The sequence below is a fragment of the Rattus norvegicus genome, chromosome 14 (genome assembly GCF_021556685.1).
Source record: "Rattus norvegicus strain SHRSP/BbbUtx chromosome 14, alternate assembly SHRSP_T2T, whole genome shotgun sequence".
Taxonomy (NCBI): domain Eukaryota; kingdom Metazoa; phylum Chordata; class Mammalia; order Rodentia; family Muridae; genus Rattus; species Rattus norvegicus.
In genome coordinates, this window is record NC_141547.1 from 20,222,091 (window position 1) to 20,294,179 (window position 72,089).

The 72,089-nt window shown below is 36.7% G+C and overlaps 4 protein-coding genes across 21 annotated transcripts in view; 1 reads left to right on the forward strand and 3 right to left on the reverse strand.

Moving 5' to 3' along the window:
• Window positions 1-1,085: 1,085 nt before the first annotated feature.
• Window positions 1,086-15,138, reverse strand: Csn1s2a (casein alpha s2-like A). Its single transcript, NM_001105741.1, is given in 13 exon segments — window positions 1,086-1,368; window positions 2,833-2,955; window positions 4,313-4,339; window positions 5,010-5,033; window positions 7,751-7,870; window positions 9,232-9,276; window positions 9,362-9,385; window positions 10,415-10,441; window positions 11,205-11,246; window positions 11,335-11,358; window positions 11,938-11,964; window positions 13,528-13,590; window positions 15,100-15,138. Coding segments are annotated over 12 exon segments (540 nt in total). The 5' UTR covers window positions 13,579-13,590; window positions 15,100-15,138; the 3' UTR covers window positions 1,086-1,362.
• A 12,078-nt stretch (window positions 15,139-27,216) lies between these two features.
• Window positions 27,217-31,076, reverse strand: Stath (statherin). The gene is given in 5 exon segments (NM_001316999.1): window positions 27,217-27,363; window positions 28,353-28,382; window positions 28,463-28,483; window positions 29,251-29,313; window positions 31,037-31,076. Coding segments are annotated over 4 exon segments (207 nt in total). The 5' UTR covers window positions 29,302-29,313; window positions 31,037-31,076; the 3' UTR covers window positions 27,217-27,258.
• An 11,405-nt stretch (window positions 31,077-42,481) lies between these two features.
• Csn2 (casein beta) lies at window positions 42,482-49,720 on the forward strand. Its single transcript, NM_017120.3, is given in 9 exon segments — window positions 42,482-42,521; window positions 44,190-44,252; window positions 44,972-44,998; window positions 45,117-45,137; window positions 46,109-46,132; window positions 46,222-46,263; window positions 47,423-47,947; window positions 48,504-48,550; window positions 49,394-49,720. Coding segments are annotated over 7 exon segments (696 nt in total). The 5' UTR covers window positions 42,482-42,521; window positions 44,190-44,201; the 3' UTR covers window positions 48,510-48,550; window positions 49,394-49,720.
• Window positions 49,721-63,491: 13,771 nt separating this feature from the next.
• Window positions 63,492-72,089, reverse strand: part of Csn1s1 (casein alpha s1) — a 15,967-nt gene continuing 7,369 nt past the window's right edge. Inside the window, exons 11-29 of one of the 18 annotated variants that reach the window (XM_087582273.1) lie at window positions 71,445-71,477; window positions 71,284-71,325; window positions 70,500-70,541; window positions 70,052-70,069; window positions 69,925-69,942; window positions 69,800-69,817; window positions 69,679-69,696; window positions 69,561-69,578; window positions 69,425-69,442; window positions 69,294-69,311; window positions 69,152-69,169; window positions 69,025-69,042; window positions 68,499-68,540; window positions 68,068-68,109; window positions 67,015-67,041; window positions 66,013-66,030; window positions 65,158-65,300; window positions 64,526-64,569; window positions 63,492-63,882 (exon numbers count right to left, since the gene is read on the reverse strand). In XM_087582273.1, coding sequence (XP_087438399.1) covers window position 64,569; window positions 65,158-65,300; window positions 66,013-66,030; window positions 67,015-67,041; window positions 68,068-68,109; window positions 68,499-68,540; window positions 69,025-69,042; window positions 69,152-69,169; window positions 69,294-69,311; window positions 69,425-69,442; window positions 69,561-69,578; window positions 69,679-69,696; window positions 69,800-69,817; window positions 69,925-69,942; window positions 70,052-70,069; window positions 70,500-70,541; window positions 71,284-71,325; window positions 71,445-71,477 — 552 coding nt within the window. In that variant the 3' untranslated portion in view covers window positions 63,492-63,882; window positions 64,526-64,568. 18 annotated transcript variants of the gene reach the window in all.

Here is a 72,089-nt window from a genome sequence, read left to right on the forward strand (position 1 = left end):
CAACCCACCTACATAACTTCTGAAACAAAATTAGGTCTGTCTAAAAGAAATGCAGGGTCAAAGACAAAGCAGAGACTAAAAACATGGCTGACTAATAACCAGCCCATTTTGAGACCCTTCTCATGGGCAGGCACCAATCTCTCATGCTATTAATGCTGCTCTGTTGTGCTTGCATACAGGAGCATAGCATAGCAGCCCTCTGAAAGGCTTTACCCAGAAGTTGACTGAGACAGATTAAGATACATACAGACAAACAGTGAACATTAGACAGAGGTCGAAGAACCCCGTGGAATAATTAGGGAAAAGATCGAAGGCCATCAAGGAGATGGCAACTCCACAGGAAGACCATTAGTGTCAACGAATCTGGACCCCTGCGAGCTCACAGGGACTGAGTTATCAACCAAAGAGCATATACGAGCTTAACCACGGCCCCTGACACACATGTAGCAAATGGTTGTTATGTCTGAGCTCAGTGGGAGAAGATGCCCCCATACCTACAAAGACTTGATGTACCAGGGTGAGGAATATGGGGCAGGGTGAGATTGCCCTCTCAGAGGAGAAATGGTCAGGAGATGAGGGGAGGAACTCTGGGAGGAGGGGAATGCGGGGAAGGGACAGCATCAAGTATGTAATAAACAAAGAAATTAAAGATGAATAATAAAAAAGTTATTACATATTACAAGTTTTTTAAGAAGTTGCTCATCATATCATAGTTACTTAACATTTGCTCAAAACTGCTGATAGAAGTTTATTAAATGTTTCAGTTTATAGAGACAGACTTGCCTCTACAGGTTTATTATCTACTGAAGCACAGAGTATGGTTGCAGTGAGAACTCTGATAGAATTTTGGGGTGAGATAGGGTATATGGATATAGAAGCAGGAAAAACTTAAACTATTGGTGCTCACTGGTAGGAATATGGAAATTATTAAAGGCAAAAGATATGAGAGGACTACTCAGAGGTAATGATCTAAAGTTTGCAACTGTCTATGGTTAGTTAGCTTGTATTTTCATAGAAGTGGTTATTTTAGGAAGAGTGGCCCGGTCTGAATGCAAAACTAGACAAAAAAGATCACACAGTAAAATGCGTTTAAAACTTTAATGTCTTGGCAAGAGATATTTTGCTTCTTATCTCTGAAGTAGTACTGAAAAGACTCCAATTAAACAATACAGTTAATATGGTTCCACAATCCAATCCACATACAATGCAATCCACAAAGATTATAAACAATACAGAAAATTGCCCCCTCTTTCTCCTTCTGGCTCAGTATTGTTGTCTTTTCAAGAAGCATCTTAGGGAACGTTAACAGAGGAGATGATGCAATGATCTCCTATGCAGACTATGCATAAACCAATTTTCTACTCAAGCCTATGAACAAAAGGAAAATAATGGATTATAAAAATATATTATCCAATATATAATATCTATATGAACATTCAAACATAGATGATGGCAAAATGTAATTATTTATAATTAACTCTAATTGATGACCTACTAATGTTGACATAGTAGCTATTAATTATTACTGGCTAAATGCTAGGTAAGCACTAAATTTTTAAAAGTTATCCTACATCCAAGTTATATGGAGAACTCATTGGCAAATCAAGAATTTATAGCAAAACTTAAAGTATTTTTAGTGAAGCAGTGATTTAAAATGTAACTAAGTAGTTGAAGCATGATTTTTTTTCATCTACTGGTGCATACTGTTGTGGAAGTGTTGCTGAAAGTGTGGCTCAGTGTCCAGTCTAAAAGGCACTTAACCTACAGTTAGGAAGCAGCAGTTAAATCAAGACTCTTAGTAGGATCTCTGAAAGAAGAAGGAAGTGCACATATCTTAACTCTTTAAGCATGCTTGCCTCTCATGTAAAGTATCTCACATTTTCTCCAGGTATCTAACATCAAAACTAAAGTACAAACTTTACTTTCTATAGTGAAGCTTGTCTAATGGTTGCTTCATGGCAGAAAAGACATTCTAAAAAGTAAAAGTTGGGAGTACATTTGCAGATAGCTATCACATTTGGGGCTCAGTTCTAAGAATTTAATGTCAAATCACTAACACGAAAGTTTCGGTTTCATGCTCCACAAGCTATGCATGCTTGTGGAGAAAGAACATAGCGAGCCAAAGGCTTTTTAGCAAGTGAGTGGAAGTGGAACTACCGGAGTGCAACTTGCAAATCACTCTACTTCTTTAACTTTTGGATACTTTTAAGATTAGTAACACTCAATGCTTATACCACAGAAAATAACAATACAAATCAAGAGGATATTTATTCTGAAAAGCCGGAGCTGCAGAGATGGCTCAGCAATTAAGAGTTCATATTTTTCGTGCCAAGAACTTGAGTTCTATCTCCCGGAGCCATGCTGGGTGGTTCATAATTGCACTTAACTCCAGTCCTAGGGGGATGTGGTATTCATGTGGGCTCTCACACACACATGGTCATGCAGACGCAGTCACATAAGCATACATATAACTAAAATTTATAAAAATTGAAAGGGATGTGTTTTGTCCACTGCCTAATCTTTAATTTTTCTGGAAATTATTGCATGTAAGAAATTAAATTACAATAATAATGCAATTCTTTGCGGTGACTGATTGATATAATCAACAATTACTATCCTTGTTACCATTACAAGTACTTTAACTAAATGATGATTTTAATGGCCTTCGCATATTAAATGTAAACTGTAGTTTATTTCTGTGTGAAATAAATTTTATTTCATCTTATTACTTCACTGTTTGTGAACCCAGTGATTATATTTTATATTATATTTATTTTATTATATTGTCTATATACTAATATTATTTTTAACTGTATTTTTACAGGCACATACCATGTAGCGAGCAGTTGGGAAGGTGTAGTCCTTACTGGGGGCCCAAGAGCTCACAGGTATCTGTGGATGAACAGCCTGGGGAAAGTGGGGGTTGGTGAGCTGTTGATATTGGAAGTACTTGACCTAAAAAAATAAAAAATGTCAAAAATCACTCAAGTTAATCTTGTCCAAGCTTCAAAACAAAGAACAGAAGTTAGTACATTCTAATGTTAGCTACTTAGACACTTTCTAAATTTTTCCAGGAAGACTTGGGACAAAAGTTTTTCTAATATCAAAATCACCATAACCATTTTTGTGTTGTAGAATGCACTGTTGAATTGAAGAAATCTTGATACTTCATACACAGGCATAAAGATGTGTAAAAGTAAACTATGTGTGTCAGAAAGAAATAAAAACATCTTAATAAGCTTGACAATTTTCTCCACATATGTTTTCATGTCTGACTTTTATAGTTGGAGAGTGTCAGAATGATTTGTCATGGCTGGTTTTGGGGAATCCATTCCTCTGATCTGGTTGTTTAGATTCTCTTAACATTCCCTTGCAGAATTACCTTATAGAATATGTATAGAGCTTGCCAAACAGCCTTTGTCATGTATTTTATGTGTGCTTCTATTTAAAGCTTATTAAGTTGACTTTTTCATGGATGAGTCCAGAAGATAAATACAGCTTCCAACAGGGGAGTCCTAGTTCTTATGAATGGAAACTCTTAATTTCCAGTGAACACGTGCATGATACATCCATGGTTGCGCTATGCTGTTATTGATAGAGTTGTAGAGTTTGCTGAAATCATTTTTGTGTCTCCAGCATTTTATAACATATTTTATATATATTACAAAAATCTTTAGACTATCTCTTCTATTCTTCTGTTTATTTTCAGTAAGGATAAGGAAAATACCAAGAATGACATAACTAAATGTTGCACCAGGGTAACAGGATCAATGGATAAGTCCTCCGACTATAGAGCCTATGTCAGTTCATTGAGGCACACACGGTTTTCTACTCAGGAAATGGTTATATGATCTGCTGTTGTTTGACAGAAATCACTGTGACACCTTATAAAATGAGAAGCTTGGATACAGAGAGAAACTGGGATGCAGTTTTACTATGTAGATATTTAATCTAAATCACTTAAAATGAAGATGTGTTTTATGCTTAGATCTCTAACTACTTTACAATCAGATAGTTCATATACCAACATGATCATTAATTATTGTGACAGGTAAAGTCAAACCAACAACAAACGACTTAAAAAATCAATATAAAACATAGAAAGATCAAATGCATACAGGTACAAACAATGTCAAGAATTAAGTGACAAAAATCACAGTCAATTAAGGGGAAGATTTTAAATAATGATCTCCTAAAATTTTATTTATATGTCTAAAATTATCTGGTTTGTCATTAAATAACATCTCCAAGCATGCTCATTCTTAATACTATAAACGTTTTAAATCATGTACAATTACATAAAAACACTTACGATATCAATGATCTTCTTCAGGATTTCCTTAAAGAAAGCAAACAGATAAAATGTAACGTACTGACTTGAGCACTCTAATTACTTTGCCAAATTTATTCTTAGAATTAACCCATCTGCCATAAACTCAAGCATGAGGATTTGTTCACTGTTTGAATTATGTCTGAATCCTTCAAATAATAGAAACATACATCTACTGTCTTTTTAATATAAACTCTAATTGGAGTTTGCCTGTTTTACTCATTATCTGGTTTCCAATCTCTAGAATCTTTTAGATGAGCTAGTACTTGATAATTACATACTTCCTAAATAAATGGGTAAAATTCTGTGTTTAATTTTACTAACATAACAAAACATTTTAAATAATACTGTGATTGCTAAGCAAGTATTTGTGTATGAAATATCCACCTGTATCTGTGCCTTGCATAGACTTTATATAAATTTAAATGAGATGTAAATTTCAGAAAAATTGGTAAATACTTGCTTAGATAAGTAACTCTAATAACACATTTAAAACTGTTAGCATTTATAACTATTGAAACACTAACTAATAAGAGCTCAATTTTTCACAGGAAATAAATCTTTTGTTCATCACCTTAGTCCTGCAGACTTTCATGCTAAGTAATGCTCTTCTAATCACTAACTATAAAATTCAAACAAAGCTTTAAAAGTTTCTGTAACTTTGGTAGCCGTAACTCACCTCCACTGAGGTGCTGGTGGACTCCTAGGAAGAGAAATAAAAATAATATATCAAATTATTTCCATGGTAAAATAGTTCTTTCTATAGCACTCTTCTCAGTGATCGTAAGTGAAACACAGGTAAACCATTGCATGCCATTCTAGGTGACTTTAGGCAGCTGGCATGTGTCATAAATAGGGAGACAGTTTTTGAAGTCATCACTGATAATGAGAACTCAATTCCATTATTGAACAGCACAGCTTACATACTGTGGATCGACATGACTCAGTTCAGTGACTGCTAACCAAGGTGGGAGTATTGGCTAATTTGATCTGATCCAGTGCTGTGTAAATCTCTCTTGCTAACGTTGAACACTACTGCTTTTCTCCATTCCCATACAGATTTTTATCATTGTTATATAAAAATTGGTTTTCATGAATATAATCTTATGTACAAAATGATAGTTTTAATAAATTTTAACAAAGAATTCTAGTGCGAGATTATTTGGTAGTGGATTTTGTTTTCATGGGGAAAACCCCCCCTTATCTCAGAAGAGTTTTCTTTTTTTATGTTTTAGTGTATGGTCTACCCAGAAATTAAGTAGAATATCCCCTTCTTGAATATTTGTGCTCACTTAAGGAAAAAACCCATGGCTGTGTATAATAGCAAGAAACAAATGATTCTGCCTTTGAAAAAATAGTTTTCTAAACATAACTTATATGTGTAGGGTGTGGCTGTAGATGACAGTTCTGTCATATTTACAAACATAGAGCCTTTTCTATGGAGATATGATTAAAAAGTGCTGTGATATTTTAGTGTTCTGTGTTCCACAGTTAAGAAATATGAACTTAGTTTTATAAGTGGTAAAAATAATGGTACAAGGCAGGCATCTGCTAGTCTACAAGGAACAAGCAGCATAGCCTATAGATAGAAATAGCTTAAGGATGGAAATGTGTCCAAGTAATAGTATATTTGCCATCCACTTATAACTGAAATTTACCTCTAGCCAAGCAACAGTGTTTTTAAAAAGTCAACACTAAACAAAGAGATAAGAAGACAGTAATTAAGACTAGTGGGACCTGAAAAAGAAGAAATTAATGAACTAAAAAATATTGTCAGAGCCAGAGAACCAGGGCATCTACCGTGTGGTAGTGTCTTCTTGACGTGGTAGGGAAGCTACACCTAGGAAATCTTAGCAATAAAGTTGCTAATATAACACCTAAAGGACGGGACCATCAATTGAGATGCACATATGGATCAGGGATTCTCATGGTGTTTCACTTCTGGAGTCAGAGCTACAGACAGTCATTTCTGACAGAGTGAGAAACCATCTTCTCTGGGAAAGGCCTCCTGAGGGGGCAGTCATTCCCGGGAAGTTATATATCTACGTAAATGCCTGTATGTGTTTTTATTAAACAATTATTAAAAAATAAATCATCTTGGATTTGAGGATGGAGAGGGAAGAGGAAGAACGATCGATGCAAATCCATTACTCATATACAAAATCCTCAAAGTGAATTATTACTATTGAAAGGACTTGGACATTAAATAACTCATTCTGCTCTGGAACAAAGGTCTATTATTTGATTGTTGGCTAACAGCTGAGATCTACTAACTGAGGAACAGTCTTTGCATCCCAACTCTGCCGCTTACAAATAAAATACCAAAACCTTTCTACTTCACATACAAACAGATTTTAATAGCCTTGTACACCAACCAGGGAGCATGCGGGAACTGGACCTAGACCCTCCACACATCTGTAGCACATGTGCGGTTTGATGTTCATATAGTCCCCCTAACAAGTAGGGACTGTCTCTGTTCACTGCCAATGGATCCCATTCCCTTCTACTTGCACTGTCTGGGCCTCAGTGGGAGAGGATGTGCCTATACCTGCTGGGACTAGATGTCATAGCGTGGGGTGGTACCCAAAACCCTCCCCTTTTCCTCAGAGAAGAAAGGGTAATAGGGGAGGGTAAGAGTAGGGCTGGACAGAGGTGGGGGCGTTGTGATCAGGGCGTAAGTGAATAAAAAATAGTAGCCATAGTCATCTAGTGTTTAAGACAATATGAAAGGTTATTTGCTCTGTGATAACAATGGCTTCTTAGCTTCCAGTAGACACTTAGGAAACTAATGCACAATCCACACAAAGAAGCATGGAGATAGATTTTTCTCCTAGTTCATCAGCTGGTTCCCTGTATGTCTAATTTCATATGTAAGGATAATGACAAGATCCTGCCTTCTGTGTGGTTCCCTACATGACACCTGTTTCTCCTGATTCAAAGACTTCCCTAAGCCAAATCCCTATAAAAATGGACACATCGAATAGAACTTTAAGAATTGGATTGAATTACTTAGACTTCATGTTAGTTTTTAAAATGACATTCTGTCATAATTACTTCGAATCACACACGAGTGCGTACTTATAAAGGTAATGTATGATTTTCCTTTTCTTTGAATTATTTATAGCACTGTTAAATAGTAATTTTAATAGTCATTTGATTTAATTTATATTCTAGAAAATGTTATTAAAATGTTGTGTAAAAGGTTTTTTATATTTGAACTGATTGGAACATTTCTTTCAGTTAATTATTTTCACTCTTTTTTTTTTTTTTTGGTTCTTTTTTTCGGAGCTGGGGACCGAACCCAGGGCCTTGCGCTTCCTAGGTAAGCGCTCTACCACTGAGCTAAATCCCCAGCCCCCTTCACTGTTTTCAAATGAAGGTAACCTTAAAAACAACACAAAATAGAAGTGCAGCACTCACCTGGCTGGGGATGTTATAGATGGCATTAGGCTGGGGCCATTGGTTCACACTACTCTGCTGTTGATAAGGTGTGCAAATTTGGGGGAAGGAAGAGTCCTGGGAAAATTGCTTGCTTTTCTTCTAGAAGGAAATAAAACACACCAGTATTTATTTAGTGACTGCTCTTTATAGGTCAAGTGTATTTGTACAAAATCAAATTTCTATAAATGTCAGAACTATGCCAGGTTGACTAAGCAAAAGACTTTTTTATTATAGAATACAATGCAAAAATGAATGAAAAGGATTTTAGAATCTGAGACATCATTAATTTAGTAAAAAGTGCAAAAGTTGAAAGTTGTCAAGGGAATATCTGACATCAGGATTTCTCTTTTTCACGTTTGGCTCCAGAAGGTTGATGCCTGTTCTCTGAAATAGTGATGTTTGCACTTTCTTTCTTACAGGATAAGTTTTTAATGTCTTACAGCATCACTTTTCCAGAAGGCAAGGGGGTGAATGCAGTGACTTGAATAGTGAACTTATCTCAGATCTCATCCTGAAATCTCCACCTTTGTTTGGCCATGGCTAGTTGCCTACAAATAACTCTGTCTTTAAGTCAAAGCCACATCAGAGAGAAACCAAACAAACCAAACAAAAACCACAAACACACAACCAAGTCAAACCAAATCAAACTAACAGCAACAACAACAAAAGTCAAATACATGTATCACATTTACTCTTAGAGCATTTCCAGTGCACACAGTAACAGTTGAGTAGATGTGTAGAACATTGCTGTATCTTTGCTGGGGCGTCAGTGTCAGATGAGCTCAGATGTGAGAATGGTCCCAGAGGAGAACACTCTCAAGAAGGATATGGACATGGTGTGAGAAAAAAGTATTAGAAAAACTATGTTTTAAAACAGGCTATTTTATCTTGTTTTGAATATGTGAAACTTTTTTGATAGTCTTAGAATGGATTTTTTTTCTACATGTATAAGATCAATGATTGTTATCTTTTTATTTATTTTTGGAAACTGTTTTAATATGGAGCTTGCAAGTATTCTTTGATGCCTTTACTACCTGTGTTTTTACTGTCGGTGGAACATTTTAGGGTAAGGAAGATGTAGTGTGGAGGAGTTAGGTAACTGCTGGAGGAGTTCAAGTTGGAAAGGATTAGCCCAATACTCTCATTCTTTCTTGAACTACACGTTTCTGTTGTCTCCTGAAGATGGGGTCTTTGGCTTTAAATTATCTGTCTTTTTTAATTAACCCAAAGAGAAATATTTTGACTAATTGTGTAACTGAGGTAATACAGATATCTCAAGAAAATCAGTTAAAATCCTTTTTCTGAGTTTTAAAATTCTTTTTCAATTTAGTTAGAGTACCTGCATCTTCTTAAAATTCCATATTTTAAAATGATAATAGTCACATTATGGTAACAAAGTTTGTCAAAATTTGGTGTTATATATATATAGGGAAGAAATGATACGATCAAGACAAACTTACCTGCTGATTTAGGTTGACCTTTTGTTCCTCAGACTGTTCAATTTTCTGTTAAAAACATTGCATACGTCAGAAAGATATAGAAAGAACTGTTGTTAATAAAAAGTTACTTAGTTGAATTATAACTACTTACTTCGCTGATTTCCTCAGATGATTCCTAAAGGAAAGTAAGTTTACTCGATTAATATAGCAATAATTAAACACAAATGATTTTTGTAGAAAATCAAGGGTAATTATTTAAATATTCAGAACCCAGTACTGTGATATTAAGTAATGTAGGAATCAAATAAGCTAACTATTTACCAGAACTCTCTAATTCTCCTTTTTCCTCAACAAAAATAATAGCATAATTAGAATATATTTTAAATTTAACACTTTGTAAATACTACTTTATTCAGACATTTTTATTTCCAGACATGGGATGCATGGAAGTGATCAAAGAAAATATGAGACCAGCCATGATATTAATTCATGCTTGGAATCTCAGCGTACTGTGTATCTGAGGCAGTAGGATTTTCTACGGCATCAGGGTCAACCTGGGTTACATAGTTTTACAGTGAGACCCTGAGTCTCTTCCTGAAAAACATGGGAGAATGGAGTTGGGGGATGGAGTGTGATTCGTAGGACGTTGGGTGAGCTGAACCTCAGGAATCTTTGCTCACTGACAGACATGGCTGGAGGCACCCAGTCTGAGTCCAAGACTTGTATATACAGAAAAGCTAAGACTTGCTTTGTGAGACTTTGGCTGTGAAGAGCATAGGAATCATCCAAGGTCATGGGACTCTAGACTGAGATTTAATGCAATACCCCCAGCCCTTTTAAGGTGTACTTCACTCTTTCAGTGTCGCTCTTACCAACCATCAGTATAGAAGGCTTTGGCTGCAGACATAACACTTGACCCAAACCCTCTTCTGACTCTATTGAAATGGTTCTCAATGTTTGATATCAGCGCATCATATCAAAGATCTAGTAAAATTTAGAAATTTTAGCCCAAACCAAAGTTTCTGATTGAACTACTCATGGATTTATGACTTTAGACAATTTAAGCCATGATCAGACAATTTTTGAGACCCATTTCTTCCATTGAATATTTATATGTGCACCTCCTAGGAATTATCAGGTAATTATAGAACACAATGGTCAAGTCATTATTTCTCAAAATCAGACAGAAGAAGCAGTATCTTACCTCGCTGGATGAACTGCTAGCAGAGTCCTTTATAAATAAATTAAAAATAAAACAAAGGAATTGGTGACATGATGATAGGTTCCTCAACAATATTCCCCAAGAAGCAGCATTTTCTTTAACTCCATACCATATTAATTTTCTACTGGATTACTAATGTGTGAGATGATATGGATAGAGATAATAATACATTATAAATTACATATAAATTATGTACATATACATATAAATTACATATACATATAAATTATGATTCACCAGCATTGATTATTAAGCATATTTGAGGAAAGATATGAAAGGATCCACTTTATCAGGTATGTAAATGGGGTTTGGTAAACAGAGAGGAGCAGAAAAGAATAAAATAGGTGTGGCTAGAGTAGAAATGAGTAGGCATATTGTGAAATGTCTGTGGGAGACTAGTAATAGTCCTTATTAGCTACAAGTATTGTCAATGAAATACAGTTAAGGTGAATCAAAGTCTTCCATCATTTTTTTCTGTGGTTTTCTAATATACAAAGAATTAGTCACATTACTCCTACTATATTCTGTATGGAGTAAGAGAAAACTTACATTCCTTACAGAGAATTAACTCTACTTTATGGGTTTGAATTGAAATAAACCTTTGAAAATGTGGCTTCAAAACCAAACACACCTATCCTTGTGGGACCTTTTCACATTATCGCATAATTGATGATTCAGATTATGAAAATATTGACCATTTGAAGCTAAATGTGGAAAAAATGACAATCATTTGGACAAATTAACAGCACAGACATTAATTAACAAATTTTACCTGAGGTGTTTGGAAGAACACACCATTGCCCTGCTTATACTTCTAAAAAGAAATAAATGACATTAATTTTATAGCCACACAAATTGAAAAGTATTTTAAAATATATTTAATATAAGAAACTATGACTTACTCCCAGGTAGACACTGGCAGATTCCTTAGAAAAAAATGATAATACATATTGATTACTTGTAATATCTTTTACCCATACTATCCAAATACATACTGATGAATGGTGACTATCTAATACACGAGTTTTACAGGAATGATTTTTGAAATGACAACAGCAAGCAGTGAAGAAACAATTTTACATTTTCTTCTCCAATTTTTATTAAAATATTTCTTTGATATTTACGTAAATTCATGCACAGTGATTTGTTGGGTGCCATTGAGCTGGAATCTGTTAGTGAAACATGGGAAGAAGAGAGAAACAGAAGTGCGTGCATTCAGTTCTCCAGCAGTTGATGTAACAAGGTAACATCATAATTCCCAACACAATCAGATTCCTGTGCTAACATCAGAATCACAGAATTATGATGCCATCAGCATGGGGAAAGTACCTAAGTTTGATGCTGTAGATTTTGGTTTGTTTTCCACATAATTTTTAATCTCCATGGGTGAACGTTGAGTTTCCCCTCTAAGGTTTTACAGTGGCATTATCCATAATAATCCGAATGAGCAAAGATGTACAATTACCATCAGGCACAGAATTAGTCTTCATAATACAGTCCCTTACCTCACTGGAGGGTTTATCCTTTACCGCCTGTATAAGTTAAAATGAGCACAAATTTAACATTTATGGCTTACTTAAAATGGCAAGGTGTGTCTCTACTGCTTAAGACTGAAATTTAAAACAAAAGCTGAGACAGGTAAAGGGACTTGCTGTGACGCATGAGGTCCTGAGGACATCCCCTAAGGCCCATGTGGTAGATGGCAAGAATTGCCTCCCAACACCTACAAACTCTTCCCTAGCTTCTTCATGTGGCTCGAGTACACACACACACACACACACACACACACACACACACACACACACACACACGAATTAATAAAAATGGCTTGGTTTAAAGAATAACAGTTTCTTAGATAAATTTATTGCAAAAGGGCTTTCTTCGAAAGGTTATCTAAGTCTCAAAGGGTATAGAACAACTCAGCAGACACAGTGCATTGGAAGAGCGAGAGCTATCATTTGCTAACTACACCAGCAAGCTTTTAGCTGGATGGCTTTCATTATGGAGAAGAAATTGTTTAGACTAATAATAAAAAATAAAGGACAGGGCACTAATGTATATTTCAAAATCATCATATAGTTTTTCTGAATAATGAAAGTAAAAATATTGGTGCTATCATATATGTAGACTGATCTGCAAACGGCGAAAAGAATGTATTTTAAAATGTATTCTATATTATGTGTTTGGCATTATGTGACATTTTTACTGTCCCTTTAGTAGTTTTATTTTTTGGTAAATATACTACTTTCAAATCCAAGGTTAATAATACTTATACTCCATTCATGTCCCTTTTTTGCTATGATTGTGTGTGTGTGTGTGTGTGTGTGTGTGTGTGTGTGTGTGTGTGTGTGTGTTTATGTGCAGGCAGGGACATGCATTCATGTGGGGACTGAGTGTCAGTGCCTGAGGTTTACATTAGGCAGATTTCATGGTACGTCTTACCTTATTCACTGGGACAGTATCTCTATGTTGAGTTCAGAGTTCCTTGACATGAACTAGTCTAGCAAGCCTGCTTGTTCTGAAATTCACTGTCTCCTGTCTCGTTGTCTTTGCTTTCCAAATGCTTGCACTCTAGGCTGGCAGCTGAGCTGCCCATGGGAGGGATTGCATGGATCCTGGAACTCCAAATTCCATCTCTGTCCTTGTGTGCCAGGTGCTTTATTTCCTGAACTTTTTTGCTGTTTATGTCCTCATTATTTTCTATACTATTTTTTTAATAAAATGAAAAAAATTCCCTCAATTCCTTCACAACTCTCTCTGTTAATCCAAATTATGGTGATGGGGTTCCCTTATACTTTCAGAACACATTGTGAGAAGAAATGGTTCCTCCAGGTAGAGCTACCTAAAATTACAACGTATGGAAGAGAAGAAACTCCTTTCTCCCATTGTCTACACTCCCTGATCTTCTCAGTGTTGATTTGTAGCATCCCTGTCCACCCTGAAGCATCTCATAAAGTCAGAGCAATAACCTCACTGATACAGATTCAGTCACTATTACTGTTGCCAATGCCTGCAACTTCTACATACAGTAAGAGATTCGCTCTTTTCGTAACTCTAAAAGGAAGCCGTAGCATCACGTAATCCTGTTCACTCACATGCTTAGCCAGAGCAGCAGCCACCAGGCAGGTGAAGATGAAGAACTTCATGGTTACTTGATCCTATAGAAACATGTAGAAAGTCAATAATCCATCCTATCATCGAAACTGATATACTCTATTATTTATTATTATACTGTAATGCATAAAGGCCACCAAGATCAATAAAATAGAATGTCTTGGGGGAAATTTATGACTGCAAATAGAAACATCACAATGTATTTTGAGCCCTTTCTTTTTGCCAGCAGGGCGTACCTTAAAGCCAGTTGCTAAAATGGGAATGGTTCACTCAGAGACTATCATCAGTTCATAGAAGTCATCTCAACAGGCAGACATTTTACAAAGAATGATTGTCAGGAGGATGAAAGATAACAGAGACTCCTTCTGAAATTAGGTTTTAGGGAAACTAAGGTGTAATGCCTGCTCTCTAACAAGGAAAAATCGAAGACAGAAATGAGACCTGTCTGAGAGACAGTGTCCTGAACATTTTGGCTATGCCATAGCTGGAAAGCTTAGGCTGAAAGAAGCCACTGAATGTGGTCAGTCTTTATCTAACTTGCCTCTTGGGTGGAAGCTGAGTTCACAGCCTCTGAGATCATGCTCAGTTAGAGGAATCTCTAATGTTACAGACATGGACAAGTAAGTCTCTAACGTTTTCTGACAGCCTGCAAACCAACCAATTTCTTCTCTCTGTTTAACCAACTTAAAAACTGAAATACAATTATTCTATTGTCTCATGCACATATTTTCAAAACTTACTTTTAAAAATATAATTTGAATGCTAGTTCGTAACTTGGCACTTTCGTAGCTCAATGGAAAAGTACATTTCACATAGCTATGTTTACTCAGCAGTTGCTATGTGGCAATCACTGTGCTAACTAGACATTGTATAGAATCATCTGAAGTCTTTAGAATAATTTGTAGTGCTGGCTGGCATGTAATTTTTCTTCAATTTTTAGTTGTAGAAAATGGTCCAAAGCCCCCAAAGCAAACAATTGGTAGATTTTTAAAAATCCACCTTATCTTCTTCAGTCCTGACTTGAGAATACAACCTCAAGATACAGAATCATAATAAAGCTTTTAGTGTCTACACTTTAGCTACTAAGAATTAAAAGATAAATGACAAATTTGTCTAAGTTTAAAATATCTCAGACAATATATTTTTTTTTATTAACTTGAGTATTTCTTATATACATTTCAAGTGTTATTCCCTTTCCCGGTTTCCGGGCAAACATCCCCCTCCCCCCTCCCCTTCCTTATGGGTGTTCCCCTCCCAACCCTCCCCCCATTGCCGCCCTCCCCCCATAGTCTAGTTCACTGGGGGTTCAGTCTTAGCAGGACCCAGGGCTTCCCCTTCCACTGGTGCTCTTACTAGGATATTCATTGCTACCTATGGGGTCAGAGTCCAGGGTCAGTCCATATATAGTCTTTAGGTAGTGGCTTAGTCCCTGGAAGCTCTGGTTGCTTGACATTGTTAACTATAGCTTGGTTTTTATTTTGCTGGAGAGAGTTAACATACTTTGAAATATGTTTTAGTGTATGCCATAAAAGAAAAATAATATGAAACATTACCTTGCTTCCCAAGTGGAAGACGAGAGGAATAGGTAGATGATGATAGCAGTGGGTAGCTCCCGCACTATTTAAACCAGGTTCTAGCATCATATGCTAATTCTGTGGTTTCAAATACCTAAAAAGACATTTGAATTCTAAGAAAGCAATATCATTAGAAATTGTCTCTCTGGATTTTGTTCCACAGATTCTAGGGAGTTCTTAAACCGTTTGATTGAGGCCATGATAAGATAATGGAAGATGTGTGGTGGTTAATTGAATTTGTGTGAAGGCAGACTCACCTGTTCTATGAACTCATTCTCAAATTCTAGTGTTTTCAAAACTTTCCCCATTTGTTATTAGATTATGAACAGTAGATATTTGTTATCTCATTTATATTTTTGAACTTTATTTCATGTGTATGTGCGTAGCCCTGAGAGCATGTATGTGTATCATGTGCATGCAGGAACCTTCAAAGTCCAAAGTCCAGAAAAGTGATTTGGATTCAATGGAGCTAGAGTTACAAGTCCTCTGTGTCCTACAAAACAGACCAGGGTCCTCGGCAGAAGGACTCTTTTTTTTTAATTCTTCTCTCATACAATACACTGGGACAATAGTTTTCCCTCCTTTCACTCTTCCCATCCCTCCATCCCACTATCTCCCACCTGAACCACTCTACTCTATTTCCCTTCAGAAAAGAGCAAGTCTTCCAGAGATGTCAATTGAACATGGCATAACAATTTACAGTAGGACTAGCACAAACCCTCATATCAGGACAGGGCAACCCAATAGAAGGAGGGTCTCAAGAACATGTAAAAGGGTCAGCGACACCCCCACTCTTAATAGAGCCATATTTCAGTTCCATGGTCTCATTACTTGATAGTATATTGATACAGTCATACTCTTACTTGAGAACACTGTGAAAGTTTGTGTTTCTGTAACTCCTCTTCTCTTCTGAGTAAGAATTCCCTTTTGTTGTATTCTCTCAGAGAATGGTAAATATCTCTATGCTATTTAATATCAGTTTAAAAGTTTCACAGAGCCCACAAATATCATACAAAAATAATTCCTTTAAGAATGTACAAAATTAAGTCCAGCATGTGTTGATACATGTGCATTGATTCAACAAACAATTATCATGTTCTGGGAATTCTTTACACATTGAATGAAGCTACATGAGGTAGATACTACAGATGGTGGGGAGATATAAAAACATATTGCATACATTTTAATCACCATTTGGTTTGGTCATGACATGTAAAAAAAATTGAAAAAAAGAGATAGGAAGCTTTTGGAGAGACAGAATTGTATGTGGTAGTGTGCCCAGAAAGTCTCCCACAGCAGAATATTATCTGGATGATGGAAGAGATTAAAACAAGTAGGTAACTGACAAAGAAAACTCTGACTCAGGCCTTGAAATAAGACCACAGCTTGATCTTTTAAAACAAATAACAGAATGGTGTGTGTAGATGTGAGTAAAAGTCCAAGACCTGGATTTGGAAGATCAAATAGGGTTAGAAAACGCAATTATGTTACAATACTCCTTTTTTTTTTGTTCTTTTTTTCGGAGCTGGGGACCGAACCCAGGGCCTTGCTTCCTAGGTAAGCGCTCTACCACTGAGCTAAATCCCCAGCCCCAACAATACTCCTTTTTTGTTGTGTTTTTTTCTTTCTTTTTGGTTTATTTGTTTGTTGGGTTTTTTTTCTTTTTATTGGTTATTTTATTTATTTACATTTCAAATGTTATATCCCTTTCCAGTTTCCCCTCCACAAGCCCCCAACCCCTCTCCCCATTTCCTAACTCTATGAGGGTGCTTCTTCCCCACTCACCCACCGACCCACACACTCGTGCCTCAGCACCCTAGCATTCCCCTATCCTAGGTCATTGAGCCTCCACAGGACCAAGGGTCTCCCCTCCCATTGATGCCAGATAAGACCATCCTCTGCTACATATGCAGCTGGAGCCATGGGTCCCCCATATGTGCGCTGTGGTTGGTGCTTTAAGACTCACCAGGATTCTCACTATGAAATTACACTTCTCTATCTGAGAGCATATCAGGGAATAAATATGCTTGATTTAATAACTAAAAGAATACATGAAACACACTTTTGAGGTATCACCCGATAAGAACAGTGATCACTGAAAGATTAGGAAGAAGCCAAACAGGTGATAGGGTATAGGTCAATTAAAAAAATTATACTTCTATAATAATTAACCACATTCCCTCAATTTGTGATATTGAAAATGTTTATAAATGCCAGGAGAAAGGGAAAATCCCTAAGATAGGGGTTGATTACTTAGGGTAGAGAGTGGTGATATCAGGGAAGGCCTACATCACAAATTCACACAGAATGCTAATGTGAAGAAATGACAACAGCACACAAGCACTTGAGAAGGAGTTGTGAGGCTCGATCCAGTGCTGTGCTATTTTTCCAAGATTTAATTATGACTATGAAATCTAAACATGCTCCATGGAGTTTGGGAAACAACGGTAGAAATGAACAGAGGTCAAAGAAGGTTGGAAGGAGACAATGGTGGCACCAGCCAGGGTAGCATGTGTGTGAAATCCATAGGGCATTGTTAGCATTCTTAGAAAAGTATTGCTTCACTAATGGACTAAATTTCACTCTAAACAAAACAGTTCCCTATTCCTCATTGCCTAATAAGGCTGGAAGCTAGACTATACTTGGTAAAACTGCTTCAAATGCCTTCATTGTGATCTAGATCTGACCCCGATCTCTATGATCTCTACTGGAGGTTAAAAACACGTTACTTCTCATAAATGGTGATTTTACATTGCGTCAAAAATAATATAGTCACTAGCTATGGAATAAAAAATAGAAATAGTTAATATAAAGAAACCGAGAATCAGACAAACCATGGAGTCCGTGAACAAGCAAATTAAATACCCACCTTTACAGGTGCAGCTGTGTGTCTGTAACTCTAGCTACTTCAAGCCCTGGGAGAGTTATTATCAATTATCCTGACAGCTAGATCATACAGTATACTACAAAAAAATTGCTGAGTCCTGGGGATACTCATAGGTGAAGGGTTTGCCTTGCACGTTTGTGCTCCTGTGTTCAGTCTCCAAACAACAAAAGGCATGATAAAACAAAAACTGCAGAACAACTTTCCTGATAAAATTGACTCCAAGTCAAAAGAACAAAAATGAACGATATATTGTGCTATGTTTCGTATACACTGTATGTATATATGCTAACTCAACATAACCACAGGAGTTGTTTTAAATAGTATATGTTTAACATTTCAAAAATTAATACAAGTGGGTCAGCATACTCAAAAACTATGAAATCTACGATCATTTCACTACTAGAAGGAAAAGCAGTTGAAGATACATAAAGGCAATCTTGAGAAGGAAAAAGTCAGCAAATGAGGAATATAAAGAAATGTTCAAACCCTAATCTGCATCAAAGGAAAAGCAAAATCCCAACAGGTCGTAAGTGAGGAACAGAGAAAAGATATGTGCTCTGACAGATGGAATTTGACATTTTAATATCAAGGTGACAGTGTAAATGAAGGAAATCAAAATAATGAAAGTTTTTTAAATTTACATTTAAGATGATTTTTAAAGTAAAACACTAGCACCTGCAACAGAAACTTCTATACGCCATAATTAACTTTATCAGTGCTGTAGGGTATAGGTAAATATTAAGAAAAACTACATTTCTATAATAATTAGTATAACTTTCTGAACTGCTAGTAAGATTGTAGGACTGTGTGCATACCATACCACTGTCTCCTTTCTTTAGAATTAATGCAAGGGGGAGGGGCCTGTCAATTATCAAGTCAAGAAAATGCCCCTCAAGTGAGTTGTGAGTTCAGAGCCTTTTGAACTAACAAGGAGGCTTACCTCATGGTGGTTAACACAGTGGTCTCCCTGGCTATTGTTACTCCTGTGTTGTGAAGGTGTTTTCCATGGCATTCTCTTTGAGATTTTTCAGTCTCATTTCTCAAGTTGCCACGTTTTATTATATTTTTAACAAGACACCACTGTGGTTCTTTCATGCTTCGTTCTATGTGAACTATGAATCCTTTCCATGGAGAGCAAACTTCAGAGGGATAGGAGGAGAACATAGGACTTTTAATATTTTTATTTTAAATTAAGCATGTGTTCTATTTATTTGGTGCCAAAATTCTAACGAAGTGCTTTTGAAAACACCATTTTCACCACCACAGTCCAGGCAAAGAAAAGTGTTTTCCAGAAACATCCAGCGAACTATCTTCTCACTGATATATTTTAAAATTATATTTTGACACTAGTTAACTCTCAAACTACTTTGTCTAGGAAGCATGAAGAAAAAGTGTCAACGGGGAACTCTTATGCAGTTGTTCACTCAAGCGGTGATTGAAGGTTTAGGAATTTTTTCTTTTCCTTTGTTTTATGTATTATTTAATCTTTTGTACAGTCCATATTTTATCCCTCACCCAGTCCACTCTCTGACTGTTCCACATCCCAGACTGCCTTCATCCCTGTCCCCCATCTCCAAGAGAATGTCCCGACTCCCCCAACCTCACCCCACCAGACCTTCCCACTTCCTGGGCCCTCAGTTCTCTTGAGGGTTAGGTGCATCTTCTCTGACTGAGTCCAGAATCGGGATTCCTCTGCTGTATATGTGTTGGAGGGCCTTATAACAGCTGGTGCATGCTGCTTGGTTGGTGGCTCAGTGTCTGAGAGATGTTGATGGTCCAGGTTAGTTGAGACTTCTTGTTTTCCTGTCTTCTGGGGTCACCCTCCTCCTCAGCTTCTTCTAGCTTTTCCCTAATTCAGCCACAGGGGTCACCAGCTTCTGTTCATTGGTTGGGTGTAAATATCTGCATCTGACTCTTTTAGCTGCTTTTCGAGTTTTTTATGGGGCAGTCATGATCGACCCCATTTTTGTGAGCACAACACAGCATTAGTAATAATGTCAGGCCTTGGGGCCTTCCCTTGAACTGGATCCCAATTTGGGCCTGTTGCTGGACCTTTTTTTTTTTTTTTTTACCTCAGGCTCTTCTCCATTTTTGTCCCTGCAGTTCTTTCAGACAGGAACAATTCTGGGTCAGAGTTTTTGACTGTTTGGGAATTTTAAAAGGAAGCTTTCAATTCCTTCAGGGCTCGAGGTCTACTAAGATCAGAATATTACAATAGAATTCAATAAATACTAAAAATATAAGATTTCTCACCCATCACCTTTCCCTATGTATGTGGCTTTCTAGTTCACCGTTCTGAAATGGTCATAAGTTTACCATCCTAGTGCCAGGGGTTCAGACTGGGAACTAGCCTGGATGACTACAGGTTGAGCACAGCACTGACCAGATGAGATGCCAGGGAGGGGATCTAGCTGGAAAATAGACGAACTCTGCTTGTAACAAATCAGAGACTAGAAGCCCACTCAAAGGCAACAGAATCTTGTCAAAAGTGAGCCCAAACCAAAAGACCCACATGGGGTCATATGGGCTGCCCAAAAGGAACACTAGTCGGCCGCCATGGGACCTGAAAGCAGAGCTAACCTGAGATGACTGTCAGGCCCTGCCCAGGCCTAGTGGAGGAGGGGCATAACTGAGATGACCCCTGTCCCATCCCATAATGTATGAGTTGTGCATAGCCCTGAGACAACTCCTAAGAGTAAGTGGTCACAAGAGCCACTCAAGAGATCCTGGGCACCATTTAGAGGAGCAAGTATGTGGTAAAGATGGAAAAGAAGGGGAAACAGAAAGGCATGAGCACAATGAAGAGAGGCAGAACTGGAGACCCAAGAGTAGTGAGGATAATCTTAATGTGAGTAACTGGTGGTGTCATGTAAGATGATGGTGGGGCCTGGCTTGTGCTACCTCTCAAGGCCATGTCTGGATCTGTGGACTTGCAGCAGCAGGGGTGCTACCAAAGGCCAGGCAAAGGCCTCTGGCCGGGGTTGCCATCTAGGGGCATGATGTCTGAGGTCTATATAAATTGGCCCTACCTCTTGCATGGGCATCATGGGAGAGCTGGTGTTGGGGCCATGAGAGCAGGAAAGCTGACTAGTAGAAGAGGATTCGGTGAGCACATTGGCAAGGAAGCACAGGATAGCTGGCTCTGGTTCTAGGAACTACAAGTGAGTCGCCCTGGGGGTGTGAACACGGGAGGGCTGGCCCTGCCACACTCATCTCCCATGTAGGTATCATGGGTGAGGGAGAGATACCCTCATCTCTACTTGCTATCTGTGACAGGTGAGAGACCTAGCCCTGGTGCTCATGAGAGCAGGACATCTTGCGTTGCCCCTTATCAGTTATATCACTCAGGAGAGTTGGTACTGTGTCACATCTAGACAACAGAGCAGAGCCAGCCTAGATATGGTGCTGCAGGTTAGCCAGCCCTGGGCATGTTTGTGTGAGAGCCAGCCCTGCCTCCTGTCCACTGTGTGGTTGTAAGGATGAGGGAGAGATGCCCTCTTCTCCTCTCTAGTCTTCTGTAATATGTATCAGTTGAGAGACCTGTTCCTGGGGTCATGAGAGTAGAAGAACTGGCCCTGTTCCTTACTGGATGTAACACTCAGGTCCTGTATCTCACCTGTGTAACACAACAGAGCTGGCCCTGACAAATGGGTGTGAATGAGCTGGCCTTGAGGGCACAGAGGAAGGAGGCTGCTTGTGCTCCTTGCCGGCCTCAACATTGGATTAGCCATCTATAGCTAATTTGTAAACTGCATTTTCATTCTTGTGTGTTGCTTTCCAATAATATTTCAGTATGTTAGATTTGAAAAAAAATCTTAGCTGCACTCCAAGGCATAACGTGTATTACCTGAGTACTTTTCAAAATTTCTCATTGTCTTGTACGTGTTTATTGTATAAAAGATGTTCAATAATTTAAGTTTTGAAGATTACCTCAAAAATATTTTGGGAATACAAGTAGATGCTTAAAGCATTGTAATGCAATGCATTGAAATATATAAATTATGAAAATTAATAATTATTATTGATACATTTTCTACTTTCTTTTTTATTGGTTATTTTACTTATTTACATTTCAAATGTTGTCCTCTTTCCCGGTTTCCCCTCAGCAAACCCCATATCCCATCCCCTGTCCTTCTGTCTCTATGAGGGTGCTCATCCTCCTACCCACCCACTCCTGTCACACTGCCCTAGCAGTCCCCTAAGCTGGGGCATGGAACCTCCACAGGACCAAGGGGGCTCCCCTCCCATTGATGCAAGATAAGGCCATCCTCTGCTACATATGCAGTTGGAGTCATGGGTCTGGTCCCTCCATGTGTACCCTTTGGTTGGTAGTTTAGTACCTGGGAGCTCTTTGAGGGTCTAGTTAGCTGATACTGTTGTTCTTCCTATGGTATTGCAAACCCCTTCAGCTCTTTCAGTCCTTTCCCTAACCCCTGCAGTGGGGTTGTCATGCTCAGTGCAATGGTTGGTTGCAAGCCTCTGTATTTGTCAGGTTCTGGCAGAACCTCTCAGGGGACAGCTATACCAGACTCCTGTCAAGAAGTACTTCAGCAATAGTGTCTGGGTTTGGTGTCAGCAGATGGGATGGATCCCCAAGTGGGACAGTCTCTAGATGGCCTTTTCTTCAGTCTCTGCTCCACTTTTTGTCCCTGCATTTCCGTTAGCCAGGAACAATTCTGGGTTAATATTTTTGAGATGGGTGAGTGGCTCCGTCCCTTAACCAGGGGCCATGCCTAACCTCTAGATATGGTCTCTAGAGGCTTTATCTCCCCTTGGTTGGGTATTTCCGCTAATGTCATTCTTTTTGGGCCTGGAAACCTCTTGCTTCCCTGGCATCTGGGACCTTCTAGTGGCTACCCACAGCTCCCCACCCCTCACTGCTACACACCTCAGCTCAATTACCTGACCCTCTGTACTTCTGTCCTGTCTCCTCCCACCTGATTTGGCCCCATATTTCCCTCCCCTTCTTCTGTCCCTCCCAGGTTCCTCCCTCCCTCTACCTCCCATAATTATTTTGTTCCCCCTTCTAAGTAGGATTGAGGATTCCACACTTTGGCCTTCATTCTTCTTGATCTTTTTGTGGTCTGGGAATAATAACATGGGTATTTGTTTCCATTTTCAATCATCCTTCATTGTCACAATTTCTGGGGAGCTTTCAGTACATTTTGAGAAATTATATTTTCAGTTCCCAGTGCTCCCTATACTGTTACTGGTGCCTGTATTTTATGTACTGGCACAACAGTATCCAGTGAAAACAAACAGCAAGAGTCCTGAAGCCAGTGTAGCTGCTTGATATGGTTCCAGCAAAGCTGAGGGGATTGCCACAATCGCTGTCCCTCTATCTCTAACTTTTGGGTTTTGGTCTCTGCATGTTGCATTTCTGGAAAACTTCTGCATTCTGATTAATTTTATATCTTTTCTTGAAAAAATAATTTTTGAGTCATTTTAGGAAAATCCTAAAATTAACTTTATCTGGTCACTATTCAGAAGTTTTCCTTATGTCCTGGAGATCATTAAGCACAGATAAATACATAGCTAGATGAGGCAGTTACTCCAGGAATCTTCTTGGCGTATATGCCCTGACCAAACTAAAATGACACAATTGGTGCAGGGTAAACAGAGACTTCTGACAAACTCTGACTGGCCATGAGAATAGGTTATAGGAGAATAATTACAGTGTATATCCCTGGATGAGCAGAATTCAGTAAATCAGATATATTGACTAAAATAATGAAGTAGATGATGAAACATATAGTAAAAGAATTAGGTATTAATATTTCCTATTGTAAAAAAAGCAGTTCAGATATTTTCTGTTTGTGTGGAGTACTTTAAAACAGCAAGCACAGCCAGTTATAGGAGCCAATACGGAGACAAAGTTTGGAGCAGAGACCAAAGGAAAGGCCATCCAGAGACTGCCACATCTGGAGATCCAGCCCATATACAACCACCAAAACCAGACAATATTGCTGATGCCAAGAAGTACATGCTGACAGGAGCCTGATATAGCTGTCTCCTGAGAGGCTCAGCCAGAGCCTGACAAATACAGAGGTGAATGCTAACAGCCAACCGTTGAATTGAGAATGGGGTCCCTCTTGGAGGAGTTGGAGAAAGGATTGAAGGAACAGAAGGGAATTGCAACTCCATAAGAAGAACAATGCCAACCAATCAGAGCTCCCAGGGATGGAAACCACCATCCAAAGAGTACACATGGACAGACCCATGTTTCCAGCTGCATTATAGCAGAGGATGGCCTTGTTGGGCACTAATGGGAAGGAGAAGCCCTTGGTCCTGCCAATGCTTAACCCGCCCCCCACTGCCCCCCCCAAGTGTAAGGGAATGTCAGGGCAGGGAGGTGGGAAGGGGTGGGTAGATGGGTGAGGGAACACCCTCATAGAAGAAGGGGGGATGGGATAGGGGGTTTTTGCACATGAAACCGGGAAAGGGGATAGCATTTGAAATTAAATTAAAAAATATCCAATAAGAAAAGCAGGTTGTCATATATGTCATTTCTTTGGAAGTGACAGTCTGTACATTTTTTTAAATTGAAGTTACAGAGTCAATAATAATAAGAACAATCTGTTCTGTTTGTATATTTTAATTGGGACTAAACTTGTAACCCTGGACATGTAATAAAAAAAGTTCAAACATATATTGGACAATCATTAGTCTGTCTCTGTTCTGGGAAACCTGTGAAATAAAGAAGCACCAGGTTGCTAGTGAGTCAGAGCAGCAGAAATGCCTGTTCCCTAGTTAGCTGAGGAATCCCCTATTCATCACCTAACTAAGTCCTTCCTTATTTCCTCTGATCAGTAAGGACTCTCATCTTCATGCTGAGGAAAGTCCCTCTCTCCATGGTTCCCAGGTGATAGCCAGATTTTAATGGCCTCCCACAGCTAAGGTGAGAATTTGAGATCTTTGTCAGAGAAGTATCACCCCACTTAGTAAACAGACTTTGAATCAAATTGAATCGTTTATTAATCATTTGTGTTCACAAGCATCACTGGAAAATTTTACAATATAGTAGGATTTAAAAGTATTTGTATATTTTAAATTTCAGATTGTTTTTATTTTTGGTGCAGATAGCTCATCTGTATAAAACAATTGAGTGAAGATGGTAGGAAGTGGGTGGAGGCTAGAAGTGACAAATATGACAGAAAGTGTCACCATAGAAGCTGGGCAGTAGGCACATGACAGCACATTACATTTTTTCTGTTGGGTTTTCTTATAAGAATTTAAATAAGTGAAGTAGCATAAAATAAAGCCTATTAATCATCTGAGTTCTCTGAATGCTACAAGAAAAGAAACAAAAACAAAGACAAAACAAAACAAAAAACCCAAGTCTCCCTGTGATTGAAGACAGGTATTTGCAGTGCTGACCTCACACTGAGAGCTTGGGAGAAGAATTCAGGGTTCTAATTTTCATTTTTCAGTTGTTGAGACTGCACACTTTCATTCGTGACTCATTTTTGTCCTCAAAGCCAGCAGTGGTCAGTCCTGGTCAATCCTACCTGACCAGACTCTTCTCCACTTTCCCCATATAATAAACTCAGTTGTTAGATTGAGATCTTCAAGATAACCAAGGCCAACCTGAAGGATGACAATGGATTAGCCTCCTGAATCGCATTTAGCATTTACATTGAGACTGCTGGTCTTCCTATGGGGTCACCCTTATCCTCAGCTTCTTTCAGCCTTGCCCCAATTCAACCACAGGAATCCCTGACTTCAGTCAAATGGTTGGGTGTAAGTATCTGTGTCTGTCTCGGTCATCTGCTTGTTGGGTCTAGAAGAATAGCCATGCTAGACTCCTGTTTGTAAGCACACTATAGCATCAGTAATAGTGTCACACCTGGTAGCCTCTCCTTGAGTTGGATCTCAAGTTGGGCCAGTCACTGGACTTCCTTTCCCTCAGGCCCTTTTCCATTTTTGTCCCTGCAGTTCTTTTAGACAGGAACTATTCCAGGTCAGAATTTTTGATTGTGAGATAGCAACTCCATCCCTCCACTTGATGTCCTGTGTTTCTACTGGAGGTGAGTTTTGCAGCCAAATGGATAGAACCAGAAACTATCATCCTGTGTGAGGTAACTCTGACACAAAAGGACATATGTGGTACTCACTGGTAAGTGGATTTTAACCCAAAAGGTACAGAATATTCTGGATGCAACCCACAGAACTCAAGTGAGGATGCTTGAGAGGTAGAAGAAAGCAACTGGGGGGAAGGAGGTAGAGTGAGGGAGGGACCTTAACGGGAGAAGGGAGGGGGAGAGGAAAAGGGGAACATGATCAAATATTGGAGGGTGAAACAGGAAAGACATCCTGAGGGCCAACAGAATGAATGGAAATAAACCTGAGTATTTTACTGCACTATGATAACTGGATAATTAAGTTTAATGGAATACCCAAATGTATGTTTTAAAGTTGTAATTAGCTCATATTTCTTCTTTGAAACAGGAGCAGTCCCTCTTTTACCTATGTAATAATCCTGTGTTTTAAGGTCTATGGATATTTGATATCTCAAAAAATTTATAATACTTATTGTTATGCCTAAAAACCTTTAGTTTGCTAATATTTATACATCCTTATGTTGTAATTATGTTAATAGTTTGAATTTATATTACTCATGTGGTTGGTTAGGATGAGGAATCTCAATCTCATTGTCTTACAAATCATACTGGGATAATATTAAAATGCACATTCACACCCTGTGGCTTTGCATCTGGTGTCCTGCTCTCAAGCTCTTCCACATCTGCAGAAGGGCTGTTTAGCTTTCATAAATGAGATTATGTTTTGGCTAGAAGAGCTTGAATAGGATTCTGGGCAACTCTAATGACCCTGGAAACTTCATTCATAAACATTTACATTTCAAACCCTCAGATACTCTGTAAAGTGTTTAGGGAATATAATATATACTTTAAGCATATTATTGTATGTATACCATAGGATACAATAGGGTTCAGATTAGCTAAGCATCATGAATAATGATTGGAATATCAGGAATAAAACATCAGGCCAGAAGAGGAAACTTGTATCTTCTTTCCACCTTTTATTTGGGATCAAACAGATTCTTTTTTTTAGAAGCATTTTAACAAGTAATTACACTTCAGGATTGCTGTAAAAGATTCATTTTTTAAATTGGAATTTAATTTGATGCGATGGGTTATTTCTCCTTTCTTTTCTCAACTGACAGTACCAGTCAGTTTTGGAATTAAATACATATATCCCATCCATCTTACATCTTTAAACATTTCCTGTGGTTAGTAATCAGAAGGATAATAATATGGTAACAAAACTTCATTTTGTGAAAGATCGGTATTGATGTCCGCAGAGTTTTCGGCTGGCACATATCGGCGATAACGTCTCTGCAAACACAGAAAGGTAGAAAGACTTGAGGCCACGTGACTTACATTATGTATCCGTCATTAATGCATTCTGTGGCCTGGAGCCACTGGAGCCTTTTATGCTAGCTACGTGATACTATCCCTACGGCTTTCTAAGATTTTTATTATATTTTTTGTTTGTCTATTTACATGTTAGTTTGCTGATGAAAAGTAAGCATGAAAAATGGTATTTGTACCTTCTTTATGATATTTTCTCCATCCTATCACTTTCTCAGTCCTTCAATCTAAGGGACTCAGGGATTTGCAACAAGATGGAGCTTCTCCATGTGTTGCTGAGTTCTGTCAGCTGGTGGTCTGTTATGATACCTATACTTCATAATCCTCCGTTAATCTAATGTACTTATATCAAACCAGTTTAAGTTTTGTACATTGTGCATTAGAAAAGAAATTTTGGAGATAGCACATTAACATGGCACAATTTAAAGCAGCATCAGTAAATGACAAGCTAGTTGTACCAGGTTTGTGTCACTCCAAGCAGACAGGACTAGGGAAAAAAAGAGGAAACTAATATGTCGTATAATAGAGAAAATAACATGTCCTTTTAATAAACTGTTTGGGGAGGAACACCAAGAGCAATAGAAATAATGTCGGATTGAGATCATAGATATAAATGACAGCCTCATGAAGAGAAATATTCACAACTTCCTGTCTATTATCTTAAACAATGACCTGAAAGATCAATTAGTCCTACTACAGGAGCAGACGTGGCAAGAATGGCTTGAGGTTGGAGTCAGTGCCTTGAAGGAATCAAGGTTGTGGTTTCTGGGGAACCGACTCTTCTCCCTGAGATCTCTTTACCTGTGCTAAGGGAGATGTGTCTTAGATACCCTGTGCTCTCTTTGTAAAATTGGTGATATACATGAATTTTCACATTGTGGTAATGAGCTTCCTATAAATGAGATACTTGAGAATCACATGTGATTATACAACACATTCAAAACAGTACTTACATGTCTTTTTTCACCATGCTTAAAGTGTCTCTGCAAAAACAAAAAAAGAAGTGTTACAAATATAGTTTGTGGCTGTTTATAATGTTCATCAGTAAATAAGAGTATCTTACCTCTCTAGATTTATCAGCAGTCTATGGGGGAAAAAAGAAAACAGGAAGTAATTAATACACTCCACCTTTTTTCATATTGACTCTAAATTTACCGTTTCTACATAATGATATTTGAAAGGATTGAGGAATTCTCTATAAATACTTTACTATAGCTGTTCTTTACTATTGGTCCATATGTTTTAAAGTGCGTAGACCCAATGCCTACTTTGCACTGTGTGAAGGTTATCCTTGCAGTATTCAAAGGCTGATTTCTGTGCCTTCGTATCTGGTTGCAATACTTATTCTGAGACTCTCCTCCCTCAATTTTGTGTAAAATACAACTAACAAAAGTATGAAGGAGTGTAATAATTAATACTTACAAAAGAATGAAAATGGAAAGAAGCATTTGAGTTTATTATTTATAAGTCAGTAGTTAAAAAACTAATACTGAAATACTTGGGTTATAAAGTCCATTCCCTGCTTTCCCTTATTTTGTTAGAGTTGGATTGTTTTTGCTGTATGTTTTGTGGCAAAATGTGATGAGCATTCATTTTTATAAACAATGTATTGTTACAACATTGTTTTGGGGCAGAATTATTATTTTTATTTCACAGTTTTTGCTTCCTAGACTTTTAAATAAAATGTGTAAAGTTATGTAGATTCATTTAAGAAAATGAATGCGTGAAAATATTTCAAGTGGTAAAGCTCCATTCAAAGATAAGTAAGCGTTACTCAGAATGTAGGAAGAAAAGCAACTCTTAGGGTACTTGGTGAAAAACCCATTCTTCCCAGTTGCTGGATGTACTTACAATCATGGAGACCATGAGAGCTATGATCAAGGCAAAGACAAGGAACCTCATGCTTACTGAACCCTGTAAAAGCACAGAGGCAGATTTAATAACCATGTTTGCAGCTTCCACACAGAGTCATTGATGACCATGCAGTGCTCCTAGCCCATTGCTCTAAGTTAATACCCTCAGTGTTTACAATGACTCAGTCGGGGGGTTGATGAACAATTCAAAGTGAGCTGATAAGAGAACATTAAAGTTAATTATAAACACACTAATTGGCTGAACAATGCATTATTTAGGAATATTTACTAGTTAGAATAAAAAATATTATTGAGGGCTTTATAGTAGAGTTAATGAAAGCGAACCAAAGATCTTTACTTAGAGTTTTTATGTTAATGGTAACTTATAATAAAAGTTAAATTGAAAAGGAGTGATGAGATAATACATTCATAGCTACACCAAAATATTTAATTTAAATCATTTATTTATACAAAAGATTATGAAATGAGATCACAAGGGAAGATAAAATCAGTCTTTTAGTGTTTGGATGGAAGGCAGATAGCCGAGTAGTCTCAAGGAGATACAGAAACACACAGACATACATATTGCTATCAAAATGCACATTAATTGATACATTTTTGGGAAAACACAAAGTCAATCCTTGAAATATCAAAACATTTTAATGAAAAGTTATTAGGTAAATGGAAACGAGTTAAAGAGAGTGAGTTCATGATAAAAGCCCTGCATTGTTAATAATGTAAGTACTGAAGAAGGAAAGATTTGCTGTCTGTGCTGGAAATTGTTTTGAAAAGTTAATAAAATATCAACAGTAGTTGGTTGTTGAAATAAAAAAACTGAGGGAAGTTGTTGTTTGTGTAGACAATCTATCTCAATTGAAAACCTTCCTCCTGAAGGATGAGTGAGACTGGAATCTCAGAAAGACCACGAAAGTACATGAGCAGCAAGCAAGTGCTGGTGAGGATGATTCTCCTGGGGTTGAGGGTGGGAGTTGGACTTGGGGGTGTTCAGCTGGACAGAGGACTACTGAAATGCCAATTGAGTGAGTCAGTAGCCACTCTGTCATGGTTTTTGTACAGTGGCTTAGTTACTTTTAGGTCTTCCCATGCTCCAATATTAAACCCATATATAAGTTCCTATATGGATTCCCAGTAGGTTCATTTCAGTTGATTGCTGAAATAAAATAACTTGGGGGAAGTTGTTTGTGCAGACAATTCATCTAATTTGGAAACCTGCCTCCTGAAGGATGAGCGAACCTTGCTTACAGAACTCAGGAAGCTAAGACATCAAATTGGCCAATGAAATTTCCTTCATTTTCTCTGTGATTTTTGATTAGGGCACTATCTTGTATGAGCAGACATTTGTTCTCATGTCTCTGAGAAACTTACTAAATGTGCTTCTTCTACCTTGGTCTTTTACAAATGAAAACATTTTCACAACAGAAATTATGCTATCTTCCTGTGAATTTTAAGCTAACATTTAAGATTAATGTAAAAATCATTATTGAGAATATGACTATAGGCTATCAGGAAACTAAAATAAGGACAATACAATGATTGCTAGGAAACAAGGGAGAAGGAAAACACAACTACGAATCCCACATAATTTTTTGGAAGATCGCTGGAGTTTGCATTTAGGAACTCATACAGATGCCATACGGGGCCACCATATTTTAAATTCTTTCTGAATAAAACGGTACAGCAGTTAATATGTTATCATCTAGTTTATACCTTTAACATAACAATGTAGCTGTGAGAGCAGAATAGAATGTACACAGACATTTTACCTTTGCCCAGGATAAGCCTGATGTGTTAGTTTAGCAGAGCTGCACCATCCAGATGATAAACTTGCTCAGAAGACTGGATATTTAAACACACCACAGTACCACGCCTGCTTTTCTTAAGTAGGTCCAATTTTAAGGTCATGCTAAGAAAACTAAAAATAATGCCCAAAACCTGTCACTAAAACCACTGGTAATCAACTTGAAAAGGTGATTTTACAATAGAAGTGTCTGACCCGGAAATAACAGGAAAGGGGTCATCATTGCTAACCCTTCAGATCTTCTAGGCATTTGTCAATAAGCAGGGACATTCACCCTGAGGAAAAGAAGCACAGAAGTAATGGAAATATTAAAGCTGTGTTTCTGGAAAATCACTGTCATTTTCTCTGTCTCAAGGAAACAGAGTTTCAAATCATAAAGATCTTTCTGGAACTTTCACTGAGTGCCTTGGCAAATTTTTTTTATTCCTACTCAGTAAAAATAATAAAAGTGTCTATGACAATCCTGGACTCATTGTTTGCTTCAAATGTGTTTTCTACAGAAAGCTATTCCAACTATATTTTTACAGGTAAGTATTTTATGCATAAAGTAGATGCAAATATTTGCCTAAATTCATTATTCTTTTGTTGATTTAGACTATAGAATTATTTTCTTCTGAGAAAAAAAAATTGTCCCTAGGAGCTTAGTATTGTATATATCAAAAATAGCTGTGTCCTTACAACTGAGAATTTAATGATTAACCTTTGATGTTTTTTGCACTCCTGTGTCTGAAAGGAAACTATAAATTTACACAGTAGAAAAAAAGAAGGAAAATTCCAATAATCATATCCTGAGAAGACTTTGAGATCCACTAGTTGCCCACTGTTCTTTTTTCATAGACATTTTTGATTTTCCATTGAAAATAAATCTCCAGAACTTTCTCAAAACTGTAATATTACTATTAGAATAACTTTTTAAATATGTCTGATTATTTATTGAAATTTTTTCATATAATATTTTCTGATTTTTGTTTCCTTTCTCCAAACTCATTTCAGAGCCTCTCCATCTTCTGATACACCCAAATTGACAGCTTTTCTTCTCTCTCTCATTAGAATATAACAGACATTAAAAATGGATAAAGGGAGGCCATGCTACCACTAGGGACCCAGACAAGACATCATCATCACCATGCCAACCCAAAAGTTTCCAAAATGCTCTCTCCCTTCCTTGGGCCCGTATTCTGGTCCACAACTTTGGTAGAAGACTTCTGCTTTCCAAGAAGCTATGTCTGTTCCTGGGACACCAGTTGAGATATGGCCCATATCCTGCTAATACTCCTTAAAGCTCTCCAGCCCCAAGCCCTGGTGTCTATACTCCAGCCCATACATCCAACTGCATTCCAGGAGGCCATACAGGCACTAGAGAACCTGGATAAGACATTAACCTCACTCCACTGAATTCACTTAAAGCCAACCTTAAAGCCCCAAATTGTACCCCCTTCTGCTGGATCCCATATTCTGGTCCACAACTTAGGTAACTTTACTAGAGGACTTATAGTACTAATAATCCCAGAGAACAAGCAGATACCCAGAACCCCAGTGATAGGGAAACAAGATATTCCATGATAAAATAAATTTAAGCAATATCTATCCAGAAATCCAGTCCTACATGCTGGAAGGAAAATTTCAACCATGGGTAACAGGGGTTAGCTACACCCCAGAAAAAAAAAAGAAATAAATAAACAATAGAAAAAACAAAAGAAGGAAGCACACACACCACCACTACCACCACAACCACCACCACCACCACAGCCACCACAACCACCACCAAAATAAGAATTACTGGTTATTAATATCTCTCAACATCAATGGATTCAATAAAGAATGGATATAAAACAGGATCCATCATTCTGAGACACAGAATAACACACATATTAACATCAAAAATATATATTACCTCAGAATAAAGAGCTGGAAAAATATTTACTAAGCAAATGGATTCCAGATGCAAGATGGTGTAGCCATTCTAATATCTAAAAAGAGACAGAGAAAGAGAGATTCAACAAAAATTAATCAAAATCGACAGTAAAGGACACTTCATACTCATCATAGGAAAACCTCACCAAGACAGTGTTTGAATTGTGAATATGTATGCCTCAAGTGCAAGGGCATCCACATTTGTAAACGAAACATGACTAAAGCTTAAATCACACATTGAACCCCACACATCAATAGTGGGAGACTTCAATAGCCCACTCTCACCTATGACAGACAGAAAATAAACATGAAAACAATGGGACTAACAGACATTATGACTCAAATGGACTGGCATCTGTCAGATGCCATCTTCAGAACATTTCATCCAAACACAAAAGAATATGTCTTCTTTTCAGTACCTCATGAAAACTTCTCCAAACCTGACCATATAATCTGTCACTAAGCAAGCCTCAAAAGAGAGATATAAGGAAATTGAAACACCCTCTGTATCTTATCAGACCACTATGAATTAAAGCTAGACTTCAACAACAACAGAAACAACAAAAAGGTCTAGAAACTCATAGAAACTGAACAATTCTCTCTTCAATGATCTCTGGGTCAAAGAAACAAATAAAAATATAAAGACTTCCTTGAATTTAATGAAAACGAATGCACAACATATCCAAACTTATGGTACACAATTAAACCAGCATTTTCAGGAAAGTTCATAGTACTAAGTACCTTCATAACGAACATAGTGAGATTTCATACTAGCAACTTAAGAGGATACTTGAAATCTCTAGAACAAAAAGAAACAAGCCCATCTAAGAAGAGTAGGTTGCAGGAACTAATCAAACTCGGGGTTGAAATCAATAAAATAGAAACAAAGAGAAGAATACAAAGAACCAATGAAATAAGGAATTGGTTCTTTGAGAAAGTCAACAAGATAACCAAATTGAGAGAGAGAGAGAGAGAGAGAGAGAGAGAGAGAGAGAGAGAGAATTTATATTAACAAAATCAGAAATGAAAACAGAGGGATAACAACATACACTGAGGAAATCCAAGGAATCATAGGTCTTACTTCAAAAACCTGAACTCTGCAAAATTGGAAATGTAAAAGAAATGGAAAATATTCCTCATAGATAACACTTAACAAAGTTAAATCAAGATCAGATAAACAATTTAAGTAGACTTATAATTCATAAGGAAATAGAAGCAGTCATTAAAAGTCCCCCAACCAAAATAAGTCAGGGCCAGGTACTTTTTATGCAGAATTCTACCAGACTTTCAAATAAGAGCTATTAACAATACTTTACAAATTATTCCACAAAACAGAAGCAGAGGGTACAATGTCAAATTCATCTTACTAGGTCACAGTCACTCTGAAACCTAAACCACACAGAGACTCAACAAAGAAGGAGAATTTCAGATCAATTTCACTCGTGAACATTGATGCAAAAATATCCAACAAAATATTAGCAAACTGAATCACAGAACACCTCAAAAACATCATCCACCACGTTCAAGTAGGCATCATGCCAGAGATGCAGAAGTGTTTCAACATATGAAAATATGTCAATGTGATTAGTACACCATATAAATGTCCTGAACGAAAAAAATAGTGGCGTGATCATCTCATTAGATGCTGGAAAAAAGCCTTGGACAAAATCCTACACAACTTTATAGTAAAGGTCTTAGAGAGACCAGGGATAAAGCACATACTTAAAAATAATAAAAGCACTATACAGCAGGCCAATAGCAAATAAATGGGACCTCATGAAACTGAAAGTCTTTTATGAGTCTAAGGACATAGTTAAAAAGACAAAATGGCAGCCTACAAAATGGGAAAATATCTTTACCAACCTACATCTGACAGTAATAATTTCTAAAATATATAAAGAATTCAAGAAACTAGGAAACTAGGCATCAACAAACCAAATAATCCAATTTAAAAATGGGGTACAAATCTAAACAGAGATTCTCAAAAGAGGAATTGCTAATGACTGAGAAGCTGTTAAGGAAGTGTTTAACACTCTTAACTATGAGGGAAATGCAGGTTAAAATGACCCTGAGGTTCCTTCTTGCACCTGTCCAAATGGCTAAGTTCAAAGACACAAGTGACAGCTCACGCTGGTGAGGATGTGCAGCAAACAAAACAAAACAAAACAAAAAGCACTCTTCTATTGATGTAGGAGTGAAAAATATTGCAGTCACTTTGGAAATTAATATGGCCCTTTCTCAAAAATCAGAGGACACTAGAATTAACTCACCAAGAGGTATAAAGTCTCACAGATATAAACCAGCCAACCAGGGATCCTGCATGGGCCTGACCTAGGCCCTCTACACATATGTTACAGTTGTGTAATTTCATGTTCTTGTGGGACTCTTCATAGTGGAAGCAGGAACTATCTATGACTCTGTTGCCTGCCTTTGGGACCCTTTCCTCCAACTGGGTTGCCTTAATAGGGGTAGAGGAGATTAATCTTACTGTAACTTAATATGCTATGACTGGTTGATCATTCGGGTCTGCCTTTTTCTGAAGAGAAACTGAGGCGGTGTGGATGTGGGGGCCTTGGGAGGGACGATCATATTGGGTTGAACTGGAGATGTGGTTGACTGGGAGAAGAAAAAGAAGGGAAGACTGAATAGAAGTGTAAAATAAATAAATGATTAATTGAAGAAGAAACAGAAAGAAAAGACAATTGAAACAACAAACTTGAAAAGAATAAAAACAAATGAATGAACAGAGAGAGCCAAAGTAAGGGCATAAAAACTACATATAGTTGAAAAGACACACACACACACACACACACACACACACACACACACACACACACACACACTGAACATATAGACATCACATAAAGAAACCATAGGCTTTAGACCTGTGGTGACCCTGTACGTGCCACCAACAGTCAGATTTTTAAAAATAAACTCTAGCCTACTTATCTTGAATGATGTTTTTCCTTTCTTCTTTTGCTGTCTACTTCCATTCTTCCCTAATTCTTTCATCACCTAACTTAACTAAAGGAGTCATGATGATGATAACAGATCAGTGACTGTAAAACAATATTTCAAGTGCTGAATACCAGTGCTTTTCAATCTTCCTAATGCAGCGACCCTTTAGTACAGACCCTTGTGTTATGGCGACCCCAACCATAAAATTATTTCATTGGTACTTCATAGTCAATATTACTACTGTTATTATTCATAATGTAAATATCTATATTTCCCAGTGGTCTTAGATGAGCCCTGCGAAAGATTGTTTCACCTCCAAGAGGGTCATGACTGCAGGTTGAGAATCACTGCTATATATCATGACCTTTTCCAGAAACCACACTGCAGTTAAAACATTTAAAACCTATAATTAAATTTAAAGTTTTTCATTCAGGTAGGACGAGTATAATGAAAGCATTAATCCACTCATTATTTTGTATGGTTGCTCCCGGATGTGCAAGAATGGGATATGATGGTGGATTAGCATGCTATGAGTACAACAGTGTCCCGCTGTCATAGCTGTAGGCTCATGATCAGGAAGTCTGGAAGTAGATTGTTCTCAAGATTTTTGGAACAAAACATGTCTGATATTTACTTATTATCTAGAGCCAACACTGTGTCCTTTGGTAAAAGTATGATATTAATTTACAAAGGAAGCACCAATAAATGACATCTGGCAAATGTGTCGTTTTATTGGCACTGAAATTTGCAAGCTCAAAAATGGATAGTTAGAGAAGACGTTGGTTGGAATTCCTCCTCTTCTTCCTACTTCTCCACTTCTCTACCAGCTCTACTCCTACACTTCATCACTCTTCCTGGCTATTTAAACTGGAGCTGAGGATCACGTGTAGGTCCTCATGTCTGTGCACAAGCTCTTTACCATCAAACTATCTTCTTGACTTCCATCAGATTAATCTTGAAATTTATAATTAAATAAACATGTGCATATCCTCCTCTCTGTCACTGAGCCCTGTCCTCTTTGCAATCGTCATAGCCTTTACTGACTGAGCAAATATTAACAAAGGTCAGAGATGTAATGCCGGGGAGATATTAAGTTATTGGCTTCAGATAGATATCACGAAATAATACTACTGAACGTTTGTGCTAACCAAGGGTCGGTTCCTCCATTCTCATACATGTGTTTGAGTTAGGTTGACTGGTATTTGTATAATGTTTTAAACACAATTTAATTAAAAGGGACCAACAGGAGAAGGAAGGGGAAGAAAGTTTTAGAAAGGTGGCTGCATAAGTTCATGAGTATACTTTCTCAATGAGAAGCGAAACGCTGTTATAATATTTGCATCTGGCTTAAAGGAGAATGGGCACAAATAACATTTCAAATAGGTATCTCACAGATGTTAAAATTTGATGTTACCTTCTGTGTTATGTAACTTTTATCAGAATGCACACATATGGAAATATTCTGAGTGATGAAAGAAATCACAAACGAAGCAGATGGGGAAACACCTTCAGCCAATATGCTGGGTTACTTAGTTGTAAAGTTACAGTGAATTTGCAGTTTGATCTAAATTTAATCCTTGAAAGTGAAAGCAAGAGTGGGAGGTAAAACTATTCCAAGAAAATGGATAATAATTTTAACTTCTCCAAATGCTTTCTGAATGAGTTCGATCATCATGTAAAGCCAGATGTTTAAAGGTGAAATTAGTAGTGTCTTCTTCACCTCCACATAACAGTCTATAATTCCACCAGGGTTTCTTTTATAATAACCATGAGGTTTGTATGTCCTTACCTGACACCTTCAGCAGCTTTGATGGTCACTGCTTTACTGCCAAAGTCTGCCACATTCCTGTCACACTCCTATTCTGAGCAACATACTTGAGAGACTGTGCCTCTCTGTCTATGCCATCTCTTACTTTCTTTAGAATAGTGGGGAAATGATAAACACAAAACAGGCTAATAAACAAATGCAAATATGAACTTAGATACATTCGGCAGACAAGTCACACAGAGAAGAAACTGAAGTATAGAATGTGGTCACTGGAGAAGACTCTGTCATCACCTGCTTCGTAAATAAGGAGAGACTGTCAGACAGCCTGGGACAGACCAGGCAGAGCAATAGGAAAGAAGAGAGTGAAGAACTGTCATGAGTGGCAGATGTTGATGACGTAGGAGTCTCATTAAGATAAGAAGATTCTATAAAGGGGTAAAAATTTCCTTACCATGGATATCAGTGGCAAGATTAAGACATCTGTAAATAATATCCAGGCTATCTGTACTTCATAAACCTCTCCTGAACACAAATAAAAATTTATAATTCCATGTAAAGCAAAGACAACTATTGCTGGATGAAAAATATGTCGTATTAGTTAGAATTGTGGCTTTATTATTCCAGGAAGTTTGCTTAGGGGATACTTTTTAGTTCTATATTTTTGCTTATATTTATAGATCAATTTAACAATAATATTTTGAGTAATGTGCAATTTTATTTTATTTAAAAAAATCTCATGGAGTGAATGAAAATATCCCACTGACACATGAAATGCTATTATCATTCCTTTTTACATAGCATTTTTTAGTTTATTATATTATTTACATTTGAAATATTACATTGATTGCACGGTTTACTTTTCTGGCCTAGACTGGTTTTACTGAATAGTGTTTTGGATTTAGTTCTGCTCCACTCTTTCATTTAGGGTTCACTCATATCTTATGTTTGCATATTTCTGATTCATCACCCAAATCCTAGGACACATTGTACTGATTGTATCTTGTTTGCCCCAAGGCTATTGAGAAATATCAATGAGTGTGATTCGTTCTCTGTGAAAACTGCAGATCTTAAGTTGAGCAGGCCTGGGTTGCTGTACTTTGCTTCTTATAAAATTGTGACCTAAAATTTACTTTACCCAAAACATCGACTTTATTTTAAGCTTGTAGCTTTTCTATTTTTCACTGGAAAATTCTCCTGCTCTAGTATATTATTCACTCTTTCCTTGATAACAATTTTATCTAATTTTTTTTTGGCTCAGACCAATCAATAAGTATATCGATTAAAACAATATCAAATCGGTGAGAGAGTCTCAAGGAAATATTGCATCTATTGCACAAGATGTAGAGCATTTTGCTGAGAAAATTAAAAGGAAATGTTGCCTGGGTAAGGCTTGCTTACTTCTGTGTTAATTTTCTTAGAAGTCACGTATTGTTGCCTGGCATTGCCAATCCAGGGAGCTAGGATACACAAGGCAGCCAAATGTTTCATAAATTGGCTGAAGACATTGGAAAAATTTCAACATTTTCTTTCCTAGATTCTCTCTGACTTAGAATGCCCACAGACTTAATTCAACCAGAGAAAAAAAGAAAAAAGAAAGCAAAAAATAAATCAACCTATGGTAGTCATTGGCTATGCTTCCTCCATTGCTGTAAAACAGACTCGACTACTCCAAATGTCTCTCTATCACAAATTTAGTATGATGTTAATATAATGTCTGTTCAGAAGAAAAGATCATCGATTAGCCATATGGTGAAATTTTTATTTTAAAAAAGAAATTATATTTTACAGACAGTGAATAGTAGAGAGAAGCATTATACAATGACCAGCATCAAGTAAAGAGAGCTAAATACTTTTAGTATCAGCCATTACATAGATATTGGAATTTGAGAGCCATTGTTTGTAACTCGACAAACCAAGTCCTTTGAGACCTCCCTCAGTTCCTTCAGCCTTTGCTACAGTAATTCTGCCAGTATCTTATTGTCCCTGTAGATTTCAGTTTGGTTTCATGTGACTATCTCCTTGTAAAGCCTTTTCTGACTGGAAAAGAAAAGAGAAAGAGAGAGAAGGAAAAAAGGAAAAAGGAAAAAGAAAAAGCCTATGTGACGATGTGTTTTCATGAATTGTTGCTAAGATAATATATTCTCTGGAATACTCATGATATAAATGACTTTCTCCTGAGAACCTTCTATGCACCCCTTCTGTCTACAGAATTGTTCATGTTCCTTAAGACTACAGTGTTCTGCTCATTGCTCTCTGCCCCGTTTCTCATACGGTCTAGATGAACTGCTTGAACTAGTTTAGTTACTTGTTCCTCACATCCAAGACTCTGGTCTCTCCATACGTATTCTAGAATTCATTTTTTACCCTCAGGTCAACCCAGTCTTCATCTGTATCAGAACTCTGCCCAGAATGAATGGCTCAGTACATCTGCTTTCCCTCTGGCTTACCACCATGTGACATTAACCAACTCTCTTAGTAAGACTGGTATGTTCTGTATAGTTTGTACTCTTTTGAATGTGACTTAGAGCAAACAAAACTCATGCATTTATCGTTACTCCTTTGGTGTGTCCCTGCAGCTCAATTAACTGGCCTCTTTTCTTTTAACCTACAGTTCTTTCCTGTTCCCATTACCTTGCTATGATTCCCGACTACATGGTAACCATTTCATGGCTCTCTGTATCCTAAATTTCTCAGGGCACTAAAGCTCATTTAAAAAGACCATCTACATACATTTATTAGAGAAATTGGTGGGGTTTCAATGCCATTGGTATTCAGTTATATCATGTATATTGATCATATTCATTACCCATATATCTTTCCAATCACTCATTTCTTGCTATCCACCTTCCTTTCTCCACATTGTCTCCCTTCCAATTTGACAATTAACTCACCATTTTCTCTCCTTCCCTCCCTCTGTTTTTTTTTCCAAGACAGAGTTTCTCTGTAACAAGTCTGTCTGTTTGGGAACTCACTTTGTAGACCAGGTAGGCATGATAATTTGCCTGCCTCTGCCTCCCAAATGCTGGAATTAGGGAAAGGCCTGAACCACCACATCCAGCTCTTGTTTTTGTATCTTGATTTGTAGCACATCTGATATTTCAATCATTCAGGCAGGCATAGCCTATTCATTCCTTTCCCTAAATTCTCCTACTTCTCACTTTAATGATACCGTCCTTTCTGTCATTCAAGTTCCTTAGCACAATCTCCCTACTTAAAGTCATTTACATATCTTTCTTAGAATGCAATAATAACTTATAAGGATGTATAAGCACATCCTTCAACTGATCACTGGATCTAAATGTCATAATATTTCAAAATCCCAAATACTACAATACTTCTTTGTTTTAAATATTTTCATGTTTTTAGTGAATAGTGTTAGTAAAATATGTAAAATTCACAAGCATTTGTGATTTGATTCTATAAAATATCTATCACAGTAGCTTGTACTTTTTACCCTTTATGGGTCTTCAGAGATGTTATATTGTGATACTTATTGATTTCAAAATTCTACTCATTCTTTATGATCTAGCTAAACTAAAGAACTCATCAAGACATTCATCAGATATGTATTATTTCTCTATTGTATATATTAAATTAATACATTGAAACAAAAATAATACATTTAAGTTTGAGTTTTTCATGACAAAATCCCAGAAGAGTTAAAGTATGGGCCACGGAACTTACATGTGACCAAATAAAAATCAGCTGTAGCGAGACAAACGTAGAGTGGGTATTATAACTTTATCATTAAATGTAACATGACTGAGCAAGTTGTACATATAGTGTCTTCATTTCCTAAATGTTGATAATGAGAAAAAAAAGCAACTTCAAGTTGTTTTGCAAAAAGATGACAAGATAATGATTATTATGTAGTTAGTGGCTGTTACGCATAGCATTAAAAAGATAAAAGTTTGTATCTGTAATTACTATTATGACTATCATAACTGAAGAAAAAGGTAACTGATTGCTAAGTAAATACATTTACATGCCTATTTTCAATAAAAGAACAGAAAGAAAGGAGAGAGAAAGAGAGAGAGAGAGAGAGAGAAAGAAAGAGAGAGAGAGAGAAATGTACACAAAAAGAGACAGAGAGAGACACACACAGAGAGAAATACCTTTTTTGGTGTTTGTAGACCTCTGAGGCCTTATTATTTAAGCCAAGAATTTGATTTATTCTAAGCCCGTTTTACAAACTTTTCTCTTTTTACAGATTCATAGTTTTATCTTTTATACAAACCTTAAAGATTCCTTTTCTGACTTGTTCTAATACTATGTAAAACGCAGTCCCCTGTGTACTGAATATTAGTTGAATGTATTTAAATTTTCCCAAATCTGGTGAATGTGAGCAATCAAAAAGTATGCTACTCATGACCAGTCTATCTTAGCATTATGGAGTTCTTAGTGCTCAGGTGGAGATGAAATCTTGGCCTCTCTAAAGCTTTGTGAATTTTGATGTCTCTATATCATTGCCACATAGGTGAGGTTAAAGCCCCCCACTAGGCTGGGGAGAGTGCTGAGGACTGTGTACTAGGCTGGAGAGACGTCCAGTTATTGGACAATTTCCTTTCCTGGACAAGTTCCTTCACCAGCTTCTGAATTGCTGCCTTGTTTAATGTCCCCCAGAATTTCTTGGGAAAGAAAATAGAAAGAAACCATTTTCTAATCATGTGGACTTCTTGGAATTAAGGGACTTTTGAATATCTTACGAACCACAAATTAGCATGTCATTAAGTATGGTATATATACAGTCACAGAGTCTGATAGACCATCATCCTCTGAGCTTCATCTTCTCTCTTGTCCTCCGCTAAAGGTAAGAACTTCAGACGTAAGTTTGAAATATTATTTTCATTATTTATTTCAAACCCATACTAGACTATGTTATAGAAAGAAGAGATTTACTTAAAATATAGCTTTCTGAAAATAGATATTTTAAAAAACTGTGAGATTATTTTCAAGGACAGGCTTTTGAAAGTCAGAAATGCCTAGAAAAATTTGGTACAAATTATAATGACCACTGGCTTCATAAAATTGGGTAAATGTAGTAAAAATATATAAAGCCAGTGACTACTATAAAGGAGAGACTAAGAATTATCTCCTACACAAGCTATCTTATTTGATTTGATGTATTTTACTAGTGTAATGCACTCAAATTATATCATGGAAAATAGATACTTATGGCATAGCTGTTGGAAGAAGCAAACTGCATGTTTATAAGCAAGAAAATTGTAATCATAAAACTTTTCCAGGGGCTTGGAATTCTTGATCTAGTTCATAGTATTACAAGAAATATTAGAAACCATGTAAAAAATAGAAACAAAGTCTTCTATTTTCTTTTTTATTGGGTATTTTATTTATTTACATTGCAAATGTTATCCCCTTTCCTGGTTTCCCCTCCAGGACCCCCCTATTCCATTCCTTCCCAGCCTGATTCTATGAGAGTGTTCCCCCACACAACTACCCACCCCTTTCCTCCTCCCCTCCTTGGCATTCCCCTACACTAGGGCATAAAGCCTTCTCAGGACCAAGGGCCTCTTCTCCCATTGATGCCAGTCAAAGCCATCCTCTGCTATATATGCAGCTGGAGTCATGGGTCCCTCCATGTGTACTCTTTGATTGGTGGTTTAGTTCCTGGGAGCTCTGGGGGGTCTGGTTGGTTGATATTGTTGTTCTTCCTATGGGGTTGTAAACCCCTTCAGCTCCTTCAGTCTTTATCAGAACTCACTTAGAACTAGTGATCATTGAAGTAAGATGAGTTGAAAGAACTGTAGCTTAGAACATACCACATAACAGTGAAGTTCTGGTTTAAAATTGGTGTATAAAATGCCAAGGTTTAAATACAAGAACTGCAGTGGTATTCTCCCCACATTTAAAATACACAAAGACACAACTTTCTTTTAATCTAGGATGATTGGATTATGTGGAAACCCATGGAGGAAGCTTCAGACAAAGTGTTGATAATGAATAATACAACATACATCAGAAAAACAAACAAAAAACCAAACCCACTTCTTTTCACTAATGGGATAGTTTTCCACCTTCAAGTATTGGAAAGAATGCTTTATAAATATATTTAAATTTTTATTTTTTCATGCTGTGATAATTCACAAGCAACAAAACAGTTAATACACTTTGTCTACTAATTCATTCTAGATGTGAATGTGAGACTCCATAGAACTGAGATATTAATATTTTGTTCATTGTCTGGCCACCTGTAAGTGCTCAGGAGTTTAAAATGAATGACTTGTGGAATGTTTGGCTAGTTATGCATTCTCCATAGCTTTTGTAAGGCATCCATGCAACTGTTAGCAAAGGAAAGTTAAAAAAGAAAAGAATGGCAGGAGCTGTGAACTGACGAACGCTGATGATGGCCGCAGCTGACGTCTGAGTGTAGGGCTTAGTAATAGGAGTATTTAAGAACCAGAGCAGATTCTGATTTGTTGCTGACTAATCTGTTTCTAATTCTTCTCTTCATTCACAGGACTTGACAGCCATGAAGGTCTTCATCCTTGCCTGCCTTGTGGCACTTGCTCTTGCAAGGGAGGTGTGTAGAGAAGCTTCCTAAGTAATTAAGATGTAGAGATGAGTCTGCTCACTTATACACAATAACAGCAGTGATAGCTTTTAATGTGCAATCAATGGAGAGTTTGGGATAGCTTTATTTAGTCACCGCTTGTTTGAGAATCACCCAGGGTCTCAAAGTTCCTGTAGGCTCTCCAAGCTGAAATAAGTGCTTACTGCACTATTGTGTGACAAATTCTCTAACAACAACAAAAGCAGAAATAAGAATTGAAGCAAGGCGATAGAAATACATCAAATAAACATGACTTCACAAAAGTAGACTCACATGTGCAGCTTGAGTATCTCAGTCTGATGATAAAGTGCATGCACCTCTTTAGATGAGCAGATCAAGTCTTACTGTGCCTGTCCAAAGAGATATTTAGAGGAGGAAATACAATCCAGAATTGTGGCCATGCTCTGAGTAGAGTCATAGGCATAATAAGAAAGTGTTTAGTGGAAAGCAAAGTAACTTTTGCCAGCCGTCAAAGTTTATGTACACCTTTATGTAATATAATAATGTACCTATAAAAACTTATTAAAATATCAAAGAGATTGTAAATATAAGTTTTCAAGATTATGAAAGCCATATATCAATTTTTTTATTTCTGAAAGAGATAAAAAGACATGCAAATCAAGCAGAAAGTATGTTTAGTAACAGGGTTGATATAGTAACATAATGTTTTTAATTGTTTGCTTTTACAGAAGGATGCATTCACTGTGTCCTCTGAGGTAAGAGTTTTTATTGAGACAAATTTCCAACTCTAAGATTACTACATTTTTAATGATCTTGAAGTCCTAATTGGATCTATAATTTAACATATATATGTATGTATTTTTTTGTTTACAGACTGGTAGTATTTCCAGTGAGGTAAGGCAATTGTCTCTCAGAGGCAGCAAATTGCCATCTTTCTGTTGAGTTATATTGTGTTGCTCACACCCATATGCTTCTTAAGTAAATACCCTTTACATGATATTAGGAGGAGAAAAATATTTTCTCCTCATGAAGGATAGCGTCACGTTCTAATCACCATTAGTTTCTTAAATGAAATGTCACTGCCTCTTCGACCCCTCTTATTTTATAGGCTCACAATCTTATTCACTGCCGTGAGCTCTCCCTGATCTGACCTGGATTTTCAATATTCGCTGTTTACCTCTTGGGATACACTCATTGGCTAGGAGCTATAGTACCAAGTAAAGACTGATGCCAATAGAGATGACAGGCTTACTCTATAGTTAGTAGGCTGGTTTGGAGAAGGACATACTTGGCTATTAAAGTTGTCATTTATGTAAATAAGACTCAACAGGATAGGATTTAGTCCTAAATTTTCCTGAGAGTATCACATAGGTGTCTTTACTTCGAAAGCTTAGCATTTGTTTATTATTTTCTCTTAGCAATGCTGCAAATGCCTCAGAGGAAGTATTCATTTTTCATGGTTCATTTGAAGCTTAGCATATTAGCTAGTAAACTCGGAGTGATTACTACAGTATATTGTCATTAGTCTGTATTTTCAGCTATGTTTGTGTGTTTTGTTTTAGGAATGGAATTTAAAGATCTTATGTAGAGAAAGAACCACGGTTGAAGAGGGAGTTAGCATTCTTTGGATATCTCTTTGTATACCATGCTCATTTATTTTTCTGTCTTGACTGTGCTCACTATTCTTATATAAAAGAGGTTTATACAATATGTTTTAAATAATTTAAATATAAGTTTCATCAATTTTTCCCATTCATAACCTGCCACAATAACTTACTAAATTTCTTAATTTTCAATGTGAATTGAAAAATATTGCCCATTCACTAAAACTAAATGACATGGTTTTTTTTCTTTCTTTCTTGAAGGAATCCGTTGAACATATCAATGAGGTATTTTATTTCCCATTACATTTTATTTCCACACTTTGTTTTTGAAGATGAAAGGTTTGAGATTTTCACGTATTGTTTATTTCTGGCAGAAACTTCAGAAGGTGAAACTCATGGGACAGGTGCAGTCCGAGGTAAACTGTCCATCAAGAATTCTTGTCTAGAAAGTGCGTGTGGCCATCAATACCTTTTCTCCATCATGACTGCAGTTACTAGTGGTGTTATCTGCTCTTGATAATGAACACAAGCCTTTGCCAATGTGGCACTGAACTGACCACCTGCCAAATGGAGACTCTTGCTGATTAGTCTCTTTGTAGTATAGGTACTTCACTCCTAGGCCCAAAACGTTCTTAAGAATTTCTCATACATGTAGTTAACTGACTTTCAGTAGAGTCAATGGTTTTTATGCAGATTTTGCTTCATGATAGCATTTATATTTTTTGTTTATCTGGTCTTAAGGGTATTTTTAGTCCAAAAAAAGATCAGTGAGATATGTGTAGCAACTGAATGCTACACTGCTTAGTCTGGGACATAAAGTAACAGAGCAAGCCTTCAAATGAATGGTTATCCAAATAGCATCACATTCCATTAACATACCACACTTTTAGTCATATACCCAATGGGGTATAATGGAATCAAATAGTTTAACTCATTTTTTTCCCAAGTAAATTGCTTGCTGCTCACACCATATTCTTTTAGATCAAAATAAAAATTTAAAAAGTGATATCCCACTAAACCTTTTAAAATTAATTTCCCTTCAATTATAAAAAACAGTTTGTTCTATTATCATCCCACAGGGTTTGAGAAATCACTACCCTCTCATATCAAAATGAATAGCTACAGATGTAGAAGTGGCTTGGGATAAAGTGAAAAGATTTTGAGAAATCCTGAACATCAGTTTTATTTTGGACTATTTAATTCATCCATGAGTAGAATAGATTAGGAGAAAACCCTTAAGAACACTTTACTCATTTTCTTCATGTGACCCCAGACAATGCTTTCTTATGTTGTGTATCTTAAAATGAAAAGCCTTACTGTGTACTCCAGGATTGCCTAGAATTTACTTTTTATCTCAGGTTGGTCTCAAAGTATTAGCAATTCTCCTGCATCAGGCTTCAACTTGCTAGATTTAGAGCCATTAGACACTGTATTCATCTAGGCCAAGTAGATTTTTAAGCAAATGAAGATTTTTGAGGTTGTTCATTCTGTTGCTTATTATTGGGTAAAAGATTATTAATTAATCAAGAATGTCGACTTTGCTAAATTGTGGACTAAAGGTTCTTTTGTTTCTAGGATGTGCTCCAGAATAAATTTCACTCCGGCATTCAGTCAGAACCCCAGGCCATTCCATATGCCCAGACCATCTCTTGCAGTCCCATTCCACAAAACATCCAGCCTATTGCTCAACCCCCTGTGGTGCCAACTGTTGGGCCTATCATTTCTCCTGAACTGGAATCCTTCCTTAAAGCTAAAGCCACTGTCCTTCCCAAGCACAAACAGATGCCCTTCCTTAACTCTGAAACCGTGCTCCGACTCTTTAACTCTCAAATCCCCAGTCTTGATCTTGCTAATCTGCACCTTCCTCAGTCTCCAGCCCAGCTCCAGGCACAAATTGTGCAGGCTTTTCCTCAGACTCCCGCGGTGGTTTCTTCTCAGCCCCAGCTGTCTCTTCCTCAGTCCAAAAGTCAGTACCTTGTGCAGCAACTAGCACCCCTCTTCCAACAAGGTATGCCTGTTCAAGACCTTCTGCAGTACCTAGATCTTCTGCTTAACCCCACCCTCCAGTTCCTTGCCACTCAACAACTTCATTCCACTTCTGTAAGTTTGAATTTTCTTCTTTTTAATTCTCCTCAAAATGTATAGATGGTGACACTAAGAGAGGAAATGAGAGCTCTACAATGAAGGAATAGATATATCTCTCATTAATAAATAGATGAGCCTCAGGGTTAGCTATAAAACAGAATCACCTGGAGATCTTCATTTCAACCTAATTCTCAGTGCCTACTGCCGAGTTACTTGCAGATAACTGGTCATCTAGGTAAAAGTAATGGCATTTTGAGAACAGATAATTACAAGAACACTGATTTGATGGGTAGATTTGGAATTCTGACTTGCAGAATATTAAGCTAGACTAAACCACAATTATATCTGCCAGTCTTATTAGATTTTGGTAACAAATTTTCTTTTGCAGAGTTCTAAATTTTGCTTGAGCTTATATATTATTTCACACATTGCAGTTTATTTGTTCTTTTGACTGTCTGTACATGGAGTCAAAAGATTGCAATGTTTCATTCGCCACATGCCACACACTTTAGGCAAGTGTTGGATTAAGAGGGAAAATGTATATTTACTTATTTCTATATTTGCATTTAAGGTCTAAGAGGATTTCCGGGTTATTTTCTCCTCATCATTTTTTTTTTGGTAAGTTCTTGGAAACTAAAGAGTAGAATGATAATTTTTATATTTTATGTCTTTTTATATTTCATTCTCCTATATAGACACAGCAGAGTAGAAATTTCATCAAAGTATTCATGGACTACTATGATTTCACTGGTTGACTGCTTCTTACCAACATGACACTGGATAAAATTTATATTTCAAGGAACTTTCATTTTATTTGTCTGCCATTGGTATAGGCCTGTCTCCTTCCAAAAGCTTTTATCTTTACACCTCATATGATCATACTGTGAAAAAAAAGCAGAAATGGAGTTTTCTTATATTTTATGTGGATACATCTTTGCTTTGGTTACAGGTCAATTTTCATTCCAATATAGACTATAGGTCTCATCATTTTCTATTTATTGAATTTAAAATAGTTTTTTCATTCATGAGTCAAAAATAAGTTACCCAAGAATTTAGAGCCACAACAGAGCAAAGGACATAGCTTTGAGATGCTAAACTATAAAACCTCTCGGCACTGAAGAAAGATTATATATCCTGCAATAATCTCTTGAGAGCTGATGTGGCAGCGAATAGGAGTTTGTATGTCTCCAAGGAGACGCTCCATAGAGCATTACAATAGAGCCTGTGGGTAGACGCCCCTTGGGGTTTGAATGACTTTTTCACAGAGGTATCATATCAGATATTTACATTATGATTTATAGCAGTAGCAAAATTACATTTATGAAGTAACTATAAAATCAATAAAATTATGATTGGGGTTCACCACAACATGAGGAACTGTACTAAAGGGCTACAGCATCAGAAATGTTGAGAACTCCTGATTTAACGCAACAGAACTGATTCTACATCTTTCTTTCACAGAATTGACTGAAACTGGAAATGTACAATCATTTTCATCTTGGGATCATGCTACAAAAGTGATATATTTCTGAATGAAACTACATGGAAAAAAAGAAATTTTATTCTTTTATTTATTCTATGTATTATATGATATTCATTTGAATTTGACCCATGGACTCTATATGTGTCTCAATTATATTTCATATAATACTACAAATGTTCAATATTGAGTTTAAATGAAAGTCAATAATGTATACAAAATAGCTCATGAAAAATTGGATTTACTATTATTTCTTTGGGAACCTATTTCCTTTCCAGTCATTTCAATAAAATAATCCTTTAGGCATATTTCAGTTGTCATGTCTTTATTATAATTTTCCAAACTATCTAAAGACTATTCGGTTTTAATGTAAGCTTATTGTGGATATTAAATTCTATTATCTAATTAACTACTGAGGAGAGGCACATCAGTGTTTCTTGGAATCAAAGACTGAAGCCTGATAACCAGGAGTCTGAGTCAAGGCTGATCTACATAGTGAGTTCTAATAATCTGCTACCTAATGAAAACTTGTCTAAAACCAAAACAAAATAAAGCACAAATAAATAAAATCCAAAAGAGAAAAATAAAACAAACATACCCAGATGATTGCATCTGGAACTCAAATGCAGTGTTTTAAAATGATGATTAGACAAATACTAAGGTGCAGAGGAAAAGTTAGCTTGATGCATATATTTCATTTGTTCATTGACCTAAACATATTTTGCTGTGCAATTATTACATCTGTGACTTTCATCCAGAAGGATCCTATACTGGGTAGTAAATTTTATAGTCATCCTAGCAAAATAGTTTCAAATACGAAGTTTGTTCTGTACCTCTGTCACATGGTAGCTAAGTAAGGGTTTGGGAGTGGGTGCTTCCTCTCTCAGACTTTCAATTTCTACATTTATAAAGTGATACAATCTGAACTTGGAATTCCCTTTATACTAGATATCAACATTCTACCACAATCTGAACTGTATTTGCAACAGTTGCCCAGTAATGTAAGTTGTATGTGATGTTCTCGTTATACTTGTCCCTGGCTATGTTGTGATGAACTCTCTCCTTCAATCACTTTTTCATTTATACATCATTCCTTTTATTTAAACAGTTTTCAATATAGAGTTCATGTTCTGAGTTTCTGCAGTAACTCACATCTAATGAGTAACTTTTTCTGTATCTCCATTGTTTCCCAAGCCTTATTTTACTATAATTATGGATAAAGCCTTATTTGGGCTCAGCTGTCTCTCTTGAAAAGCAACCTCTTTAATGTAGAAATTGTAAGTTTCTCCCACTTCTTTGAGTTATTTTAGATAGTTCTTTCTCTTATAAACCTACAGCCTATTCTGTAACACAAATAGGAAACTTAGTAATCATTATCAATTAATATTTTTTCTTCATCATTAATTCTGGATCAGTGTCATTCAAGATCCATATCTTTTTAGAATCTCAGATTTTAACTTTATTTGAAAATCAAGTAACTGAATGTATAGTTGAGGTGGCATCATATTGTTGTAGATTTGACTTTTAATTCAACAGGTCATCTTTTCTTATTGTATAAGCAGGAGAGAGAGAGAGAGAGAGAGAGAGAGAGAGAGAGAGAGAGAGAGAGAGGCACATAGAGTAATATAGGGTAAATATCTGCTAAAATAGAGGAAAAGAGCAAGATATTGGTGACACGAGTGAAAGAAAGGAAAATGCAGTTAACATCACAAGTTAATGAGAGATTTGACAAGCATACACTTTGATCTATTTGACAGACTACAAAGACATATTTGCACTTTATTTTGTAGTTCAGAAAATAAATTTCTGATTTAAGCTGCTGTTTTTATATGCTTTTATGTCTCTATGCTTAATAGAGCCTTTGAATTTTGTCAGTATATCCACAAAGTGTTTCAGCCAAGGAAGCACAGCTTTAATTTCTCTAATGCCCATTGTCTGTATCCTTATTTGTTTACATTGGTGGAGTATTGTCATCTTCTCCTTAACTATTATAATGCGTTTCTCTATGACAAGAGGGCCACCCCCCAGCAAGCAGCAGAACTCTGTAGCTCTGGCCATGTGACTCTGCCTTTAGAGTCTAGAATAGAAGGGACTACTGGGACAATTGATGCTGGTTAGCTAGAGGTAAGAAATTAGTGGTTAATAAGAAGAAACCATTGTCACTCGGGTGAAATCTTCTGGGAAGTGTTTGTCGAGAGCACAAAGAATCTGTGTTCCAGAGATAGCCGAGATTGTACCTTGTGCTGCAGCTGTACTTGGTAATGTGTAAGAGTCACCCAGGTGGTACTTGTTTTGAAGGAGTGAAGGAGTCATGGAGAGCAGCTAAGGGAAGCATTATGAGAAGCCAGGGAAGGCCACTGGTGAAGGTGTAGCCTGGGTTGCAGTTGACAGCCTAGGACTGAAAGAATCATACAAAATAATTGAGGCTTGGCACTGTGAAGAGAGCTTATGGGAAGCTACTGGTTAAGTCAAGTTGCAGTGGGAGATGCCAATGAATTAGAGATGCCAGTTCACTGGAATGATCACCAAGAACAGCAGCAGCAGTGGAGTGGAGTCAAGTAAAACCTAGAGTGCTACAGAGGTCAGAGCTGGAGAAGTGACCCAAGACCTCTAGGAGAGCCCAGGAGATCATCTCTGGATCCTAGACAGCAGAACAAGAAGCTAGAAAGCTGAAGTTGGATATCCCATGTTGTTAGAGATGTCAGAGCCCTGGGATACCTGCTTGAGGAAAGCTGTTAACAGGGAGTGGAACCAGTCAGAGAAAGAATTGTGTTGTAGTCAATAAAACTGAAAGGTTGGGAGATTTATAGAGGGCTTTGACCTCTTTAAATGCAGTTTGGAGTTTGCCAACCTGGTTTTCTGTCTTATTTGGTTCAGTTTTTTCCTCAGCCTAATGTCTAGAATAGTAATGTACACCCTGCATGATATTGGAGGCATGAGATCTGCTTTTCAATATCTTAGGGAATTACAATTAAGAGATCACATGAATCTCAGAAGAGACTTTGAAGTTCAGACTTTTAACATTGTTGACATTGTTATGGACTATGTGACTTTTGAAGTTGAACTAAATGTATTATGCTATGGTTAGGTATGCTACCCAAAGACTTATGTGTTTGAACAAACCTATGGGAGCCAGGGGGTGGAATGTGGTGGTTTTAGGACGCTTGACCAAGGGAGTGGCACTATTAGGAAGCCTAGCCTTGCTGGAGAAAGTGTGTCAATCTGGGGGTGAGCTTTGAGAACATCCTCTTAGCTGCCCGAGAATCCATCTTCTCCTGTTTGCCTTCCTAACAAGATGCAGAACTCTCAGCTCTTCCAGAGCCATGCCTGCTTAGACTCTGTCATGTTTCACTCTATGATGATAGTGGACTGGACCTGTACACCAGTCCTAATAAAATGTTGTCCTTTCATTAAACTACCTGAGGATCCAGCTATACCTCTCTTGGGCATATACCCAAAAGATGCCCCAACATATAAAAAAGACACGTGCTCCACTATGTTCATAGCAGCCTTATTTATAATAGCCAGAAGCTGGAAAGAACCCAGATGCCCTTCAACAGAGGAATGGATACAGAAAATGTGGTACATATACACAATGGAATATTACTCAGCTATCAAAAACAATGCCTTTATGAAATTCATAGACAAATGGTTGGAACTGGAAAATATCATCCTGAGTGAGGTAACCCAATCACAGAAAAACACACATGGTATGCACTCATTGATAAGTGGCTATTAGCCCAAATGCTTGAATTACCCTAGATGCCTAGAACAAGCGAAACTCAAGACAGATGATCAAAATGTGAATGCTTCACTCCTTCTTTAAAAGGGGGAACAAGAATACCCTTGGCAGGGAATAGAGAGGCAAAGATTAAAACAGACACAGAAGGAACACCCATTCAGAGCCTGCCCCACATGTGGCCCATACATATACAGGCATCCAATTAGACAAGATGGATGAAGCAAAGAAGTGCAGTCCGACAGGAGCCGGATGTAGATCTCTCCTGAGAGACACAGCCAGAATACAGCAAATACAGAGGCGAATGCCAGCAGCAAACCACTGAACTGAGAATAGGACCCCCGTTGAAGGAATCAGAGAAAGAACTGGAAGAGCTTGAAGGGGCTCGAGACCCCTCATGAACAACAGTGTCAAGCAACTAGAGCTTCCAGGGACTAAGCCACTACCTAAAGACTATACATGGACTGACCCTGGACTCTGACCTCATAGGTAGCAATGAATATCCTAGTAAGATCGCCAGTGGAAGGGGAAGCCCTTGGTCCTGCTAAGACTGAACCCCCAGTGAACGTGATTGTGGGGGGGGGAGGGCGGCAATGGGGGGAGGGTGGGGAGGGGAACACCCATAAAGAAGGGGAGGGGGAGGGATTAGGGGAATGTTTGCCCGGAAACCGGGAAAGGGCATAACATTCGAAATGTAAATAAGAAATACACAATTTAATAAAAAAATGTTGTCCTTTATAGGAGTTGCCTTGGTCACAATGTCCATTTACAGCATGGGACATAGTCTGCATTGGGAAATTTGGTGTGGTTTTAATAGGTCTGCCTTTATATATTACTTAGTGTCTTTCTCTTACAGTTTTGATAATCTGACTTTGTTTTGTATGTTGAGGATACTTCCTTTTCAGGCTCAATCTATTTGTTGCTTCTTGTACCTTTATAGACATATCCTGCTTTAGGTTAGGAAATTATTCTTCTATGCTTTTGCTAAAAATATTTTATGAGTCTTTCAGCTTCTTCTCCATTTTCTATTCCATATATATATATATATATATATATATATATATATATATATATATATATATATATATACAGAGAGAGAGAGAGAGAGAGAGAGATTCTTAGATATTTTGTCAGGACTTTTTTCAGATATCACATTTTCTTTGATTGACATATCAATTTCTTTTATCACGTCTTCTATGCCTGAGATTCTTTCTTCCATCTTTTCTATTCTGGTGCTAATGCTGCTTCTGTTTGTAGCTCCTGTTTGCTTACATAGATTTTTCCTCTCCAGCTTTTATCTTTTTATTTATTTCTTTTATTTCCATGTTAGGTCTTGAGCAGTTTTATTCATTTCCTCCAATGATGTGTTTGTATTTCCCTGGAAATTTCATTTTCTCTTTAAGAGTCTCTATCATCTTCATGAAGTTGGTTTTAAGGTCACTTTTCTTGTGCTTTGGTTGTGTTTGAATAACCAGGATTGCTGTGGGAGCATAGCTGGGGTCTGGTGGAGACATATTCTTGGACACTTGTTCATTGTGTTCTTCCAATGGTGTCTAGGCGTCTGGGTTTGGGTTATAGGTTTAGGTGTCAATTTCTTTAGTTTGTCTATTCTGGATAGATGTATTTTCTCTTGCTTTTTGTTTTGTCTCTGGTCTTCTGACATGGCTGACCTGCAGTTCTAATGGTAGGTGTATCCTATGGTCAAGCAGGGTGTCTCTAATAGGATTCTGGTAGCTCGTATGACCTGTTGGCTAGTGTTATGGGCCAGGATATAATGACAAGGATATGAAGTTGTTGGGAGAAGGCTGTGCAAGTTCAGAGGGAGGATTGAACAGGAAGATTATGTGAGGTTTTGGTACCAGCATGGTCTCTGGTAAAGCAGAGCTGCATTGTGGACCAGGATGTGGTGACAGGGAGGTTGGGCTGTTTAGGGGGAGCTGGGCTTCTCATACCAGCACAACCAAATGAAGAGAAACACACACACCACCACCACCATCACTACCACCACCAACAATAAAATAACAACACCAATAACAACAACAACAATAAAGTAACAGGAATGAGTATTCATCGGTCATTGATATCTCTCAATATAAATGTTTTTTTTCTTTTTCTTTTTTTCGAAGCTGTGGACCGAACCCAGGGCCTTGCACTTGCTAGGCAAGTGCTCTGCCACTGAGCTAAATCCCCAACCAATATAAATGGTCTTAATACCCCCATAAATGGACACAGACTAACAGAATGCATGTGGAAACAGAATCCATCCTTCTGCTGCATACAATTTTTTTTACAGATCTTGAAAGAACAATTCTCAACATCACATAGACAAACAAAATCTCAGGATAGCTAAAGCAATCTTGTACAACAAAAGAATATACAGATGTACCACCATCCCTAATTTCAAGTTGTACTACAGAACTATAGTAATAAAAACACCTTATGGTATTTGTATAAGTACAACCATGTTAATGAATGGGTTCAAGTTGAATTCAAATATAAATTCATGTATCTTTGTATACCTGAATTTTTATTGGCATATGGCTTGCAAGAGTTGCCTCAATAGGAAAGTGAGCTTCCTTGAGATAGCCCATCATTTTGCATAGCTATGATAGGTGTACACTGGAGAGTCGTAGCCCACAGGGGCTTCAGCTCAGGATTGTTTCTTGTTATTGACATATCTTCTCTGTTTGTCATAGCTATATCTTTTTGGTGTCCTTATGCATGGGAAGACCCTCATTGCCTATAGCTTGGTGTGATTACTTAATGAGTGATGGCTCACTCTATTTGGCAATTTTCCTGCAGATCAATATTTAGATGAACTTTCATGCAATAATGTTGTTCAGATGAGTTAATAATTTTATAGATATTCTGATTTGATTTAAATAGTTTTAGGAAGCTAGAATTGGTAATAGAAAGTTTAAGAAGATGGTTTAAGTTGTTTATTTGGAAAGATATAATAAAGTTAGAACTAAGCAGAACAGTCCCCTTCCTTGTAGAATAATGAGGGTTGCATAAGTTAGAAAGGAGTACAGTGAGCTTTCATGTGTTACAAGCATATAATTGTCCTTGAAAGATAAAAATAGGTTTGGTACAAGTTAATGATTAAAGAAACATTAATTCTAGGTTGGTTCTGAGTTCCTGGATCTTGTCATCTGGAGATGTGGAAATAGGTTTCAGTGTGCACCATGAAAAGATAGGGATATGAATAAAGAGTAAACAATTCTATTATGAGTAGAAGAACAAAGAACAGATGATTAGCTAGTTTAGCTGAACAAGACTTCAAAGATAAGATGTAAGACAGATGATAATTTGTTTTTGGTAAATACAAATCGTTGTTAGCTAAGCATCAGAAAAAAATGCTACTATGGATTGGCTTGCTTAAATTTTGTTAATCAATGATGAAAGAATTATTGCTTTGGAGTTATAATGAGCTTGTGAAGAGAAAGATAGATGGGAAATGTTTAGTTAGGTATGAGTTCAAAAGAAGAATACATAATAATCCTATTGTAATCTTATTTCATGTAATGATTTTAATCTGTTTTTAAAGAATCTGATTTTTGTGGTGACTGTTTTTAGAGAATATGTAACTTGTAGATATGAGGTAATTTTTTTCTTACATACAGAACTTTGTCTTGAATGGTATAAAAAAACTAAAAGAAAGAATAAAGTTGTTGGAGCCAGTAAGTTACAGTTTGCTCCATCCACCAAATGTGTGTGTGTGTGTGTGTGTGTGTGTGTGTGTGTGTAAAATGGAGGCAGCATTTTGGAACTTTGATACATCTATCAAATGTATGTGTGTGTGTGTATGTATGGTTGTTGGAATTTGCTTATTGGAGTTTGCTCCACTCACCAAATATGTTTGTATGTGTATATGTGTAAAGTCATTAGAACTTTGCTCCATTCACTCAGTGTGTGAATGTCTGTCTGTCTGTCTTTTTGCATGTATGTATGTATGTATGTATGTATGTATATGAACTTGTTGGAGCTGTCTTGGTTCATTCATTCAGTGTGTGCATGCATGTGTATGATTTTTTCCATTTTTTGTTTTTGTCTGCACCCAAAGAATTTAAAGAGTTTAAAGAGTACAGAGAGTATATTGCTAGTCACAAGGAGTACTGGCTCAATTAATCAAGTATTACTCCCTCAGAGTGATCAATCACTAACTCTATGCTTTCATCTCAATTTCTCCATCCATAGACATTGATTTTTTTATAAAGAAGCCAGAAATCTAAAATGGAGAAAAAGAGAATGGTACCAATTAAACTGGATTTTGGCATGTAAAAGGATGCAAATAGATCTGTATCTGCTACTCTGCACAAAATACAAGTTCCAGTGGATTAAAACTTGACATAAAACCAGATACAATGAATCTAATAGAAGAAAATTAGGGAATAGCCTTTAATTCATTGGCACAGGAGGCAACTGTGGGAGAGTAGGAGTAGAATGGATGGAGAGAGAGAGAGAGAGAGAGAGAGAGAGAGAGAGAGAGAGAGAGAAATATATATACATATATATACATATACATATACATATATATATATATATATATATATATATATATATATATAGAGAGAGAGAGAGAGAGAGAGAGAACTCAGAGACCCTTGGAATTTGGTGACATTAAGGGGATGATGTAGAATCTTAGTGCAGTGGAAAATCACTGGAATCTATGAGCATGGACCTAGCAAAGTCTACTAGTAAATGAGAGATACAAAGCCAAAATTTGTCATCTTCTATAGCCAAGCAAGGGTTCTATCAGTGAGACTGGAACATCAACCCATCCACAGAAACATCTACCTACAACATTTCCTGCCTGCAAGATGTATATGTGATAGGGCAATAGTGACAAAGAACTCATGTGAGTGGCCAACCTATGACTGGTCCAAATTGAGGACCCCAAAAAGAGAAGGTGCCTACATCTGAAACCTCCTGGATTGCTAGGAACCAGAGTCAAGACAGCCCAAATATGGAAGGGGAATCAATAAAATGTTTCCTAATGACATGCTACATTCATAGATTGGTGCCTCCCTCAATTTTCATCAAAGGGTATTATCGAGCAATTCATGAGAGTAGATGCAGAGACCCATAGCCAAACACTAGACATAGCCAGGTTAACCCCATAGAAGACAGGGATGAAGGATTATAGGAACTAGTGCATTCAAGGATACTAGTGAAACTTAGCCCAGAAAATCAAGTGATGATGGCTCATGGGCACTCATAAAGATCCAGGAACCTACATGGGTCTGAGCTAGGTCCTCTGCATATACCTTATGGCTGTGTAGTTTGGTGTTCTTGTGGGACTCCCAACAATGGGAGGAGGGGCTGCCTCTGACTCTTCACAAGTGCTTGGGACACTTTTCCTCCTATTGGGCTACCTCATCCAGCCTTGATATGAGGGTTTGTGCTTAGTCTTATTGTAACTTTGTAGGACATGTGCTGTGAATATCCCTGGGAGTCTTATTTTATACTTTTTTTCTTTTCAAAGGGAAAAGGAATTGGAATTGATTTAAGAAAGAAGGAAGGTAGGGGCAGGGGGTGGTAGAAAGGAGAGGGGAGAAATTGCAATCAGCATGTAACATACAATAGAAAAATAATATTAAAAAAGAATTGACTTCTAGGAGTTGCTATTGGAAATGGTAAGAGGCCTAATATTCAGTATATATGAAGAATTCAAGGACTGAGACTCCAGAGAATCAAATAATACTATTAAAAATGGAGTACATAGCTAAACAAATAATTTTCAACTGAGGAATATTGAATGTCTGAGAAGTACCTAAAGAAATGTTCAATATCCTTAGTCATTAGGGAAATGCAAATCAAAACAACCCTGAGATACTACTTCACATCAGTCAGAATGGATAAGATCAAAAACTCAGGTAGCAGTAGATGCTGGCAAAGATGTAGAAAAAGAGGAACACTCCTCCACTGTTGGTGGGATTGAACAACCACTCTGGATATCAGTCTGGAGGTTCCTCAGAAAATTGGACATAGTACTACCTGAGGAACCAGCTATACCACTCCTGAGTATACACCCAAAAGATGCTCCAACATATAACAAGGACACATGTTCCACTATGTTCATAGCAGCCTTATTTATGATAGCCAGAAGCTGGAAAGAACCCAGAGGAATTGATACAGAAAATGTGGTACATTCACACAATGGAGTACTACTCAGCTATCAAAAAAATGACTTCAGGGAATTCAGAGGCAAATTGATGGAACTAGAAAACATTATCCTGAGTAAGGTAACTCAATCACAAATAAAACATCCTGAGTGAGGTAACCTAGTCACAAAAGAACACATGGTATGCACTCACTGATAAGCAGATATTAGTCCAAAAGCTTGGAATACCTAAGAAAAAAATCCACAGATCATATGAAGCTCAAGAAGAAGGAAGACAAAAATGTGGATGCTTCATTCCATTTTAGAGGAGAGAACAAAATACTCATGGAGGAGATACAGGGACAAAGACTGGAACAGGGAATGAGGACAAGGTCATCCAGTGTCTGCCCCACCTGAGGATCCATCCCATATGCAGCCACCAAACCCAGTCACTACTGCTGATGCCAAAAAGTGCTTGCCTACAGGAGCCTAGTATGGGTGTCTCCTGAGAGGCTCTGCCAGAGTCCTACTGATACAGATGAGGATGGCTGCAACCAACCATTGAACAAGAGGACCCCAGTTGAGAAATTAGAGAAAACCTGAAGGAGCTGAAGGGATTTACAACACCATAGGAAGAACAACAATTATCAACTAACCAGACACCACCAGAGCTCCCAGAGACTAAACCACCAACCAATGAGTATACATGGAAGGACCCATGACTCCAGTCACATATGTAGCAGAGGATGACATTGTCTAGCATCAGTAGGAGGAAAAGCGAAAAGCCCATTGGTCCTGTGAAGGCTCATTTCCCCGATGTCATTTAATGCCAGGGCATTGAGGTTGGAGTGGGTGGGTGGTAGTGGGAGCATCCTTATAGGAGCAAGGGGAAGGGGAAAGGGGTATGGGAGAGGCCAGAAAGCAGATGACATTTGAAATGTAAATAAATAAAATATCCAAGAAAAAAATAGAGAGACCCGTGCCGAGAAACGGAAGCCTATGCCATTGGCTGCTGGCATGAGGTGATTTATGTCATCAGTTATGTCTAGGGGTTGGGCTTATGGATTTTGCCTTTATAAGCCTGCTGCTTTGCAATAAAGTTGAGCCTTGATCAGAAAAAAATCATGTTAACAATGAAATCACTAAATAATAAAAATCTTAAAACAACTTTTAAAACAATGACTAAGACAAATAATTTATTGATGGTTTAGCTTCATCAAAGAACTTAAAGTTCTTTACAAGAAGCCCTTAAACACATGGAATGCCAAACAGGAAATGCAGAGAGAGCATTCACAGTACTTACTTACATATGAAATGTATAAAGAACAAAAATCCAATTAGTAAGGCAACCACTATTATTGTATGCAGCCTATGCAATAATTCATGTTACATGATCAGTCTTAAAGTTTGCTAACATTATTCATTCTATTCAAGCTCACATGCTTGAATAAACAGAACAAGAAGAAAATATTAATGTACAATAAAGGCTCAAAGATGGTGTTCCTTGTCTCTAGTTCTCAAGTGAAAATGCAAAACCAAGCCAGTATATAATAGCCAGAGGAGTCGAAATGAAAAGAATTGAAGTCTAGCTCTCTCTCCAGAAAATCCTGCATAAAATCAGCACAAACAAAACAACAACAACAAAAACTACAGTGATAAAAAAGTTCTTAGCAATGCTGACTTAAATAAAAATTGGCAAAACAACTGCTAAAATTCTGTTTATGTGGTTTTAAAATTAGTAACAGTATATTTTGTGACTAATTGTCCCATTGTTAGGCATATGATATTAAAAAATGCACCCAATAATTATTAAAACACAGGAAGCAAGAATTTGTTCAGAGTTACTGAGCTAGATGTGGTAACAATAGCCATGGGATTTGGGCAAGGATGGAAATGATCTCCGTAAATGCATGACTATCTCCAGCATGGGATCATGGAGGGAGGCAGTGAGTGTGAAGTTACTAAGAGAAAGCATCAGGGATTAGGATAAATGAACTACTGTGATACTGAAGACAAGCCAGAACAACTAGAAATTATTTAAGGGAGTGAGGCAAGGAACCAGGGCAGATATTGAGAATAAGTAAGTATTTGGAGGGAGGTCTTAGATTGCCTAAGAAATGTCCATTGCTAAAACTTGATTTTCCTGATAAGTACATGGATGGGTTTGCATGTTTCAGAAGCCTGACTAATGTATGATAAAGCTAAAATAACCATCAATAGACAAATGGCTATCTGTGTTTAACTAAAATATGCACCAGTGGCCTGAGCAATAGATTTGTAGATCTCTCAAAGTAAAATTTGCAAAAGATTGATTTAATAATCCTTTGGATAAATTGAGTACAGGCAATGAAAAATTAGACTATAATTGAAACAAATGAGCTCCTGCCACCTAAAATAATGTGAATGGATTGTATATAAACAACGTTCTGTGGCTGTAACTCATATGCAGACTAGAAGAGAGTACACAGCCTATAAATGGAATATTCTAGCACCTATATAAAATATATAAGTAAAACCTTATCTCTTCTTCTGTGCTTTTTCCTGTCTGTGCCTTTAGTCCTGTATGTGAATCAAGCCTTCATTGCTTTTAGAATGACTGAAAATCTACACTGATGCTCAGAATTTTTTTTTAAGATTAGAGTTTCATACAGGTCACAGATATTATGACACTTGAGTTCCCAAACTTTCCAGGTCTTAGGAGACATTTAGGAGAGTAAGACATCAATGATCAAATCTACTGCATCGGAATATATGGTATTAAATAGAGAAGTCATTTTCAAGGAAAATACTAATAACATTCTATTACTTCTCTTTTAATAGTGATAAGCATTGCAGAGAAATGGTTAGAATAGAAATTATAGCACATAAAACTCATTATTGTTTCTCTAGGAAGCATTTAATGCCAACAGCACCATGAGACTCACATAGATTATAGAAATATCCATGAATGGTGAGCAGATTCTAGCTAAAACTACTATTAAAGAGACTCATGTGGCTCTCTATCCTCAGGTTCCAATACGAGTCTATTGCATGTTTATATCCCTTGAATTCTGAGAATCAGGTTCTATAGGGAGGATCCTGCAATTAGAAGATATTTCTTAGTCTAATGTTTGTTGTTTACCTCTAAGTTGGGAGGTTTTTACTTGGAGAAGGAATTATTTCATCATCTTACAGAGTCTTAGATCAATGTTGACTCACCTTCCTACTCAGTATGGAGAACTCTCTGAAGAGGTGCGATTTGTGACACGGTTTCTTTGAGTTGAGTAATAGATGTTGCTGCATGAGACTTTTGACTCTGTTAATTCTAGGAAGAGTGTATACCATCCCTGGTTAACTTCCCATGTTGCTCAGATTGCAGTGTACAGTTTGAATGGATATAAAAGACTGCTTTATTACCCCTGATGCACAGAGTCAGAAGATAGAAAGTGAGTCACTGGAAATCATGTCTCCTGTAGTTAATTGCAAATTAACAGTGCACTCCACTTCTAGGTAAAGGTCAGGGAGTGTTAAAGACTGGACAGAGAAATGGCAAAGAGTCATGTGATAATTCAATTCTGCTCTCTGCTATCTTCCCAGAGGATGATGAGGGATCATGAAAAGTTGAAGGAGGCCACCATAGCCACTTTTTTGCAGGCAATACAGAATTGAAGTGTGGGTATTTAAAAGTAAAGTTCCTAGTGTTTGTCTTGAACACAACAATCTTGTAAATCTATTTTTTTCAAATTGATTTAAAATATGAGGAAAGAGATGAATTTGGTTTATATTACAACTAAATGATCTCATTTCAGTCAACAGTTTCATGGACAGATTTAATCTGGTTTTGCACTAAAGTTTAAATTGAGAAAATATACCTGTATGTCCTATTAGTAATCTTGGATTAAGTTGATGCGTTTTCTCTTGTATGGTTATTTTTTAGTTATTTGTCATGTAGGATTGTGAATTTGCTTCAAATCTATTCAGTTGCCAAGAGTAAAGAATAACCAGGTTCAAATTCCCAGCACCCCATTACTCACTCCCTGCTGTGTAATTCTGTGTCCCTGTATGATAGATATTCTATGAAAAAAACTTTAAATGAAAGATGCTGTATATGGCTTGCAAATATCTTCTCTGACTTTCAGCACCAAGTAGAATTGATCTTAAAATACTAAATGCCATAAAAATTAGCTTAAACAGAATTTCACACACCCAAACACTCCACAAAATTACGAAAATACCCAATCAAAGCCAGAAAACACAATTTGTGCCTTAAAATGTGATTTATTGAAAATAGGAGAAAGGTGATCTCAGTTACTGCACACAATTACCCAAAATGATGACATTTTCAGAGGAATCCATTTAAAGACTTTTAAAACAAATTTTCCATAATAGAAACTTGTTAAAAACCTTGATTCTCTCTGCTCAGATGATGTAACTGGAATTTAGAAAAAAGAATCTGTCTAGGGAAAGTTAGCCTAAGGAAGGGTGCTATGCGATCTAATGTGTAGTAGACAACTGAAGATGAATCGTAGCCCTCTATGTGAGATTTTTTTCTACTCTAAAACAGCAGTCAAGCTTTTAGGGAAGACGCAGGCTCCATAGGATGGACGGAGAGACATAAAGAGGATGGAGAATGGAGGTTCCAGTCACATCTGTAAGTAGAGATGAAAATATATATGGTTAGCTATATTATGCCTCTTTGTGAAGGGAGAGAAATTGTTTTGATTTTATACAATTTGCTAGTCATTTTATTTTTATATCACACTAGCATGTTAGTTAACTTTTGTTTCTCTACTAAATATACACATCGCTCCTGGTTTATTTTGACTTGCACTGAATTTGTTATTAAGCTATAACTCTTTGTGTTATTTTTATAGATACAACCAGGAAAATATAATAAAAGTGTCACATAGGCCAGAAGATTATCATTTTTATTAATGTGATCTTTTGGGGAAAAATTAAGGACCATCACACACACACACACACACACACACACACACACACACACACACACGGGCAGGAAGGGGGAGGGAGAAGGGACAGTGGCTAAGGTAATTAAAACACATTTAGTTTTACTGTATAACTTGCTATTGATTCCTACTGTATTATCTTAAAGAATATGATCTTGCTATTTCATGCGTCAGAGGCACTATTCCATGAAACATTCACATATACTTGTATAGGAATTTTCTATTATTATAATTTATACTGGGAAATATTAGGTTGCTATTTAAATACATAATTAGGAAAACTCAAATTTCAAATGGTAGTAGGATGGAGGGTTTGTAAACTCACCAAGTGGTATAACTGTGGAGTTCCTGAGAGTTGTCTTAATACCTCTGAGGGAAAAATTATTAACATCATTAGATGAATTTATTCAATAGTAAAATTTTAATGAGAAGAATGATGGTTACTTATTAAGTATCTGTTTTTATAATATTTTCTTGACAAAAAATTACTAAAATTGATCATCTTAAGGATAAGGGAAAAAAGTATTACCATAGTATTTCAAATGAGCAAAAGGACAGGAGTTGAATTCAGGATGGGCACATGCTTAGATAAGTGCTTTTTTTCACACACATAGTATTTATATTAATCACATGCATACACAGAAGGAGAGTGCTTAGAGATTAGAAAAACCAAAGCACAGAAGGAAAGCGCTTAGAGAGTAGTAAAACCAAAGTACTGTGTTTACTGCGAGTCAGCAGATGTTTTTGTTTCCATCATTAAAATGTGTCTCACTAACTGTAGAATTCTGCTCTTTGTGTTACTGAGCAAGGATTTTGAGTCTCAGAAACTAGAAAGCATGCATTCATCACTGACTTGTCATTTTTATTCTAAATATTTTCTTACAGATATTCCTTAAGGTTCATTGCTTCCTTTGTTAACCTCAATGTGTCAGTGTTCATTAATTTTCATAAACTTACCACCACACATTGGTGTTTTCAGCATCCTTGGGGGCAATGGGCTTGAAGGTGTTAAGAACAGCTTCAGGGGTAAGGTACTGCATGTCTTGTGGAAAGTAAAGCCAAAGGGGATAGGCGCCATATTGGGAGAGTTGTGGGAAAGACTGGAGGGAAAACAAAACAAACTGTGTGAGCAATTGCTGTTAGTGTCTCTGAGGAGCTGAGTCACATTCACTTCACAAGGTCACTATTGACAACTGAATCCCAAGGACCAGAGTTCTCCACAGTCACGATTATCTGAGCCCCAGCCCCCAAATAATAGCATGAGTCTCTCTAGCTCTTAATTAAAAACTTGTTGATATTTTAACTACAAAAATTAATTTTGCTAACTGAAATCTGTTTTAGTTCCCTTAAGAACTTTGATATCAAAAGAAGAGTCCTTTATCCAAGGTCAATATAGTTTTCCCCTGAATGTTTATTTGGCAGAAAAAAGTTCTCTGAATGTTAGTTTGGTGCCATTCCCAGGAGCTAGTTTGGGATATAAAAACATATATTTCATTCTGAAATATTGAACTATTCCTATACATATATATATATGTATATATATATATAATTGGAATACATAATATTGGATATTCTATTATTGGAATAATATTGGAATATATAATATTTAAATATTGTATTATCTGTATTATCTATATATTATCTATATATAAGTGGAAGTTATATTTTATGAATCCAGGAATAAAGTCGAAAACATCTCAAATTTTTTGTGAACATTTATATAAATAATAAATCAAAAACTATATATTAAAATTTCTACCTTTCTTATTGATACACATGAATAAAATGAAGTTAAATAATAAAGCAACTGACCTGAACAGAGAACTGGGCCTTGGTGGAGAGGGAGAAAAAAACAATTTTTGTAAGTCAAATATAACTGGGCACCATAGAGAGTAAATTACTGTACCAAAATTATAAATAATAAAATCTATCTGTGTCCATTTACATCGTCTTTTAAAAGTTGTATGGAAGGTTGAATCTAATACATCCGTTACACTTTAAGTAAAACAAATGACTGCCTCTAATTTGCTTTTACTGTGAGCACTGAAAGGGATTGGAGCATTCAAGAGTGCAATGAAGGCAACAAGAGACACACCGATGAGACATTACGAAGCTGATTAATTACTACAGTATTTAAAATCTTAAATTTAGCCAGAATCATATTCATAGAAAGAAAATTCCATCACTCTTCTACACATTCCTTTCAGTATTAGACTGTTCTATGAGAGACATAGAAGGGAAGCCATCAATGGCCCACAGTCTCAGACTGGAAGACAGAGCAACTTCTTTTAAAAGTAGAGGTGTATGCAAGCACTAGAAACATAAAGACGTGGGAATTGGGGGAGATGGAAATCGACAGACATATTAATTTCCCACAAGTGAGACACAGTGTACATGTAGATAGGGAATCTAAATTCTTTCCATGGCAGAACTGCATTTGGACAATAGGGTATCAAATTGGAATTTTTATAACTTAAAGTTAGAAACTTGAACGGAAACTATTGTCATTCAGAGATGACTAAAGAATTAGTCCCTCATTTTCATTTGGCAACTTAGATCTTTCACAGCAAGACCAGAACTGTCACTGGATACCCTGTCAGTAGCCAACAGCTAGGAAATTCTGGAATGAATACGTGTATAACCAATATGCATATACCAATATACATAATAGACTATGGAATCGTTACATATGCACTCTCTCTCTCTCTCTGTCACACACACACACACACACACACACACACAAACACAAACACAAACACAAACACAAACACAAACACAAACACAAACACACACACACCAAAGATGAGGCTTTACCTGATCCACTACACTCATAGGATGTCTCTGGAAAGAGAAAAGAATATCAGAATTACCTTTTAGGATCTATTAACACTGTAAGGACAAAATAAATTGTCCTTGAGATTCTTTAGTGATTTTGGAACTGACCCTTGGTTTTTAATTATCCTGCTGTTTAATTATCCATTGACATTTCTTTTCTATAAGACACAGAATCATCCCTGACGATCACCAACACATTATGTTGTGAGTTCCTGTTAGAAAACTCCACACTTGGTATGCAATTGTCTAGTGGTTTGCCCGAGTCAGAACTGCTATGCAACACCTGTTTGGTAGGAACTGATTTCAACTTTAATTTCAGAGACACTTTAGAACCAATGGCGTACAGAGTACAGCAGACAGTATCCACTCTGGATGACTGATAAATTCACCTTATAGGTGATAAAATAGAAAGTTGGAGGGTTTTGTCACAATCCCTCCAGAATCTAGAGTCAGTCTAGATGGTCTCTTTAAAGAATAGTGTGTCAATAAGAAAATCTCCTGATTAAGGGAACACGAGTAAAACTGAACACAGCATGCCTAAACCACATTCAGTTTGACAATTAGAAATCTATAGGTATAGTTGTGTGACCATAAAATAAGTCTTGACAGAAATAAATGCAACTATAGATAGTTACCCTACATAGCGCTTGTGATTATAACTGTACTGCCCAAAGGAGACAAGATATGCATAAAGTGAGATTAGCCTTTTTGTGCTCAAAGTTATGAGAGAGAAAGAGACAGAGACAAAGAGACAGAGACAAAGAGAGACAGAGACAGACAGGGACAGACAGGGACACAGAGAGAGACAGTGACCAAGACAGACAGGGACAGGGACACAGAGAGAGACAGTGACCAAGACAGACAGGGAGAGACTGAGACAGAGAGAGGTAGAGACAAAGACAGAGAGTCAGAGAGAGAAAGAGAGACAGAAAGACAGAGACACAGAGAAAAGAATCTATTCAAGAATATGAAGGTATTTTAAGCGAAGACTTAATATGACATTAATATCTCATAATAAAGAAAAAATACTACCATCTGAACTTGGCTGTATGCATTCATCCTGTAAGGTTGTTCCTGTATTAAAGAAAATATATTCTAGATTAGTGAGATATCTGACAGCATACAACTGTGCTCGCTATGATGAACCATCCAAAGAAACTTGTACATCCAAGTAATTTGGATCTCTACATCCAAGTAATTGACTGTACACTATCAAAAAATTTGTACGCATTATTAATTCTATGCTCAGATTCCTGAAAAAATCTAAATATTTTATATTTAGAGTGCATAAATAAATGTCAGCTAAGGGTACGTTTGCTCTAGTATAGAAAAATAAATAGTGAATAAATTTTATTCTCTGGAATAAATAAGAGTAAATAAATTCTCTAAGACTATATTTTCTTTTCATACCCATTTGTAACACTATTAATATTTTCTTTGGTAAGTGTAAATGAAAATGTTACCATATTTGGATAGTAGACCTGGCTCAGTCTTGGATGATGTTTCTGTGTTAAAAAAAGAAAGCATATGTTGTAAAAGTGTAACACATAACATAAACATTAAAATATTTTGAATTTACTTATTTATCTCACTTGGGCAAAGACAGATTACCAAAGGTAAATTTTTTTCTTTTAGTAAATTGATTTTATTCATTTAAGAATAGTCAACAATTGGTGTGTGCACTTGGTTTTACTTAGAAATTGTAACAAATGCTATGAACTAGCATGACAATCCTGTGCAAAACCAGGATGCTTCTAAAATCTGTTAAGTGTGTTATAGAGCCTGGCATGCATAGCTAGGACACCAAAATGCTGTGACCAGCTAATTTCTGAGCAAGGCAATGATTTTCATATTGGAGACATAAATGTTTTTTGCAGATTTATTCTAAATGTAAGCAACCCCAAAACTAGAGCAACAATATGGATTTCATGATTGTGTAAAACATAATGGAAATATTAAAATAGTTTATACTTAGTAACAAAATCTTACCTGTGCCAGGGAAGCTTGCTAAAAAAGAAAATAAGTTTCCTTTAGTATATTGATTGACAGAGAATTTGCATTGGCATAGTATTTGAGATATGTTAAAATAAGGTTAGTAAGAAAAAAAATATCTTACCTGTGCCAGGGAAGCTTGCTAAAGAAGAAAAATAAACCTCATTTAGTAGGTTAGCTTACCGATTGACATAGAATTTGTACTAGCATAGTGTTTGAGATAAATTAAAATAATTTAGATTTAGATAAGTAAGATAAAGTCTTACCTGTGCCAGGGAAGCTTGCTAAAGAAGAAAAATAGCATTCTTTAGTATACTGATTGGCATAGAATATGTATTGGCATAGTGTTTGAGATAAAGTAAAATAATTTAGATATAGTTAAAAAAATAAATCTCACCTGTGCCAGGGCAGCTTGCTAAAAAGGAAAATAAGTCTCCTTCAGTACTTTAGTATATTGATCGGCATAGAATTTGTATTGGTATCATATTTGTGATGAATTAAAATAATTTAGATTTGGTTTTAACAAGTCTTACCTGTGCCAGGGAAGGTTGCTGAAAAAGAAAAAAGTAAGTCTCCTTTTAGTATATTGATTGACATAAAATATGTATTTGAGATAAATTAAAATAATATTCATTTAATAAAAAATCTTACCTGGGCCAGGAGAGCTTGCTAAGGAAGAAAAATAAGTGACTCTTAGTATATTGACATAGATTTTGTATTGGCATAATTATGAGAAATATTAAAATAATTTATATTTAGTAAAAAAAATTACCTGGGCCAAGGAAGCTTGCTAAAGAAGAAAAATAAGTTTCATTTTGGTAAATCGATTGACACATAATTTGTATTGACATAATATTTGATAAATATTAAAATAATATAGATTTACTAAAAACTCACCTGAGCCAGGGAAGCTTGCTAAGGAGAAAAAATAATCCTCCTTTTAGTATATCAATTGACACATAATTTGTATTGGCATAATATTGGATAAATATTAAAATAATTTATATTTAGTAAAACATCTCACCTGAGCCAGTGAAGCTTGCTAAGGAAGAAAAATAAGTGTCTTTTTAGTGTATTGATTGAAATAGTATTTATATTGGAATAATATTTAACATAAACTTCACAAATGTTAATTCTTCTAGCAACTAAGTATGTTTAAATTTAACTCAGCCTTGAGAAGTCCACGTTCACTTCAGAGTGTATAATAATATCTTGAATTTCTCTCCCTGATTCTTTAATGTCATGTTTATATCAAAAAATTAATAAGCTTGAGGCAGAGTGCCTCAGGAAAAAGTAGAAAGGGTAAACTTACATGCTGATATTCAGATCAATAATTGGCTAATTATTATTTATGTTAAAGCTAGAATAAATAGGCCTTAGAGAAAAGTAAAACCAAGTAGATGTAAATAAAACTCATTTACTTTATTTCTATAATGTAATATGGAGTTGCATGATAATGAATAAAACGTTACCTGGAGAAGTTGGCTGTATTTAATCTGTCTCTGAAGCTGTTCCTGTGTAAAATGAAAAAAAATTTTTTTCTCAATTTTCTGTATATAATTCAGTAGTTTTAGATAGTAAAATTGTATTGTCTTTTTCTGTGACTAAGGGTAGACAAATTATTAATCATATATTAGTACCCCTTTTGTCACAAATTTATTTCTTTTATAATCATTAAAAAGTTTTCTATAAAAATTTGCTTTAATTCAAATCATAATGCGGATATCGCTAAGTCATTTACATTTGCAGTATCTCTCAGGCTGGATAACCATAGGATGGAAAATTCTATTTGCTTTTCTTACTTTAAAAATTAGGTTTTACAAAGAATTTAGAGTGCTTCATGAGCCAAGTTAAAATGTTTCTACAGCTAATTTAAATTTATGTAGGGATTACCATATGTTACTGTTAACACATTAATAGTAATTTAATGTTTGTTTTCATAAGACACAGTGAATGCATCAAAGTGGTTGAAAGTGCAGCTTCAACTGGAGGTTGTTTGACAAATTAACATGTAACCATTTAGGGAGAGTGTCATTCAGATTCAAAGGTGACAAACCATGACACTTTAAAGTCTTTAGCTGAAATGAAAGAATCTAAAACCTAGGATAGATGTTAACTTTAGACGTTGGCGATTGGCCATTTAGATTTCATGAGACTACATATTGCAACTCAGGCTGATATCAAGGAGATAGAGCAGTAATATAATGTTCTCACTCATTGTTGACTCTGCTTTTGACAGATTCACTGAAGTCTTACCAGGGTGCATCGGTTGAGTATTTCTTTGTTTGCAATGTTTTTCTGCTAAAATAAAAAAAAAAGGAGGCAGCTATGTGAAGGTTGTCTTGTTATACTTTTTTGAACCTAGGTTAAGAATAGCATATTGTTAACTTATTTTAAATATAGCAAACATATCCTACCTCAGTAGCACTGGGAATAGCATCCTTGGATTCCTAACAAAATGAGGAAAATAAAGGTTTATAGTTAGGACATAGTGTTATTTGAGTTGTTATAGTAATAAAGCAAATACTGTATTACTGAATTATTGCTCTAAACCCATCTTAGGACAAAAGCTGCTGGATGACACGATGAAGTTGCTGATTTGAGCTGCACTTTATGCTCATACTCCCTGTCTTCTTGTCACTACTTTCCTTGGACATTGCTCAGAATGTTGTGACAGACAGAAATAACCTGTACAAAATATAACTATCCCCTTGTCCTATATTTTATTTTGATACCTGGAAATTTCACTCAGAAAAATCAAAGTATTGAATCCAGCATCTTCTCTGTCTACGGTTCTTTTCCTATGTTGGTGAGAGGCAATGACTGAATACTACTTATCCTATCTCAGAGTCAGCACAATCTATCCGAGTGACTTCTATACTCAACCTAAGACACACACACAGTTCATTTGGAAGTTATCACTTAAAGAGCTCAAGCTCTATTAAAAAAAATCTGAAAATGACCAAGAAGGACACTAAATATACAAATAAATAATCAAAAGGAGGGACACTGCACATGGCCCAGAAATAATCTTTGAATTTATCTTTGACAAGTAGTGGCTT